This window comes from Sorex araneus, chromosome 1 (assembly GCF_027595985.1).
Source record: "Sorex araneus isolate mSorAra2 chromosome 1, mSorAra2.pri, whole genome shotgun sequence".
NCBI lineage: Eukaryota > Metazoa > Chordata > Mammalia > Eulipotyphla > Soricidae > Sorex > Sorex araneus.
In genome coordinates, this window is record NC_073302.1 from 287,267,978 (window position 1) to 287,338,167 (window position 70,190).

Consider the following 70,190-nt stretch of genomic DNA (forward strand, 5'->3'; position numbering starts at 1 on the left):
GAATCTGGAAACAATCCAAGTGCCCGAGAACAGATGACTGGTTAAAGAAACTTGGGTACATCTTCACAATGGAACACTATGCAGCTGTTAGGAGAGATGAAGTCATGAAATTTGCTTATAAGTGAACGGTCATGGAGAATATAATTCTAAGTGAAATGAGTCAGAAAGAGAGGGACAAACATAGAAGGGCAGCACTCATATATGGAATATAAAATAACATAATATGAGACTGACACCCAAGGACAGAAGAAACAAGGGCCAGGAAGATTGTTCCATGGTTGGAAGCCTGCCTCATGAGCTGGGGGAGAAGGCAGCTGGAATAGAGAAGGGATCACTAAGTCAATGATGGTTAGAGGGATCGCTCAGGAAGGGAGATGTATGCTGAAAGTAGATAAAGGACCAAACATGACAGCCACTCAGTATCTGTATTACAAACCATAATGCCTAAAAGTCAAGAGAGAATAAGAAGGAAAATGTCTGTCATAGAAGCAGAGGGAGGGGCATAAGGTGGGGGATAACTCTGGGACATTAATGGTGGAGAATGTGCACTGGTGGAGGAACAGGTGTTCGGTCATTGTATGACTGAAACTCAAACATGGAAGCTTTGTAACTGTATCTCATAGTGATTCAATTTTTAAAAAGTAAAAAAAAAGAAAAAAGAAATAATTTCAGTAAATAACATTCCATTTATCTAATAAAAATGGTTTTCATCTGCAAGTTCATCCACTCAAGCAACAAAGCAGCATTTTTTCTTTCTTATTTCCCCATCAAGTATTTCTCATTTCCCCACCTGCAGAGTGGGGACACTGCCCTAAATCTGGGACCCCTCCACTGTCCCAGATGCCTAAAGAAGGTCACTCACTCCAACAGCACCAGGCTGAAATCCCTACTTTATCACTGTTGAATTGAGAGTCACAAACAAATTGCATAAGGCTCATGATTCTTTTCAATGAAAATGGGGATTATTCCTGCCTCGTGGGTTGTGGAGAGACTCCACTGGGGCCATCGGTGAAGAAGCCAAGATAATACCTGGCGTGCTGTAGATCAAGATAACACCTGGCGTGCTATAGACTCCCCACCATTAGTCCCCTCTGTCCAGTTATACACACACAGGAAGCATTAACATTTGTCTCTGAGACATAGAGGAAACAGTAAAATGCTGGTGCAACTTTACATTTGACAGTTTTATTAAAGATCACAAAATACCAGCAATGATTTGAAAGGCGATTAAGTGAACTTTGTAGGAAACTAACTACATTTAAGTTCTTTCTCTAATTGGGTTCAAGAGGCTTAACCATAGAGGCAAGTTTTGGGTTTTCTGGTGTTTGGGTGACCTTTTACATGTGTCCTTATGGAGAGCGTTCTCTATAAAATATTTCTTTAACATAAAAATGGGTTGGTCAATGATTCCATAATTTGTTGGGGGAGGGGGAAAGAGTTTGTGTGCTTGAGTTAATGAGACAGAAAGAAACAAATTAAGTCACCTAAATCCTTTGCCATCATCTTCCCAAGCTTTCCCCTATAGAAAATGTTAGCGTTTTGCTCTATTTTAAGTGACTCATTTAATACCTGAGTACAGGCTAATTATTAACCAGTAGGCTAGCATTCTTCAACTTTTTTACATCTTCAGTCCAGCTTCTGCAGGGATCAAACGTAGGTATGCCACGTGCAAGGCAAATGCCCTATAGACTATATTCAAGCCCTTGATAAAATTTTCTTTTGTATATTATTTCCTTCTTTGATCTTGCTACTTTAACCATTCTATCTCTATCTGTGATTTTTGTCATTCTGATTAGGATGTGTTTGGGAGTATTTTTATGCAGGTTTCTCTTTTTTTCCCTTTGTGAACAAAATTTTAGTGTTGAACCCAATAACACTTTAATTTTTTTTCTTTTATTTTTTAATGAATCACCATGGGGTACAGTTACAGACTTACAAATTTTGTGCTTATGTTTCAGTCATACAATGATTGAGTGCCCATTCCTCCACCAGTGCCCTTCACCATCAATGCTCCCATCCCCCATCCCCCCCGCCCTCCTCCCCTCTGCTTCTGTGACAGGCACATTCCCTTTTACTCTCTCTCTCCTTTAGGGTGTTGTGGTCCATACAGGTTTCTTTTAGCAGGTACCCTTTAGGCTTCCTGGATCTGGGTGCCAGCACTCTCCTGCTCTGGGAACTTCTCTGCAATGTCAGTGACTGTTGCTTCTTCATCAGGGTGCCTTCCTGGCCCTCTGGGGCCCTGATAATTCTTATATTGTTGCTCTTGAATTCATCCCAAAGTTTTCTTGTCAGCTGTTCATTTACTTTTAAACATGTTTCCATCTTCTGCTCTTGTCTGATGGTTTTCTACACTTCATCTTGGAGCTCACCATTCTGTCCTCAGCAGCCTGTAGAAAATGTCACTCTCTGCACTCATTTGTGGAGTATAAAATAACATCACATGAGGCTGACACCCAAGGACAGTAGATACAAGGGCCAGAGGGATTGCCCCATAGCTGGAAGACTGCTTCATGAGCAGAGGGGAGAAGGCAGATGGAATAGAGAAGGGATCACTAAGAAAATAATGGCTGGAGGAACCAGTTGGGATGGGAGATGCATGCCGAAAGTAGATAATGGACCAAACATGATGACCTCTCAGTGTCTGTGTTGCAAGCCATAATGCCCAAAAGTAGAGAGAGAGTATGGGGAATATTGTCTGCCATGGAGGCAGGGGGAGGGTGGGAAATGGGGGGTATACCCGGGATATTGGTGGTGGGGAATGTGCACTGGTGGAGGAATGGGTGTTTGATCATTTGTGAGATTGTAACCAAAACATGAAAGCTTGTAACTATCTCATGGTGATTCAATAATTTTTTTTTAATTTTTTAAAAAGAAAATGTCACTCTGCTGCTGAGGCCTTCCAAAGAGCTTCACCTGCCAAGTTTCATTTCACCTTCCAAGTTCCCCAGCTCTGTCATTTCTGTTTGTAGTTTCCTCATTTCTGCTCCTGTGTCCTCTTGCATCTTATTGGTGGTCCATTCCATTGTTTCGTCGAGCTCTTCTTACATCCCCAACAATTCCTCTCCAAATTCCTTATCAGAGAGGTTCTATAGCTCACTATTACTGGTTGAGTCTCCTGGGCTAGCGTCTTCACGCAGTACACATGGTGGGGTTCTGCGTTGCCTGCCCCACGTGACACTTGCAGTCTGGAGTTGATTCTTATGAGTTTCTATGTGACTAGGTGACTACAGTTAGGGTGTCTTTGTATGGTGGCAGTGAGTTACTATAGTTAGGGGGTCTCTGTATGCTGGCAGTGAGCTATGGAGAGATGAAGGCATCACGGCCACCCTGGCCTAGGGGGACCAGAGGGCAATCCTAAGTACCACATGAGCCCCTGATTCCGGCTCCTGCTGGCTCACCTCTGTGTCCTGGACCAGGGCAGATCAGGGCCAAGAGGGGTGGCTAGTGCCTTTCCCTTCCTTTTCCTTTTTCGCAGGCAGGAATCATCCTTGCCTGGCGAAGACAAGATGGCGCTCTTGGGTACCAAGCCAGCCCCAGTGACAGCTGATGCTGGGCGCTCCTTAGTTTCTCTTGATAAAAATCTCAGCTGGAGAATGACCATGAGAAAGAATAATTCAAGATATCTACGAATTAGTTGATATTGGCATTGCTTCTCTTTTCCTCTCTAACCTACGGAGGTTATATACATGTCAATCTGCAGTTTAAGAAATGCCCTGAGGAGAGATATTGCTCTTTTTCCCTTTAAAGGGGAATAAAAATCAGCATTGCTTCGCTCTAACCTTAGCACTAAATTTGGCTCTATTTTAGGACAGTGTCTGGCACACAAACCATTATCACATCATGTAGCTATCATCACCTTTATTGCTTTTGACATTTTTCAAAAGTGCCCCTTACGTATCTGTATTTGTGGTTCCTTTTCAGAAAGATAGGGCCATTATTTTTCACAGCTGGAATCTCCTGTCATTATTTGCTTACCACATTTCTAATATTCTGAATCTCTTCAATAATATCTTTGCAAAGGTTATGTTACTTCTTATTCATAATGGCCATGTTTAGAATAATTCCCTTAGCAATCCTGATATCTCTAAATTTAATTAATGGGCATTTTCCTCCTTGTAAAGGCCACTAAAGATAAATCAGAGAAAATGTTAAGAACCTGCATAGTGTATCAAGTGATCTTATCTGATATTTAGATATTCTTTTTAAAAAAAGTAATAATTGTGCTAAATTGTGCCTGGCTCATTCAGGACAACATAAGAATAGTCCCTTTATTACCTAGACCTCCACATCTTGACCTGTAGCAATAACCAGCCAAAATGGCTCCAGTTTTCAGCAGTAGCTCAACTAGCGCAGTTCCATTTTCAGGCCAGCATGTGGTGTATACTAGGGCTCTTAGATAAAACCAGTGAGGGGCCAGACTGATAATAGACGGGTAGGGCATTTGCCTTGCACATGGCTGACCCAGGTTCAATCCCCAGCACTACATATGGTCTCCCCCAAGCTCACCAGGAGTGATCCCTGAGCACTGCCAGGTGTGGCCCCCAAAATGAACACCAAACAAACAAACCATTGGGTAAGCCAGGGAAAGAGCAGATGTCCTTACCTGCTTCCCATTTTCCTGAGTCATCCCAGCAACATTATTTTACTGATACCCTCAAGCAAGTCTATAAAAAAGATTATGACTCTTCTCATTTTTCCAATGGATGAAGGAGCACCTCCTGAGGCTAATTTACCTTAATCCCATTAAATAAAAAGTGACATCTTAAAATCCAGGTCATCACTGATGTCAGAATCCTATTTCTTTTCCACCAGGCATCATTCATTGACAGCACGAAGTTTGGTGTTCTTTCCATTGGGGGGGCGGGGGAGGCGTGGCAGGGGTTGTCTTCACACATACTCTGCAAGGTAAATATTACCGTCTGTATAAATGAGAAACTCTGCAAGAGTTGAGCAAAACTACCGAAGCACATTTCTTCATGAAGCAAATATTTATTGTGCAACTACTGTATGCCGGGACCACTGAAGACAAGAGTAATACAGGCACGAATAGTAGAAAATAAAGTCTCAGCTCTCAAAAATTTACCTTCTGATGGAGGAGCCAAAAGACCACCAGACAAGTCACAGATACAGTAGCCAGTGGTCATAAGAGCTTCCACAAAGCTGGGGGCTGCTGATACCCCCTCTGAGACTCTGGTCTGAGATGCAATTTTGGAAAGAAAAGGGAATGATGCAGTGATCTGTGAAGCTAGGATAGTCCCCCAAGTCAAATGGGCAAGCAAGAAGATGCCATACTGAGATGGACAGGTACCTGGGCACTGGTTTTATGCAAATAATGGCGAACTTTTTTCTGCATGAGCCAGTTTTTATATGCACTCAGCTTTGGAGGCCACACATGGATAGAGAGTTAGACTTTACATAAGTGAGTGGGTATGGCTATGTTCAATAGAGCCAAGTGAAGTCCATCCTTGTTCTTAGGAGAACAGTGTAAGGGGGAAGCAGCGAATAGTAATAATAATATGTGCATCCATAGCTGTGGGTTGCTGTTCCTTTGAGTTCCAACTTGTATGGTGGGTATTTTCAATACCATCCTTTTAGGGATGTAACTCAGTGGCAGAGCTTACGCAGCTAGGAATGTTGAGGAACAGTTTTTCCCCCATGGTACCCAGAAACACTGTGCACTGGGTCCAGGCAGACGTAGGGTGAAGGGTGACGGGCGTGCAGAGAAGCATCCTCTGGGAGCAGCTGATGGCGGCTCACTTTATTGCCAAATACACACATATTTTATAGAGGGTCTCGTCTTACAGGAAGGTCCGATCACATAAAGTTTCGCATTATTGGTCTATTGCCTTTTCTTCTCTGCTATGCCCGGGTCCAATCCCACTCAAGGCTAGATGCTGCGGTTAGGATGACATGCTAAGCATACATGGCAGTTTCTGGGTCTTTGACGCATGTGACTAGGAGGGTGAGTGAGGCTCGAGGCGGCTGAACACCCGATGCTGACACCCTGTTCTACTAACTTTGCCCAGTTACTCGGCCATGCGAGACTTCCTTTCTGGGCCAATTTCCAAGGTCGTGTTTCATCTGCTCCACATAGGAAGACCTTGGTTTGATCTGTGGCACCAAGTTTGCTTAATCTCTGAAACCCTTTATAAAAAAAAAAAACAAAACAAAACATGAGATCAGCTGGGAATAATGGCAATGAGTAGCGAAAAGGAACTTAGAATTTCTCCAAGCAACTTCAACATGGGTGAAACACAAAACGCCCTTTTGACACCAGCCGGATAGGTGTGGCCTCACCAGAGGGTCTGAGAAGTTTTGTTTCCTAGGTTAGGGTAACTCCAGTTGTTAACTAAAACCATCTTTCCCACATCTGCTTCCCTTCAGTCCACCGGCGCATCCACTGATTAAAAATAAATTCTTGGGGCAGGGCGGAGGGGTCCTGGGGCAGAAAGCTGGCCCCTTCTGCCACCGGAGGCGAATCTGCAGTGTCCCTCCCTACCCAGGTGTGGTCTAATTTTTCTCTTTCTCCATCTGTCTCCCCCACCCCCAGGTGATGAATCCAGCGGCTCCGGCAGCGGCAGCGGGTGCATGGATGACGTGTGTCCCACCGAGTTTGAGTTCGTCACCACCGAGGCCCCTGCAGTGGATCCTGGCCGGAGAGAAGTGGACTCCTCCGCTGCCCGGCTGGGTCTCTCTTGGCTCTCAGGCTTTCTCGTCTGCGCGGTCTTGACACTGCAGAGACTGGGCAGATAATCCTGGGTCTCGGGTCCCACGAAACTGCGTCTTAGCTCTCTGAACAGCCAACTCACTTCTTTTCTTACTCTTGGCCAATGGGACCATGCCACCGCAGCGGAGCGTTTTCTATGAGAAGAGGGCAGTGCTGCACTCTGCCTCCCTTTTTGTTTTCCCAAAGAGTACCGGGTGCCAGACTGGACTGCTTCCTCTCTCCTTCAGCTCTCTGTGGGGACCTTGTTTATTCTAGAGAATTCTTACTCAAACCTTTTCGTACCAGGAGATTTTCTTACCTTCATTTGCTTTTATGCTGCAGAAGTAAAGGAATCTCACGTTGTGAGTTTTTTCTCCCCCGTTTAAAAAAAAAAAAAAAGCATAGGAAGAACATAATTTTCCTTGCAAAATCGGGCCAAACCCCAAGACAACTGCATTTTCAACAAAGAAGCAAACAAGAAAATACCATAGCTTGGGCCAGCAACTTCCCTTATAGGCTTTTTGGGGGGCTTTTTTTTTTTTTGGCTTTTATCGTTTTGGTTTTGTTTCTTGTAACAAATAGAGTTTACTAATGCTTATATAGGGAGAAAGCTTGAGACTTTTATTTTTAATGTAGTGAAAATAGCTCTTGTCTTGGAGGTACCGTCTCGCACTCTCCGTCTTGCACTCTAACTACACAAAACCAAACTGATTTGGGGGTACTGATGATCAAATTAGAATTCCATCTTGAATCTGAAAGCGAAAAATTGCCACCATTCAGCACCTCTCTAACACAGCCCAGTTTCAGTTTTAGAATTGGCACCATTTTTCTGAATTCTTGGCATGTCTGTCCACTGGATCCAATTGGCACCACTTCTTCCTTCTGCTTCAGTTACTAGTGGAGACCCCTCACAACACCCATCTCCAGTGGGGGGATAAAGACAGCAGTCTTCCACCATTCTATCGCTTTGCTTTTGGCCACAAATTTGACCTTAGTTCAGTGTCTCTGCCCCTGGGCTCATGCCCCTCCCCAGGTAAAAGTTCTTCCAATGAACTGCTAAGCAATTCAATCCACGAGTGAGTTTTCTTTTTTCTAACTTTTTGGCTTTGTGTCAATTGGTTTCAGCATCCCAAGGGCATTCTCTTCCAAAAGAACTCACAACAACAAAAGTAAGACAAAAAAAAATTATATATATAGTATTGACATGGAGATTTGTTTCACTTTTTTAGTCTTAGTATGATCATCTATTTTTATATCTATATATAAATATATATAAATCACAGATTTTAACTTCTTAATTCCAAGCTCAGGGTTGACACACCTTTGTAATGAAAATGTTTTGTCAACCAGCTCTTCTTGTTTTGTGCTGCTCAGAGAAATGAGTCCCCCGGGATCTGTGAGCACCAAGAATCAAGAAAGAGAACTTTTTACGTATCTAACTGTCCATTTAGTAAAAGTTTGCCAGGGCACACCCCTTTTGTCATGAGCGTGCTTTGGCCTGGGTGCCCCAGACTGGATCGAGCTCATGGGGAGAGCCAGGAGGGTGCAGGATTTCCCTGGTGATGGAAACCGTGTGCATAAAGAGCATGTTCTCCATGAGCCACCATTGTTTTGATGTACACCGCTTTCAGACGAGGATCCCTGCTTGGCATGTGGATGTATGACCCAACTCAAGAGGCCGAGGGAGAGCCACAGCCTAAGCCATCTGCCATGTGTGTCAACGCTGGGCCTCAGCTTGCCCTGGCAGAGAGAAGCAAAATAAACCAAACTGGGGCTTTGTGAATACCGTTGGCGATCCATGTGTGTCTTGGTTTTTCCGATGCATCTGGGGTTGGGAGAGGTAATGTTTCAAGACACCATAAGTATGCTGGTCACATTTTAATTCACCCATTGACAGTAAGGACACGTAAATGGTATTTTTCGATCTCTGCCCTCATGGCAATTATAATTAGTTATTGATTTAGTCATCACTTTTAAGTAGAACACATGCGGCACACTAGTATTAAGTATATTTGAGCACTTTTGCAAAACTGAAAAGTATTTAGAAGCATCTATTGCTGTTTTACGCCTAATGAAATATGAAATATAGGATTCCAAGAGACTTTGTGGCATCTTTTTGTTTAGATCTTTATGAGATTAACACTTGATCTAATTCACCATTATATGTGGCTAGAAAAGCATCCATTTCACAGCCAAACTTTGACTTCCAATGACATGTTAGACCTCTCTACCAAGGCTCAGTCATTTCTCTTTCCCATTGTATACTCAGAAATCAGTATTGTCTTTTCTTCGATAAGGTGCAATACAAATTCGATCAACCTTCATTTTCTAGGATATTTGATAATGACTTTCTTAATGGCTTTAGACTCCAAACCTTTTCATTCAAAATATTTCTGCATTGCCTTCTGTGAAAAGAGAATGAATTCCTTTTGCCCCCGTGCTTTGACCCCAGAAAAGTTTTATGCATGTGTATGAATACACGCCTTATAAATTAGAATGAACCCAAGTTTCATTCATACGAAAAGCAGATGACTTAGAAGCGCCTGCATTCCCCATAGTCTCCGTGTGGAGGGTCAGCGATCCATAGGAAATGAAACAACTCTTAGTTCATGTCGCCAGATCATTAGCCAACCTGCATGAACGTGGTCAAGGCTTTACTCAAATCACAGTTCCTCGTTCTCATCTTCTCCTGCATCATATAATTTTCAGACCAATTTCACATGGGAATTTTTGTTCTGCCCTAATGGAATTGGTGTCATCCAATTACCCTCTTCCAGTAAGTCTTGTGAAATATCTCCCCACTCCCTCCCCGACCCCACCAAATTGTTCCCTCTCATTTCAGCATAGTGAGAGGGGATATGATAATGCTCCATCATTTTTCCAGATCTGCCCTCATTTGCTTGGATGTCCCCTAAATTCTGCGATCACATCTTACCCTCTGTTTTGAATAGAGAGGAATGGGCTCACAGATTTAAAATCAGACCCTAGAAATTGTCGGGTGATGCTCATAATTGCAAACACTTAGCTTATTGAAGTGCCTCTATTTACATGTTCTTTAGTTATAATATGTATTTTTCTAACAGAAATACACGTCTGTAATTGGTGTATATTATACTTTGTATATGTTCTAACAAGAGCTAATCAGAGGCTAAAGTCTTTAGCAGAGAAGAATGAATTGCAAATTCAGGAATTAGAGACAGCCAAGGCTACCTTTTATCATTTTTTTAAAAAAGTCACATTGGTACTTTGGTATAACAATGGTAGCACTAGTAATCTGACCCCCTTACAATGGCTTATCCGAATAAGTAACTTTTATTATGTGCTTTAAGTGTAAGGGATAGAAACTAGTATTTTGCCTACATGGAAAAACACTGATTCATTGACAAACAGTAGTAATCATTACAACAACATTCTGCATAAATCAAGCACATTGAAAATATTACTGGATGCAAGATCCTGATGTTTAATTTATATTCCCTGCTGCAGACATTAGACTGCCTGAATTCTTTAGCCATTACACACATGTTTTGGCTATACCCTAAACACCAACTGAAGTTCCCAGGGAGAATACAAACTTAGCAAATTCCTGAGTTGTGATTCCTTTATAACTTCTCTTTGCAAAGGCATATTGCCCAGTGGGGTTTGATTAAAAGTAGAAAGAAATGTTAGTAAGTGCAAGTTTTGACTTCTCCCAAACTTGCCCAAATTCAATCATTTTCATTTACTTAACCACACTAACAGATCTGACTTTGAACTTAAAAGTGGGGGAAGGAGGTGGCTTAGCTTCACCAACAGAAGAGTAAAGGAGACCATGACTCACAAATTTGCAATATGTTCTTCCTTGGTGGAAACATTAGCTAGTGTTTGTTTTAGGCCAAGTTATACACATAGATTGTTGATTTGTGTGCATTCTCGAGCCTTGTTATACCACAGTTGGCTACCACCAAGAACTCAGCTTAGGGTGAGGACATTTGAACCTCATTCAAAGTTGACTAGTTGCTGGAATTTTCAACATGGCCTTTTAATGAGGTACTTCCATGAAACAGTTCTTAAAGATGGCTTAGTGGCAAGGTCTCCGTGTGAATATGCATACTCTATAAACAGAACAAATGTGTGCACCAATCAAACCTAAAATTTTATGTGACTGTCAAATGAATATTATTTGGGTTAAGGTTTTTCATTTCTGATTTGGATAGAAAATTGCTATTAATCTTGTATTAAAAATAGTTTTAAAAAATCTACCAGTGCCCTTTCTGTATCTTATTAATTATTGTCAAACTAAATTTCAGAACATTTGATTTTGGTTGTTTGTATGTTTGTTTTAGACCTTTTAAAAACTACATTATTAAAAGAAAGGAAAAAAAGAACAGAATCATAGCTAATATTGGTAACACATCAATACACCTGGCATTTGTAATTATCAACTTTTAGAAATTTAGATTATTTAGAGCTTTCTAAACATGTATTGAAAATACTATCTTCTTTTGTATTGGTTTTCTCTCTAAGATAAAATTTAATATCTTGGGATGTGATGTCAATGCTTTATAATTGCGGTCAGAAAAATAAGATAGTATGTGAATCAACTAACAGTTTCCACATTCATCAATAATTTTTACATCCTTTAAAGTTTTCATGCTCAGACATACATGCTAAATATTTTGTAATATGCTTAAAGATGCGTTTAGCAAATATTTATTATGCTCTTGCTGCCTTAAACATACTCCAGGTGCTGTGTTACTGGTTGTCAAAACTGCCAGGCGGAAATTTTTCATTATTTTCCTTTGTGAAACCTCGTCATTGCAAATATGTTGCTTATTTCAAGAATGATCTTTAGACCAACAGTGATCCCAAATTCAGCCTCTATATTCCCCATTCCAGCTCTCCTGGAATTAGGCAACATCCTAATTGCTTACTCATCAGACCCTCACAGCGAAGCCAATGACCCACCTGGGATCCCCCATTTTTTACCACCAAAACAGAATAGTGTTTAATAAATAACCCATAAAAAGTTATAAAGAATATTCAGTGTTTATAGACATTGTTATACTTTAGCTCGTATACCCACTGTCATCTTGCTTTCTATTGAGAAAGGGATTTTTACAAAACAACTAAAATAACTTTAGAATAATTTTATCTAGGAAACCAAAATATAATAAATATTATTTGGAAATAAGCAGAACCAATTTCGTGGGAAAGAAAAACACCTGGATGGATTTGGGAGGGAAAAAAATGAATAAAGCCACAAGCATTCTTATCAAAACATAGTCATATTCCTTTTAATTTATTCTTGAGTTAGATGGGTCAAATATACAAATTTTGTATTAAGTCAAAATATATAAGCAAAATAGATGCATAAAATAAGATGCACAGTATGACACTGACTTTCAAATAACCAATTTGTAAAATCAGAGCAATTAGACATAGAGGGTGATTTCACATCTTAAGAGCTAGAAAGATAGAACCCTCAATGAGTCTATTCTAATAGACATTCAAAGTTTATTTCATGAGGATACATTTCTGTTCCACAGACACACTGATTTGCTGATCAAGGGATGTGACCAAGCATATGTTATTGGCTTACAAACAGGGCAGACAGCAAAGCTGTCTCGCAAGTTGCCTGTTTCAGGAGTTCAAGTTCTTGCACACCTTGGAACATAAAGTAGAGCAAGATCGTGGAAACTTTACCCTGGGGAGAGCTTAGGTTCAGACAGAAACAAAAAGAAGCCCAACCAACCCACTGGATTCAAGGCACTCGGAAGGATTTTTACCAGGAATCAAGTCATCTTCTCTTCAGTAAGAACAAATGTTATGAACTTGTAAAGCAAAGGGGAAAAAATTGACCCGGGACAGAAAAGTCACCAATCTCTCCAAAGTTATGTAATCATAGTGTGCCAGACACCAACGGAGGTGCCAGGGCGAGACACCAACATTTTTTGACTCAGCCAACTTAGACCTCAGCAGGGAAGAAACAGATCTCAGGCAAGTAAGCATTATGCCAGGTGACCAGGAAATGGGATATGCCACGAGGAAAGAAAACAGGAAATGAGACCAAGACTAAGAAGGGGACTTTCCATTAGACCCGGGTTCTGCAGAGCTGAACCCATTTCTCAGGTGTCCTCCAGCTAAAATCTTATGACAGGATGTAGACACTCATGGAGAAGACCTGGGGACGGTGATTTCTGGACCAAGAAGAAGCAAATGTTAAGATCGCAATCCAGAAGTGATGGCTGAGGATTCTGGTGTGGCAAGAGACCAGTGAGCGGGCTGGAGCCATAGCACAGTGGGTAGGGCATTTGCCTTGTATGGGGCTGACCCGGGTTTGATCCCCAGCATCCCATATGTAATGCCAGAATTACTCCTGGCATTACCCTCAGCAATGCCAGGAATAATTCCTGAGTGCAGAGCCAGAAGTAACCCCTGTGCATCACCAGGTTGACCCAAGAAGCAAAAAAAAAAAAAAAAAGACCAGCGAGAATGGCTGGTTCTTGAGAGATGGTTGAATTACCAAACGGGTGCTGCCATGTGATGGTTAGTGGTCAAGGCAATGGCCTTCACCATCTGGGAATCCAGTGCCCCCAGTATCAGCACTGTAACCTTTCTGGTGAGCCTGACAAGCATTTTAAAGTATATTTTAATCTGGCATAGACTAAGGTCCGTATATACCTCACCTAATGGGATCTCTATAACGTAGGAATCATTATCTTCATTCTATACAGAATGAAAGGAAGCACAGTAAGATTAACTTACTTGCCCAGTCACATTCAAGGCCATTACATGTACCAAGATCTTTAACAACTAGGCAGAAAAATTGCAGTACAGAAGGATAACTTGCTTTTTCTGTTATGAAGCTGATTTCATTGGACTAGCCAAGAATTGCAGCAAGAGTGTCAGTAGGAATCATAGCAAGTATTTGCTTGCACGGAGAGTCGGTATGACAACTTTATTCTCAGCCTTAGGGTCATTTTCTTGTTTTCTTCTTTAAAAAGAAGAATTTTTTTAAATTTTTTTAAAGTCCACACCTGTTGTTGGTCAGTGAGGTTAGTCCTGGCAGGGGGTCGGGGTAAATGATTGTGTGGTGCTGGGAATCAGGACTTCATCTAAGCTAGACATTTGTTCTACCACTTGAACTACCTCCCTCCTCGGGCTCTTAACTATTTTCAAAACTCAAAAATCCTAAGTAAATACTGATTCCAGGTTCCTGCAGAGTTGAAACTTAAAGCCACAGTGAATCAACATTTAATACCTACCTAGGACAGGGTTTATATGTACCAAATCACTATTCCCTTATTGGTTCGTTTGGCTTAAACATGCCACAGAAAGCCAATTATTCACAATATTTGGTTCAACTTTCACTGATGCTTTTCACATGAACTATCTCTATAATTTACCTGTTCAGGTGGTTCAAAGTGACCTCAAATACACATCAAACAGTTTAGATATTAGTCAAGTCACATGCACATCTGGTTTGGCTGCCTTGTTGACTAAATTAGCTATTAACAGTATTTTGCAATGTAGATGACATGGAAGACACTACAGATTAAAGTCTTGGCCAATGGGAGGTGGAAAGATAGTTTAGAGATAAGGTGCTAGCCTTGCATATAGCCAACCCTGGTTCAATTCCTAGCGCTGTATAAGGTACCATGAGCACTGCCAGGTTTGATCTCTTAGTTTAGAGCCAGGAGTAAACTCTGAGCACCACTTGGGGTGGCAAATACGTAAATAAATAAGTAAATTTATGGTCATGGTGTTCTCAACTAAAGGATCAGGGCTTATGGGGATCAAACTTGCGTTGGTGGTGTACAGGGAAAGTGCCCTAATGGTTGTACAATTATTTTGGCTCCAAAGCTCCTTTACTGGTTGTATTCTTGTGTCTGATTAAAATAGAGAGAGAATTGCAATCATTGATTACAGGTTTCATCCCTCCTTCAAAAGATTTTCCTTATATATTTCAGAAAAGCAGTTGAATGTTAAGCAAGGGAACAGTTTACCTACAAAGCTCCATTGTGTCTCTTGATACAAAATGTCTTATATTTACCTAAAACATTTTACCCAAAGGAAAGTTTAAATTAATTTTCTTTACATATCAAAGAAGCTATTCGGTGGAATCAAGACTTTCTTATCACTTATTCTCTCTTTCTTCTTTGTCTCTTCCTCATCCCTATTAGAAAATAAAGATCTAAATCTTCTTTCTGGTTTCTATCAACCTTGAACAAATTTATATAATTCATCTCTATTAAACAGTTATCTCAAGTTATGAAGGTCAAGTTTGATGAAAGATATTTTGACAGTAATCTGATTTATCTCTGCTCCCAAATCATGCAAATTAGCATACATCCAAGGCACTGCATGTGAAAATTAGATGTCCCCAAATTATATTTGGCCAAAACATTTCATCCAAATAACTTTATTAAAGACTTCTTAGTAGTCCAGTAATAATTTTATTGGTTTTGGTGTGTTTGAGGCATTGTATATCAGTTAAAATATTAAGACTAGGGGCCAGAGCAATAGTACAGCTTCCCTTGCACACAGACAACCAGATTCAATCCCCAGGACCCCATCTGGTCCCCTGAGCCCACTAAAAATGGTCCCTGAGCATACGGTACCTGAACACTGCTGGGTGTGGCTCCCCCCTCCCAAAATTCAAAGCAAAGCAAAAAGACTATTTTAAATAGCCAAAAATAAGCTCAGATTTTGTATATTTAATTATGTTTGTACTTTAGAATTTTATTAAGAGAAACATTAAAGCTTTTCATCAAATGGTAGAGTATTAGAGAGCATCAGTCAGTAGAAATATGCTAGCAGAATATATTTCTATAGAAAAGAATAAAAGACTGTCCCTACCTCTAAGAGCTTCCTTCCTCTGGAGTAATCCTATGATAGTGTTCTTCGTTAGCAGGAAGGATGGCATTGAATGGCAGAGAGGAAGTAAACTAAAGAAAACAATAATGGAATTCAATGCCATTTGAAGCATAGAGTGTCTCCTACATTTATTTAAATATTTCTGAATCTTCACTGGGAAGCCTCCTCTCTTGACAACATAAAATAATGGCACCTAATCAAAAGCTTAAGAAGAACAGAGAAGGCCAACAGCAACTAGGCATCATTAATAACCATGGAAATTCAAATTAAGGTCATAATGAGACATCGGTAGGATTGCCACTAACAAAAGAATAAATCATCATCAGAAGTGCCAGTAAGGAACTGTGATGTACCACTGGTGAGAATGGAACTGGCATAAGCACTGTGCAAAACTGGAATTGTCTCAAAATCCAAAACGTAGAAACATCATATTGCTTCAGTGATACCATTTCTGGACATAGAGCCGAAAAAATTAACACTGCCACATTCATTACAGCATTATTCACGATAACCCAGAAACAGAAGCATCCTGCCTCAATGTTTATTCAGGAATAAATGTATAAAGAAAATGTGGTAAAGCCATACAATGGAATACTATTCAGCCTTTAAAAAGATAAAAATCTTGTCATATGTTGTACTATGTATAAGCCTTGAGGATATTATGCTCAGCAAAATAAGTCATTCATTTAAGAAACAAATAGTGCAGAATTTCACTTGTGCATAGTATCTCATCTTTCCAGCCTCTTAGAACAGACAGTAGAATTGTGGTTGCCAAAGGATGGAGGGGGCCAGGGAGAGTGAAAGAAGGGATCATTGATAGTCAATGGAGAGAAAGTTTCAATTTTACAAGATGTGAAAGAACTTGAGATCTCTTATGTAACAGTGGACATGGCTGACACTGCTACACGACACACTGGGAAATGATTCCATTGATAGATTTAATGGAATTGTTAATAAATAAATAAATAAATAAATAAATAAATAAATAAGAATGTATTTGCTTATTCCCAAGAGGTCCAAGGTCTAGGTCCAGTGTGAGTGAGAGACTTCAGAAGAAATTTACAGTTGACTATGTAATTGCCGTGGCAAACATGGTAAAGACTTCCACCAACACTGTGAGGGGCAGAAGAAAAGAGGCAAGAGGCAGCGTGTTGGGAGGAGAGAGCAAAAAGGGGTGGGGTAGACAGGAGTAGGGAGATAGCTCAAAGGAGTGGAGTGTGTGTCTTCAAGATCCAAAGCCCCCCCAGAAACACACACACACACACACACACACACAGAGCAGTGAAAGAAAGAAATCACAAAAGAATCACAGTACCTGAAATGAATACTCTTCTCTACTCACATATGTTTGTTTTAAAAATACTCACGTGCCCCCAGTTGTTGGAGACAGTTTCAGTTATACCTGTTGTCCAAGTGCTTCATAGCACCCCATTTACTCTCCAGTATCCCTGTCTGAGTGACAATTTTTATGGTCACTATAGCTATAAATAGCACCTGCCCCCACACCGGGCTGTCTTCACTGGGGCCCTCTAGGAGGGGGAGTGGGTTGAGTCTCCCTCCCAGCCCCAAACAGAGCCTTGGGAACTGAAAACCTCCAGAACCCAGCCACAGCCATGCTCAAGGCCACTCTCCACACTCTCGGACGAGCCTCACACATGAAGGAACTGACAGGGGAACCCAAGTGTGCGGGACCTGTGGCTGAGATCTCTAAGCCTGCTCGGATTTGGACTGGGCCTCCTCCACCCATGTTCCCCGTTTTCCAGTAGCTTGGCAGTCAGACCCACAAACCACCCCCAGTGCCATGTAATCCTATCAATGGTCAAGATCCAGAGACTAGAAAACATAGCTCCTGAAAGAGCAATGCACAATCTCGCACAGCAGAGCCTGACAAGCTACCCATGGCATATTCAATATGTCAACAACAGTAATAATAATGGACCTCATTCCCCTGACCCTGAACGCAACAGGAATGAATGAAGACATTACTGACGCCTGCTCAAGCAAATCGATGAGCAGTGGGACAACAGTGATACAGTGATACAGTGATAGCTATTAATAATAGGCTATTCACAAAGTCAATTTACGTTCAAATGTATATGACACCTACGATTTTTCAAACTACCCAACTGGCTCAAGAAGTACTGGATAAAGCTATTCACTACTCATTCCTGTTTAAATTTACCTGCCTACTTATAGTGAGCACATTGGGAAATACAATCAAGGTCTCAAAAACAAGTGTGGCCAGCTCAGATGACCCACTTCAAACACTCAGCTATTTTTTTGTCCCCAAGTAGAACACAGTTGGAACTCCATCCAAGTCATTGACCCCTCCTGTTCCTCCACAGTTCTGCTAGAGATATCCAGGAATTGACAATTGCTTTCCCAGTGGTTGCCTTTGGGTCCATTTGTCACTGCTAGAAAGATGGGATTTGAAGCATGTTTTGTCATTTAGCCACCTTACCAGTCTCATAACAACTGCAATCGTTTTCTTTTGCTTTTTGAGTTGTCACCTTGTATCATCAATTTCTTGACTACTCAGGCCAGGTCGACCAAATTGTTTCATTTTCAACCTTCCTCCTGCATTAGCACACAAAACACATAAAGTTCCCAACAAGCGGTACCAATAATTTCCTAAGCATTAATATATTCATCCCTTTTTCTCCCAATCAAATGAGCAAATCAGAATGCAAGGGAGCAATGGAGAGAAAGTAATCACAGAGCTAATGTTTGATTAATTCCGATTTATAGAGAATCATTCACAAATTTTACTCATTCAGTGATTATTTCTATCAAACCATTTGCCACCCTTGACAACTGATGGTGACATTGGATTAATAGAACTGTAGTGCTCCACTTCACACTGGGGAGAATATGCTCCAAAGAGGTCAAGTAGTTGAATTAAAAGTTTCACTCTATGGCTGGGGAGATAGTACAGCAGAGAGGGAGCTTGCCTTGCACACAGGTCACCCGGGTTCAATTCACAGCACCACATATGTTCCACTGAAATGCACCAGGAGTGATCCCTGATCACAGAGCCAGGCATAAGCCCTGAGCTTCGCCAGAAGTGGTTGCAAACCAAAAACAAACAAATGGCATCAGCTGATGCCCAGCATGTAAAAAGATGGATACTTGTAGGATAACATTGGTTTGTCCTTTCTCCCTTGCCACTGGGAGCTTAGATTTATTGGGTTACACTCAGCACAGTGTTCCAGAGTCACTCCCATTCCTCTGTGCTTATCTGTAACTTCTCTGTGCTCTCTTCCCCAATGGGTCTATCACTTATTTTCCTAGTCAGACTTGTTAACTTGTAAGGTCAGATTCCTCAGACATATATATATCTTTTGAACAGTTTACTTGAAAGCAATGTCCTTTTTGTGTGGACACAGGAAGGCAGTTAATATTATGCTTTTGCAACTTGGGAGTTAATTGACTCTGAATAATTTTCACTCCCGGGCATCTTCTTTCTTGACTCAGATGCCCTTAGTTCCCAGCACCCCCAAAGCAGGGTCCCGACGAGGGACTGAATGGACCTAGGGCAAGATATAAGCTACCCTGGCATTGAAATGGGGCAGGGCAAAGCGCCATAATACTTAATTATAAGTTAAGAGCATGGTCATGGACAAATTCTGTTATGATCCAAAAGTATCAACAAGATTAGGACCCTGCTAGAGTTAGGAAAGACTACTCTGGCCTGAGCACTGTAGTCTGAGATCTATAGCAAGATGCCCCCAGTAAAGCCAACCTATAACCTTAATGTAACTCTTACTGTGTCCATACAAAATGATTAATATTATGAATGTTTATATGTTTGTTGGACAAGGAGACAGAAACACACCAATGGTATTCCGCTCTTGGGTGGGTCGTCCTGCTGAATGAGAATCTGTCCTAGAAGAAGCTTCCCCTGAAGGAAGGACTTAACCCGTATTAATTGTGACCACACCTATGTGTAAGCCCCAACCCCTCATTCTTTTGGTATTTAACTGACTATAAGAGCGGACTGGGGGAGCCAGAAGGAGAATGAAGTAGAAGCAGGAGACGGAAGCAGGAAGGAGAAGGATGAAGGAGCAGGACCCAAGAGAAGGAAAAGGGGGATCAGCGAGGCAGATGCAGGAGAAGAATCAGAGGAGAATGGAGATGAGATTGGAATAAACTGCAATTGAGACCAACCAGCCTGGCCCTCATTCCCTCCTTCGTCCTCTCTTCCCCATCAGCCTCCCTGGGTTGGCAGAAGCAGCAGAGATCACTGAACACAGGCAGTGAGAGAGATAGAGTACCACAGCCTTTAGTAAATACACAGATACTTCTTAGATTGAAAATCACAGACAAAAAGGAACTGACTCTCCTATAAAATGCTCCATCCTTCAATATTTCTTATTCCTTTTGCAGGAACATCTGTTCCTAGAGATGTTTCAGAATCAGTTGAACATACATTGTGGTTTTGCATTGTCCACATTGCAGAGGTGAAGCTTTCACTAGAACTAAAAATGGACAAATCCTGGCAACTTTAGCCAGTGGTCTATCTTCATTTTAAGATTTGGGGTGAAAGATAGATAATTGATTGAGACAGACTCCCTCTTTTCAAAGAAGAAAGGCTGACACCTACTAAAAGATTAGCAAAGGGAACACTAACAATAGCAACAATATGGAATACTCTAAGCTCTTCCCACATATCAACTCTTTTCATTCTAAAAATAAAATATTCTAGCCTGAGAAAATAGTTTAAGGGAGTGGCCCTCAGCTGTGTGTGTCCCCTGTAATAGAAACAAATAAAAATAGACTTAATGAAAGAAATACAGGCTATTATTGTCCTAACTAGGCAGATAAGGAAACTGGAGCTTAGATAAATGACTCACCGGATCGTATAAAGTTAGAAATTAGAAGATACAGGGGTGAAAATTGCTAACATCATCAACACTAGCCAAGATATGGAGAGGCAGAGGGAGAGAGGAGACAGGATAACAGAATATCATTTAACGCAGAGAAAAGGAAATTCTGCTATCTGTTCCTACATGGATAGGCCTTGAAGGCATTAGGTGAAGTGAAATAATTGCCAGTACAGTGGTTCAGACACTAGCTTTGCATTAACCAACCCTTCCATTCATGACACCACAGACAGGCCTCCAAGTACCACCAGGAATGATTTTTGAGATCAAAACCAGGAGGAACCCCCGAGCCTAACACCCCACCCAAGAAAAGATGAATACTTTGTGCATGATGACAGATAACATTTATAAGTGGAATTATAAAAAAGTCAAACCCCAGATTGGCGGCTTCCAGATGCTAAGGTTAGGGGTTGGAGCTGGGATTGGAGGAAATGTGGAGATATTAGTCAAAGGGCATAAATTGCTGATTCCAAAGTGAGTTAAGACTTGGGGAGATGTAATGTACAGCTTGGTGATTATATTTTTTAATCCTTGAATGTTGCTAGGGGAGAAGACTTTGAAGAAGTGACTATTATGGAACGCATTGGTAGTTGTAGCTACTGTTCTCAAATAATCATTATGTATGAAAGTGTCTCAAAGAATATAGTGTATACTTACAGCATACTGTAGGACCATTGCATCTCAATAAATCCATCGGGGAGGAGGAAAAAATGCAGAAATCGCTAGCGCTGGACACGATGTGGCTACTTGCAGATGTCCATGGCTGTGAGTTTAGTTTGTCCTCTCTCTTTTGGGGTATGGGCCACACCTGGTGGTGCTCAGGACTTACTCCTGGCTCCCCGCTCCCCGCTCCTGTCATTAGGATACCAGAGTGTTGTAGTGGGTGTAGACATTCAGGTTCTTGTCCTCAAGCAGTCAAAACCGAAAGCAAGGGGCCAGATCCGAAATGGCCAAATTCAGCAAAGATTTCATTTAGGGAAATAGAAGGGCAGAGTAAGACAGGGAAGTTCTCAGATGTCGGGAAGTGTCTCCTAAAGCAAGATTCCGAAGAAAGGCTGGTGCCCTTTCCCCTTTCATACCTTTTCAACAGACTGGGTGGGTGAGTGTTTCTTTATTATGCTCCAAGAATATGGGCCATTAAAACAGGGAGAGGGTGCTGAGATTATGAGCTTCTGGTGTTGGAATCCAGCGGGGCTTCAGCCATCCGCGTTAACAGACACTATCTCAGGCATCTCTTGTAGCCTTCCTTTTTTAAGGACCATCACTGTCACTGTCATCCCGTAGCTCATCGATTCAATCGAGCGGGCACCAGTAACGCATCCATTGTGAGACTTGTTGTTACTGTTTTTGGCATATTGAATACACCATGGGTAGCTTGCCAGGCTCTGCCATGTGGGCAAGATACTCTCAGTAGCTTGCCTGGTTCTCCGAGAGGGGCGGGGGAATCGAACCCAGGTCAGCCGTGTGCAAGGCAAATGCGCTACTCGCTGTGCTATCGCTCTATCTCTTAAGGATCATACCCTTAATCATGTCTTCCTGTTCCCCAAGTCCCTATCAATATTGGGTCCTGGGGGTTGAAGCCCATCAGTCACACACTGGGCAGGTACCCTTCCCGCTAGACTATCACTCCAGCCCCAGAAATCCACAACTTTGGCAACTCTGCATTCACACAGAGGAGAGAAGCGACCTCTAGCAAGAGCGATTTACTGTGGGCTCCGTGGTAGTCAGGCACAAGAGAAATAGCCACTGGTCATCTCCTTGCCATACAGCCTTCTGCTCTGTCGGGGTTTTAAAAATTGCGGCCACACAGCTGCCACCGTGTTGACCCACCCACCCGCCCGGCTCTACAACTCAGGGCAAAATCTCCACGGAGATGCAAGCCAAGCAGCCAACACTCGCGGAAACACCGCTGAAAACTCTGGGCACCCCCCAAAGAGGGGGAGGGCCAAGTGCCCACCTTGCCAAAGCCCCAGAAGCCACACCCCCACCCGCAGCGGCACCCACACCTCACCCCTGCAGCCATGCCCAGCTAGGACTCAGCTCCACTGCAGACACCAAACCGCGAGTAATTTCAGGTCCTGGCGCCCAGGCTGAGAAGAAGCCCGTTTCTTCTCAAAGTGGGGACGGACAGCCTCCCTCAGCCGCGGCCCCCGCAGACACGCCCACCTCCCACAGCCCCTGCCCTGTCAACTCACTGGCCCAGACCAGAGATCTAGGAGTCCGTGACCTGCACAGCACCTCACAATTCCCCAATCCCCAAATTCCAGTAGGAGCACATCAAGTTAGATGGGAACGTAACAGAGACGCCAACTAAACGCATCAAACAAAAACTAACACAGAAAACTCGACTAGCGCAAATAGCTTAGTAAATCCCCAGGCACGGACCTGATAACAACCCCATGATGAGCTACGACAATTTTCACATTAAAATGTATTTTTATACTTGTCAATTTTAATATGAATTTTAATTAGAGCTGTTATCTGATCAATTTCGATCTATAGTTGTATCAACGGTTGGGGCTTTTGTCTATATTGAAAAGAATTTTTTTAATTGAATCACAATTACAAAATTGTTCGTACTTGGATTTCAGTCACATCATGTTCCAACACCTGTGCCTTCACCAGTGTACATTTCCCACTACCAAAGTCCCCAGTTTCCTTCCCCCTACCCCTGCCTGCCTCTATGTCTGTCTGTCTCTGTCTGTCTGTCTGTCTCTCTCTCTTCCTCTCTCTCTCTCTCTCTCTCTCTCTCTCTCTCTCTCTCTCTCTCTCTCTCTCTCTCTCTCTCTCTCTTTCTTTGGGCATTATAGTCTGCAATACAGATACTGAAAGGTTATCAAATATATCCCTTTACCTACTCTCAGCATTCATTTCTTATCCAAAGAGATCATTTCCGACTATTAATGTCATACTGGACCCTTCTCTATTCTAACTGCCCTTTTACACACACACACACACTTGTGGCATGCTTCCAACCATTAGCCAGTTCTCCTGGTCCCTTTTTTTACTGGTCTAAGATATTAGTCTCATATTAATACTAAAAAATAAATAATTTCTTGATTTTTTTAAGATTTAAAAAATTGTATTTCTTGTCCATAACTGAAGGTTATAGACAGAATGCAGAGCTTGGAGATGACATCCATAAAGTCTTATGTATATGCACTCAAATATATATGGCTTCGAGTAATTGATCAAGAAGAGAGACTGGGCTTTCCTGGGCCCTACTTCCCAATTCCCCGTACAATAAAGAAACAAACAAAGTAAAGTATTATGGAGCCAAGTTGTCCTTCAATCCTAAGGACTTGATGATGTCAAGATAAACCATGGTGGCTTTGCCGCGCCCTGAGCCCGTCTAATCTCTTGACTGAGTTACAGCCTTATCAGCACACTGCCTAGTCCACTGCCCTGCACGTATCTCCCCACCAGTCGGGATGCCACCAGACATATGCTCCTCTGCTGCAGGACCTCGTCACAATCCCTCCCAGCATCGCCAGCCCTGGGCTGACTGGCAGGGCGGAGCAGAGGGGAGAGGAGTGTTGGCTATTTCTGTAGCTGTTAGCACAGAGGCCACTGATGGCCGACTCTCTACTTCCCTGGAAGCCTCTATTAACCCGCTCTGGAATATGGCAATTTTCCTCAGCCACTGTCATTCACACAAATGCCCTTTCTCCCTGTCAGGCTACTGTTAGCGTCTGTTTTCTTCCTGCTCATTTAGCTCCTGACATTTCTTGCCAAATATTTTTGAGACAGTGCTCAGGCATCGCTAAGCAGCTGGCTGGGGCCAGGCCGACTTTGCATCCATCAGCTGTGGGAGGCTGTGTTTTGTATTTGCTTTCCATTCATTAGCGTTTCTTGCTGAGTCCGCCTTTTCTCCAAATATTGAAGACCCAGCTGACTAATGACTCTGTTCACGCCAACTCGTGTTGGTGATTATGCGTCTTTGGAAAGTTCTTAATAAAAACTATTAAAAGATTGTGCTTTACAAGGCTGGCAGTCGTGCCAGATGTGATATTATGTTATTAGACAAAGGCAATCTTGGAAAGGTTTCAAGGTAACATTTAAAAAGTAATCCTTTATGAGGTTGCCTGGTAAGAGATCCCATAAGTCTACAAACTCGTCAGAGGTTTGAATTCAGATAAAGAATGTGCTGGCAGATGGTGGTGGTAATTACCCCGTCCCCAAACTCAGATTGTATTTACCCTGCTCTATGCCTGTGAAGTTACCGGTGCGAAATCCAGCTTTTGGGCTGAGTTCCGTATTTCCTGCTGAAATGCACTAATACATGGAACTGTTTATTCCCTGCATGCGACAAGAATGTCTCACTCGCACTGTTACACCTACCACCTGATATAGATCATAAAACACAAGGTAGCACGAATTTGCACTAATTCTGGGGCTGAGTGGTAGTTGCCCGGGAATTCATTGTTGGAGCCTCTTGGCTTTTCATGAAGTTACCCAGACACTAAATTCTTTTCAACTCTGGCAAAAGCAGTCAGGGAACATTTGGAAGCTCTATAAAAGGCATGCTCCTAATCTTCAAATCCTTGCAAAGACTCTTTAGCATCTGTTAAAATAATTTTCCTTCTAATCTTCTGAAAACTAATAGGGAGAAAATTCTGAGCTGTTCCTTAATTAAGCAATAAGACATGGTGGCGGGTGGTCTGCGCTGAGTTAATCACAGTTGTGGAGTGTGAAAAAAAAACAAAAAGCATTAAGTTCCCCCCTATGTCCCCAAGTATCCCATTTCCTTCTGAATGGTGAAATGAAATGGTGAAATTCCTCGCTTGAGCTGGAGAGGGAGGAGGGAGAAATGCGGGGATGGACGGACTAGGGGAGTCTTACCTAAGGCTTCTTAGCATTTTGTTCTTGAGCCTCAGAACCACCTCCTATCTCTGAAGGATGAACAGTTCTAAGAATTGTGCAATGTTAAGAGAAGCCAGGAAGAGGTCCCCATGACAAGGAGCTTGAGCCAGTTTCATCTGAAGTCTGTTATCGCATATGAAATACCCAAAAATTAGGATTTAGGGGCTTAAGAGATTGCACAGAGGTAAGGCATTTGCCTTGTCTGTGATCAATCCAGGTTTGATCTCTAGTACTTCATATGGTCTCTGAGCACAGCCAGGAGTAATCCCTGAGGGCAGAGGCAGGAGGAAGCATTCAGAAGCTGGAGTAGCCCACCAAAATCAAATATATGTATATATATGTATACATGCATATATATCACTGTATCACTGTCATCTCATTGTTCAGCAATTTGCTCAAGCAGGCGCCAGTAACATCTTCATTCGTCCCAGCCCTGAGATTTTAGCAACCTCTCTTTACTAATCCTTCCCAACGGTGCCACATTGGAGGCTCTTTCAGGATCAGAAGAATGAGACCCATCATTGTTACTGTTTTTGGCATATCGAGTACGCCACAGGGAGCTTGCCAGACCCTGCAGTGCAGGCAGGATACTCTTGGTAGCTTGCCAAGTTCTCCGAGAGGGAGAACTAGGTCTTTGGATGCTGGGACTGGGTCACTAGGGGTGGGGAGGGGTATACATATATACATATATATGTATATATACATGTATATATATGTACATATATATATAAATTGGAGTGATAGCACAGTGGGTAGGGCATTTGCATTGCATGCAGCTGACATGGGTTCGATTCCTTAGCTCCTCTTGGAGATCCTGGCAAACTACCAAGAGTATCTCGCCCCCACGGCAGAGCCTGGCAAGCTACCCATGGTGTATTCGATATGCCAAAAACAGTAACAACAAGTCTCACAGTGGAGACGTTACTGGTGTTCACTTGAGCAAATTGATGAGCAACGGGATGACAGTGATAACAGTGATATATATAAATTAAATATATTACATATATATAATTAGCAATTGAAGTCAACACTAGAAGCTAGAAACCTGTCTGGTTGTGGATGGTTGAAAATGTCGAAGATGCCCCTTATTTTCTCCTAAAGATTAAGGGACAGGGGCTGAAGCAATAGCACAGGAGCACAGCAGGCAGGGTACTTGCCTTGCACTCAGCCAACCTGGGTCTAATCCCGGTCCCCGTGTGATCTCCCGAGCCTGTCAGGAGCGACTCCTGAGCGTAGAGCTGGAAACAACCTCTGAGAACTGCCAGGTGTGTCCCCAGAAATAACCTCTGAGTACCGCCAGGTGCACTCCCCCCCAAAAATAAGAACCCCCAAAACAGAAAGAATAATAGAACAGAAACCATAACCAGAACTCCTTAGGACCTGAGAGCAGTACAGGCGGAAAGCTGCCTGTTTCCAGAAAGGCTCAGGGACAGGCAGGGCTCAGGCACCCACGGGAGAAGGTGCTGAGCCCCCGCACCAGGCTGTTTCACTCAGGGCACCCCAGAGGGGGCGGGTGAGACTATTCCCCACCCCTACTGACCCAGCCCCAGCATCCAAAGACCTCCAGAACTCAATTGCCGCCCTGCTCACGGCCACTCTCCACACCCACAAGTAAACCTTTCCCTGGACCTCGAGCCCACAGACACACCCTACCCATACTCCAACAGTACAGCACCACCTTTGATGGGATTCAAAGTAGGAGGCAACCAACCTTAGAGGGAAATATATTATTTTGGTTCTGCTTTGGGGTGGGGATTAGGATTCGGGATGGAAACACCTGAAATATGGTGGTGGGAAGGTGTAACAGTGGTGGGGTTGGTGTTTGTATGTAATCAAATATTGTGAACTACTTTATAAAATAAAAAATAAATTAAATTAAAATAATGATGAGAGCACAGTTATCCCGTTGTTCAACGATTTGCTCGAGCAAGCACTGGTAACGTCTCCATTGTGAGACTTGTTGTTACTGTTTTTGGCATATCGAATACGCCACGGGGAGCTTGCCAGGCTCTGCTGTGCGGGCAGGATACTCTCGGTAGCTTGCCGGGCTATCCGAGAGGGACGGAGGAATCAACCCAGGATCGGCCTCATGCAAGGCAAAGGCCCTACCCGCTGTGCTATTGCTTCACCCTAAAAAAAAAATGGAAAAAAAAAAAGAAAAGAAAAAGAAGGTGATGAGCACAGGAGTCTCACCGACACGCATGTGGCCTGGCCAGAGACTAGGAAAGCCGGGACAGGATGACAGGAACTGCTGGGGTACAGCTGGGAGGCCCAGGGACACTACAGAGCACAGGGATCTCGCCTCCATACATGTGGCCGTGGCCGGAGACTGAGGACGGCGTCCCCGGGATAGAGAATAACGCAGGGACAGGACCTGGCCGTCGTTCACTGGAGGCGAGTCGGCGGCCTGGGACAGGACAGGGGGGTTGGTCACGGGCTGGGGCAGCATCAAGAGCAGGACATCTCACCTCGTTTGAGGGTAAAGGAGAGGCCTGGCCGTCTGGGGAGGGCCCAGACCCACCACCGTCATCTGTACAATAAGCTCCAGCTTCCAACCTGCTGCGTGTCGTGTGCACATCTTCCGTACAGCGCCCAGAAACCCACCCGCTAACACACAAAATCCGCTTTTGTGCCAGCACCACCAGTTGTGGCCCGCCCCCGGCTCTGAAGTCAGATCAGAAGAGAGCCCCGGAGTGTGCGGGGGAGACTGATGCCATGACGGGCTGCAGCCAACACTGAGTCTCAGCTAGGCCTCAGTTTCCGTTTTCCCGGAGCAGGACTTGTCGTTTCTGGTAGACTCCCAGTTGAGTAATTTGCCAAGATAAGGAAGTGGGCGGTTGGGTCTGGCCGGTCGTGAGGGGTCACTGTGCCCTCCTTAGACACTGTCGCTCACCATTCTCTAACTGCCGACCACTGTCGTAATAGGGCCAACACTCAACATAGACCAGTCGATGAACTGCTTCTTAACTTAGAGCCCTCTGTGAACTGCCCATGGTTAGGAGTCGGGGTCCTTGTCAAGACTCCACTGCGTTGGATGAGACTTGGACCCTGGCTCGGGCTAGCAATAAAGTGCCTTTGCTTTTGCATTATCGTGGGTGGACTTGGTCTCTCCGAAACTGGGACTCCCAAGCTCGGGCACAGCAAGAAGAGCAGCCCTGTGGGGCGTGACTAGTCCCGGCACCCACCAGCTCATCACCCTTCCTTCCTGCAAAGGAGCTCCTCAGTCCTCGCCCTCTGTCACTCTGCTGCTTGTGGCCATGAAGAGAAGCTGCTGGCTCTGTCCTTCGAGGGCGTGCAAAGGCGCAGGGCAGTGAGCACCGAGTCTTCAAGGCACACACCCGAGCTAATTCCAAACAAGGGAAACTGCTTCCTCGTCTCGTCGCTCACCTAGAAACAAGCCTCTTTCTTGTCTCTTTTTGTTTTGTCTTGTTTTGTTTTGGGGTCACACCTGGCATTGCACAGGGGTCACTCCTGGCTCTTCACTCAGGAATTACTCCTGGCAGTGCTCAGGGGACCATATGGGATGCTGGGGATTGAACCTGTGTCAGCCATGTGCAAGGCAAACGCCCTACCTGCTGTGCTATAGCTCCAGTGCCCTTCTCAGGGCCTCTTGAGTGCCATGTTTTACATACTTGTGTGTGTGTGTGTTTTGCTCTGGATTGGCTGTTGACCGTGGCACTCAACCATGATGACTCAGCCCTGACTAGCATTTCCTAAACTCCAGGCATCTGTGATGTCTTAAACAGAGGAAACATGTGTTAGCTGAGCTTCGTTCAGGCCTGTTGTCCTGGTCTTTGGCTGTGAGTTCAATGCTAATGAACCAACAAAAACATCTTATTTAAGATGTTTTGAAACAAAAACATACATAAAACAGGATTTGATCCATTGGTGAAAATGTGGCCAGAGTCCTATATGTCTTACCCTGTATTTCCCCTGAGGACAGAAGCCAATAGTCAAATGCTCAGTGTTCGCAGTAAATGCATAGAGCAAAGCTGCTATAACACAAATGCTGTGTGTCATGAAAAAGTCCCTGCATACTCTTTCCTACTCAATTGGTGCAAACCCACATTGGTAACATTTGCAGAAGACTTGAGGTTAAATCACATCCACCTGAAAGTTATTCCTTCTCCTCTTTTCCTTAGCATCTTAGGATATAGATATTTTGAGTTTCATGGTGTGAATTCATCCATGACCAGCTTCCATGAGCTCATGTTTGCCAACCTTCTACGCCATCTAAGTGGAATTCTGATGCCAATGAATGCAACCACCTGTGCCCAGACAAATCCTGCCTAAAGGTGGTGGCCAACTTTAGTCCTTCCTGTAATTCTCAAGGCTGACACATTTAACACTATGATTCTATCCGGTGGCGCTGCTTTCTGGAACAGGAAAGACTGAAAGGAGGAAAACTGCCTCTAAACAGGAGCTGGCCCAGAGTCTATGGGTCATCCTTGTGCTTCATAGTATTCAAAGTGGTTGAAGAAAACAATTTAGGGGCGATAAGCACACACTATTCAGCACTTCCTGGAGTGGACAGTCTCCTCTGAGAGAACTACGAAATAGGGTAGAAGACAAGCAGCTTTTAGAGGATTTTAGAGGATTAAGGAAAACAATAAATGCAGACCTAGAGATGCAGTAAGCTGTATTGTGAAGTCAGCTCAAGTTGACGTCATGTGTTAGTCCATGGATTCAATTTCTAGTACCAGAAAAATGGGAAGGAAGGAAGGAAGGAAGGAAGGAAGGAAGGAAGGAAGGAAGGAAGGAAGGAAGGAAGGAAGGAAGGAAGGAAGGGAGGGAGGGAGGGAGAGAGGGAGAGAGGGAGGGAGGGAGGGAGGGAGGGAGGAGGGAAGGAGGGAAGGAAGGAAGGAAGGAAGGAAGGAAGGAAGGAAGGAAGGAAGGAAGGAAGGAAGGAAGGAAGGAAGGAAGGAAGGAAGGAAGGAAGGAAGGGAGGGAGGGAGGGAGGGAGGGAGGGAGGGAGGGAGGGGAAGGAGGGAGGGAGAGAGGGAGGGAAGGGAGGGAGGAAGGAGGGAGAGAGGGAGAAAATGATCTCTGAGCAAGAATTAACCCTGAGTGTTGCTGGGTATGGCCCAAAAATCAAATGCATGCATGTGTGTGTGTGTGTGCGCACACATACACACACACACATGCACACGCACACACACATGAACATATGTATATATAACTTTTATAATTCAGTTCCTAAAACGCTATGAAAGGCAGTGGGCCCTCTGGGGAAGAATTTCATGGGAAGGCAGGATCGGCAGCATGTACAGTGAAACAGTGCTCAGAACAGGAAAAGTAAGTGGGGTCAGGTGGGGACCTGACCGAGAGAAAGGAGGGAAAAGATCCTATCTTAGAAGCAGAATCTTGAAAAGAAAGGAAGCTGGGAGATGTCATGTGAGAGACTGTTATTTGAACTCTGAAGGTGAGAAACCAAGTTTGAACTTCAGAAAACGAAAAGAAGCCCTTGCTGGAAGCTGGGAGCGCGGGCGGGGAGCCGCTGGCGGAGGCCCTGGGGGGTAGGTGGGAGGAAGGAAGGGGAGGTGGGAGCCACAGCCAGGGATTAACTGACTTTGGCAGACCGCGCAGGCTTGGCTGTCGTTCTGAAATCCTTTGTCATGCTTTATCCGACATCGGTGGCAGCAAGCAGGTGTGTCCTGCAGTGGACAGACTCTAGAAATGATCCCACAATCCCCACTTGCTTGGGGCAGGGGGGTTGTTTTTGCTTCTGTTACTTGAGGGGGTGAGGGTACACCTGGCAGTGCTCAGGGCTTACTCCTGGCTCTGTGCTCAGGGGTCACTCCTGCTGGAGCTTGGAGGACCATACATGGAGCCAAGGATGGACTCAGAGTTGGCTGTTTGCAAGGACTTCAGAGAAACTGTTTCCTTGTCTTAAGAACAGACAGTTTTCTTTTTTTATTATTATTTTTTAATTGAATCACCATGAGATACAGTTACAAGCTTTCATGTTTGAGTTTCAGTTATACAATGATCAAGCACCCATCCCTCCACCATGCACATTCTCCACCACCAATGTCCTCAGTATACCCCCCTCTATCCCACCGTTCCTCTGCCTCTATGGCAGACAATTTCTCCCCATACTCTCTCTTTCTGGGCTGGAGCAATAACACAGTGGGTAGGGCATTTGCCTTGCATGCAGCCGACCCAGATTTGATTCTTCCGCCCCTCTCAGAGATCCCGGCAAGCTACTGAGAGTATCTCACCGGCACGGCAGAGCCTGGCAAGCTAACCATGGTGTATTTGATATGCCAAAAACAGTAACAAGTTTCACAATGGGGACGTTACTGGTGCCTGCTCAAGCAAATCATGAACAACGGGATGACAGTGCAGTGCTACAGTGCTACTCTCTCTCTACTTTTGGGCATTATGGTTTGCAATACAGATACTGAGAGGTTAGCATGTTTGGTCTTTTATCTCCTTTCAGCACACATCTCCCATCCCGAACAATCCCTCCAACCATCACTGACTTAGTGAGCCCTTCTTTATTCCAGCTGCTTCTCCCCCAGCTCCTGAGGTAGGCTACCAACCATGGAGCAATCTTCCCAGCCCTTGTGTCTACTCTAAGAACAGACAGTTTTCACAAAGAGAAGCTCATGTCTCTTGTCTCAGTCCTTTACCCTTTTCCAAACCAAAGACACAATCACTGTTTTTCATTTAAGACCAAAAAGGACAGAAGAGAAATATGGTCCAGGAGGAAGTATGTCCTTCCTATCTGGAGCGCTCATCTTTCTGCTCTCAGGATAAAGATGCAATCACTCCTTCTTTGTCGTGGGACGTCTCTCCTTCTCTCTCTAGGACACCCCGGGGCTCTTGGCACCAGATCTGAAGCCTGAGTTTGCTCCCTTTTCCTTTGGAATTTACAACCGTGTACATTCTCCATATGTGTGTTATTAAATTGATTTTTCCTTGGCTAACCTGTCTGTTGCTGTTTTAATTATTCATTCAGCCCAAGAAGAACCCTGAGGGGGAGGGAACTGGCTCTGCATGCTGACAACCTGAGCATCGGTTTCACATACCAGGCGTTTCACAGAGAAATGACAAATAATGTTCAAATACAATTGAGCAGCGTCTTTATTCCAGGCTGGATTACGCACCCCTCTTCACATTCATGTGTTGAGTGCATTTTATATCACACTGAAATATAATTTATACCTTATCATTTCCATTCCATTCCATGTGCTGCATATGTGGAAATCCCTGTCTCCTCCTCGTCAGAGCCTGGTGAGCTGCGGTGCTGGCTGGCCTGGCCGTACTCGAGGGTCCAGCAGAGATGGGGAAGGGTCACTGATCCCTTGTATGGGCAAAACTGATGCCCTGACAAACTGAAGCCAACTTTAAGCCTCAATGAGACCTCAGTTTCTGTTTCCCCAAAGCAGGACTTGCTGTTTCTGGTAGACTCCCAGTTGGGTCATTTGCTGAGATAAGGAATTGGGCAGTTGGGTCTGGCCGGTCATGAGGGGTCACTGGACCCTCCTTAGAAACTGTCACTAACCATTTCCTACCTGCTGTCCACTGTTGTACTAGGGCCGATGCTAAAATTAGACCAGCATATAAACTGCTCTTGACTCAAACCCTATATAAATGGCTTGTGACTTGGAGTCGGGGTCCTTGTCAGGACTCCACTGTGTTGGATGAGACTTGGACCCTAGCTTGGGCTAGCGCTGGCTCAGGCTAGTAATACAGTTCCTTTGCTTTGCATTATCATGTGCGGAACTGGGTCTCTCCACGATTGGAGATCTGAAACTTGGGCACAACACCCCAAAGCCTATTATTGTTGTCAAAACTGGGATTACCACCTAACATGCACAAAAAAAGACAAACGATGTGGCACCCCAGCTTTTGCAAGGAAAAAGCACTTTTTTTGTTGTTTTTTTTTTTTAAGTTTGGGCCACACCTGGCAGTGCTCAGGAATCACTCATGAAGGTGTTCAAGGAGCCACATGAAGTTCAGAGGATCAAACTGGGGTCGGTTGCATGCAAGGCAAATGCCTCACCCCCTGCACTGTCTTCCTTACATACACACACACACACACACACACACACACACACACACATACACACACACACCACCCCAAAGGGAGCCTTACACAAGCATGCATGTTTCTCTTACAAACTTTAATGTGAAAGAAAGTTTTTTGACTCAATTGCAGACAAGGATTGTTGCATCTACACATAATTTAACGAGATTCTTTGTAGCTCTTCATCTTATTTTTAACTCTCTGAAGATGACTCTATCAATGACTTTATACTGTAAGAGACACCCCAACTCAAACTGACATTACAAAAATTTTGTTTGTTTTTTGGGCCATACCCAGCGATGTTCAGAGTTTACTCCTGGCTCTGCACTCCCGGGTCACTCCTGGCAGGGCTCAGGGGACCATATGAAATGCTGGGGATCAAACCCATGTAACCATATACAAGGCAAGGGCCCAACCTGCTGTACTATCACTCTGGCCCCTAAAAAATATGTATTTTATGAAGGAGCATCCCCTATCTACCTCTCTCTTCCTCAAGGAGGCAAAACGGTTGCTGTGATTCCAAAATGGCTGCCTGAGTGCTGAGGTACCTCGCATCTGAGCACCCCATTGCTCAAGCCAGGCCTTTGGCTATCTTTCCCAGCACACTTTGCAACAATCCCTTCCTCTGTTTTTCGTTTTCAGTTTTACCACTTGTGACTACTCCACAGCTGCGAGGGAAATGGGATGGAGCAATTGATTTAAGGCAATTAGGCTCCCACCCAAGTCACAGAGCTGAGGGTGCCAAGACAGAGTACAGGGACTCCCGAAGCTTAGTCAGAAGCTACCAGAGCAGGGGTGATGGATGAGGACTAGGGAACTGCTGCTTCGGAGGTAGAAAACTTCTGTGTGGGTGATCAAACATTTTTAGAAAACAGAAGTGATGCCAGTAGGACACTGTAAATGCACTTAATGTCACTAGCGGAAACACACACTTGAAACTGGACAAAACGGGGGCTGGAGCAATAGTAAAGCTCGTAGGACTTTCCCTTTCACACGGCCAACCCAAGTTCGATACCCAGCATCCCATACAGTCCCCTGAGCACCACCAGGAGTAACTCCTGAGTGCGGAGCCAGGAGCAAGCCCTGAATAATGCAGGTGTGACCCAAAAACAAAAGAACAAAATGTGTGTACCCCCAAATACAAAAACATTCATTTGAAAGGATTTATTCACACCTATGTTCATTGCAGCACTTGGTTCAATAGCCAAGATACAGAAACAATCCAAATGTTCAATTCCAGACAAAATGGATCAAAGAGTTGTGGTCTAGACAGAAAAACACTCATTCAAAAAGATGGATGCCTATAGTCTCCTTTTGGTGGGAGGGATGCTGGGACCGTTGTTGGTGGAGAATGGGCACTGGTGGAGGGATGGGCACTCGATCATTGTATGACTGAAATGCAAGCATGAAAGTTTGTAAGCCTATACAAACCATGTGCCTCACGGTGCTTCATAAAAAAAATGGAAGTAACTATTTAAAATAAGAGATTTGGCATTTCTAGCATTAAAAAAGGGATGGATGCACACCATTATTCATCGAGCACTCAGTACAATAGCTAAGATTTGGGATGAACCTAAATGTCCAATTATAGATAAATGGATAATGAAGATGTGTACACACACACACACACACACACACTGGAATATTACACAGTTGGAAGGAATGATAGAATCATGCAATTCTCAGCAACATGAATGGAACTGGAAGACATCATGTCAAATGAAGTAACCCAAAAGAAGGACAAACAGGTCATCACTTACATGTGTGGTATTTAGACTATTCGGATGAGGAAATGCAATGGTTTAATGGCAGCATGCCTTTGTACTGCCAACCATAATGACCAAAAGAAGGGAGGGGTGGAGGGAGATAAGGAGTGAGAGAGAGAGAGAGAGAGAGAGAGAGAGAGAGAAGAAAAGTATCTGCCACAGAGGCAGACTGAGGGGTGGGGGTGGAAGGAGGGAAACTGGGGACACTGGTGGTGGGAAATGTATACTGGTGAAGTGACGGGTGTTGAAACATTGTATTACTGAAACTCAATCATGGACAACTTTGCAATTGTTTATCTCATAGAGGTTTAATGAAAAAAATTTAAATAGACATAGGATGCCCAAATCATCCTTGGCCCCAGAGTGTAGGGAGAAGTATTAAAGAAGTAGAGGAGAGGAGAGGGGTAGAAGAGACAGATAAACATCAACAGGGGACAGAGGTCGAGGGGATGAGGGTACATCAGTGGTACTAAGGAATGATAGAGCTAAATTTTCAAACCACAGAGTCAACAACACTGAAATCTTGAGGCTCAAACTTTGTCAACCAAACTTGAAAAGGAGCTTTTCAAGAGGGCAGGTGGGGTGTGGATGGAGGTGAATATGGGGGGACGGGCGTGGGAGGGAACCTCCGGGTATCAGGCTAGTTGACACTGGCGGTGGGACTGAGGCTGATACACTATCTAAAAGTAAACTATGAATGACTTTGTAAATCATGGTGCTTTGATACTGTTTCTAAAAAAAGCAATTTGGGGATTAAAATAAGGACAAATAATCAGTACTATGGACAGATCAATTATTTTATATGACCTGATTGCAAAGTATCTAACACAATATAATATAGGCAAATATCATTATTAAAATGTTTTTAAGGGGGCTGGAGCAATAGCACAGTGGGTACGGCGTTTGCCTTGCACGCGGCCGACCCCGGTTCGATTCCCAGCATCCCATATGGTCCCCTGAGCACCGCCAGGAGTGATTCCTGAGTGCAGAGCCAGGAGTAACCCCTGTGCATCGCCGGGTGTGACCCAAAAAGCAAAAAAAAAAAAAAAAAAAAAAACCTTTTTAAAGAAGGTACATGAAAATATAATCAAGAAAATATTGCAGGAAATATATCATGAACCATGAAATCTCTGTTAATGGTCGATTTCTCAAGCGGGCTCAGTAACCTCTCCATTTGTCCTTTCCCTGAGATCTTAGAAGTCTCTCTCGACTCAGCCCTCCTAACGATGTTGCACTGGGGGCTCTTTCAGGGTCAGGGGGATGGGATCCAGCTTGTTACTGGCTTTAGCATATGAATACACCATGGGAAGCTTGCAAGGCTGTCCCATGTGGGCAGGAAACTCTCAGAAGCTTGCCAGTTTCTCCGAGAGGGAGAAGTAGGCTACAAGATATCGCTTCTGGGAGCTTGCTTTTAAGTCTCTAGGTGCTGACCATTGATGGAATTACACACACCTGGGTTCCTCTGCCGGTACCTTCATGTGTGAGGCCTCTCCGAGCATGTGGAGAGGGGCCTTGAGCATGGCTGTAGCTAGGTTCCAGTGGTCTTCAGCCACCGGGAGCTATGCTCGGGGTGGGGAAGGAAGCTGGAGCCCATCCCCTCTGAGGGGCCCCAGGGAAGACAGCAAGACGTGCGGGCAAGAGACTCTCTGCAGGAAATATATAGTCATAATAAATTGGCTAAAGACTTAAAATTTGTGACACAATGGAATACTACACAGCTGTATAAAAGGATGAAATTAAGCAACTTGCTTTTGCAATTTTGAGTCTGGATAAAATTTAAAATGCCTTGCTGAATGAATTCAGTCTGAAGGAGCAGGATAGACAGGGCTTTCTGGGGTCTGGAAAATCTCGAACTGGGATCCCAAGCAGCGGGTCCTTGCCTGGAGCCATCAACATGCCTCAGGGGGATGCCCGTGAGCAAATTTGCAACCTCATGCTTGCAAATCAGGTCTTTTGCGGTTCTCCCTGCTTGCCTTTTGAAGAGGCATTGAAAGGAAACCTAAACAGTCATTAAAAGAAAGCTAAAGGGACCTGAGGGACTGATGGTATGACTGGCATACAGCGCTTGCTTTGTACACAGTGACCCTGGCCCCCGCCCTCCCCCACCACCACCACAGCATCCTCTGTGGTCCCCCAGCAAGGTGATGTTTCCTGAGAGCAGAACCTGGAGTACCCCCTGAGCCAGGTGTGGCCCCAAAAACAAATAGAAGCATAAAATTAAAGAAAAGGAAACTAAAATAACACGTTTATAATCAAGACTTAAACTTAAAAATAAAAAAAAAATTATTTCCTTGAAAGTGAGGGTTGGGTCAGTGCTCCAGCTCCGTGCCTCGGTCCCAGAGACACGCAGGGGGCCCACCTGTGCAGGGCTGGCTGATCCAGCTGCGGTCAGATGCGTTCGAGGAAAGAACCCTAACTCCCCTCTTTATCCAGCCCCGAGACTTGTTCAAAGAAGCAAATCAAAATATTGGAGACTTTAGCAGAAGCGCAAATGATAAATTTGTTGTGCTGGAAATTTGAGTTTTCAGCAAGCTATGTCATAGAATTACGTTGATTCTTCATCTGCATTCTGTCACCATCCAAAATATCTCTAATCTAATACTCCCATTTTTTCTGCCTTCCCCCCACTAATGTTCTTTAAAAAAAACAAAACAAAACAAAACAAAAAACCTAAACCAGCAACTCTCATCGTCTGAAATTCCCATTCTTTCTCTGTTTGCTTTTGTTTGGGGGCCACAGCCCGAATGTCCAAGCCTTCCCCCTGGTTCTGGTTCGGCATTCAGGGAGAACTCCTGACAGGACTGGGGGACAACATGGGCTGCTGGGGATGAAATCCAGTCAGCAGGTGCAAGGCAAATTAACCACTGTGCTATCACTCTGCCCCATGGGAACCCCATGATGCACACAACCCTAGAGAAGAAGAATGTGCAGAACTAGCCAGAAAGCTTGAGCCCCGTTTTCTCATGGGAACAAAAGTTCTGGATAAGCAAACAAATGTTCTGCCTCTGTGTCCCTCACTTTCAGGGTTCCTGTGCAGGCAGGAAGGGAAGACTCAAGAACTAGGCAGGAGGGTGGAGAGACAGTGCAGTGGGTGGGGCATTCGCCTTGCCTCAGGCAACCAGGGTTGGACCAACTGCCACCCCATTCAACCCCCACCACACACACACACACACACACACACACACACACACACACACACACACACACACACACACACAGTGTCCCCAAGCTGGGGTAAGACCTGAAGACAACCAAGTGTGCACCCACAAACAAAATTAATTAGATTAATACTGTAGCACTGTAGCACTGTCGTCCAGTCCCATTGTTCATTGATTTGCTCAAGTGGGCACCAGTAATGTCTCCATTGTGAGACTTGTTGTTACTGTTTTTGGCATATCGAATATGCCACGGGGATCTTGCCAGGCTCTGCCATTCGGACGGGATACTCCCGGTAGCTTGCCAGGCTCTCCGAGATAGACCGAGAAATCAAATAGAAAAATAAAATTGCTAGGGCATAAACTTCTGATTGGAGAAATTTATGGAGAATAGAGAGGGTGTAAGAAGAACTATTAGTCTTTAAGGCATATTCCAACCTGATGTAAACTTTTCTTTCTTCGATTCATAGTTCCCATGTCTTGCCTCTTACCCATCGCATACTTAAATTCATGATAACTAGCAACTGGAATATAGTACAGTGGGTATAATCCCTGGCAATTAAAACTAGGTTGAGGATATGTTTTCCCATTGCCAGAGTTACCTCTTCCCAGTCCCTAGTAGCAGGTTTAGTCATTGTGAGGTCCAATATTTAACCCCCATTAAATATATGCTTTGGGCTGATAACCCAGTCTCAAAAAGTCATATTTGCCAGTGAACACTTACTACTCACATCCAGCCCCAAATTCAGATATCTCTGCCTGGTTCCAACTCAAATGCAACTATTTATTTCTGATTCCAATTCTCTAATCCAGCATATTGTCAAAAGATTACTCTTCCAAAACTGACCATGCTCCTCCAAAACCACTTTAATTTAAAAAAAGAAATTTCCCCCACCCTTCCACGACTGTATGAGCATATAAATAATAGTTAACTAAATTATAACCCGTGTGGCTTTAACAAGAATGAAAGGGTTTTTTGCCCAGCGGCTCCAAATGTTCCCCCGCCCCCCCCCCGCCCTAATTTTTATGGCTTGTTGCTGAACATTTAACATTTCAAAATATATTTAGAAGGACATTTGAAAAGCCTTAATTATATAATTCCCCTGCCTGAACAGGAAATCATTTCCTTCTAAATATTGTGTTTTTGTCTGTTCTGAGTTTATAGCAAATCACAGAGCGCTTGTTTTTTTTTTTTTTTTTCTTTTATTGTAACCCAGAACTTGACCGACCGCCCATGGGGAAGTAGCCCCGAGACTCGACCTAGGGCGCGATGCTCTAATAGACCACACGGGGGCAGGCTTTGCTTTATTGTGAGGCTCATTCTTGCTCAGCCGGTCATCAGCGTGGCTTACTGCGCCCCTTACAAATTCCAGAAAAGTTTCACAACCCCAGAGTGAAGGAGAAATCAGAGTGTGTGTGCTCAGGCAGTGAAATCTCTAGTGCTTTAACCAAGAGAGACCTGAGACTTTGTACACGGCATTATCTACAACAACAGAGCAATCACTCTTGGGACACCTGTGATCTTTGCAGCTTGTTTCAAAGGAGCAGAGAAGAACTTGTGACGAAATAAATGATGGATTCAGCGGCATCGAGAAGCTGATGTTGAATCACGGTGGTAAATAACACACGAGGGTCATGGTTTTTGCCAAGTAGACACAGTCACTGTCAAAACATTACACACACACACACACACACACACACACACACACACACACACACACAAACACACACACTTGGAATAGGACCATGAGTTTTGTTTTGTTTTAGAAAGCTTGAAATTCTGCATCTCACAATTTTCTTGTATATTATTTTGGAGTTTTCCTGCACGGGTATCTCGTTTGAACAGCCGTTATAACTGAAGTCACAGGATTATGTGCCCTTGATGGGCTTCTAAGGCATGCCACTTGGTTTTTTGCACAAGCTGGGGCTGGTTTGCCTGCATAAATAATTAGCCGCCAACTCCAACCCCACAGCCACCCTGTGTTGCTGCACCCATCAGCCTTGCTCCATCGATTCCCAACTAAATCTCCCGGAAGCTGCAGCTGCAATTCATGAGAACACTGGTCCCCGTGCCTGAATATTCCAGCGTGCTCTCTGGAGACAGGTGGGCAGAGTACCCATCCTGCCAAACTCCCAACAGCTGCACCACACCCCATCCCTGCAGCCACGCCAAGAACTCAACTCCATCGTTTCATTAATATCCTCTGCAGAGACGCCAATCTGCAAATAATTTCAGGTCCCCAGTGCCCAGGCTAGAACTCTGAGTTCTTCTCAGAGTGGGGTGGGCAGCCTCTCCTCAAACAGCCTCTCCCCCTACAACACAAACCACAATGACCCATTGGCCCAAACCACAGATCCTAAAGTTACTGGACTGACGACCGACACCTCCTAATTCCTCAATACTGAAATTCCAGTAGCACACCAAACTTAGATGGGAAAGTAACATAGAAGCCACTAAACCCTACAAACAAACAAAACACAGAATGGGGGCTGGAGCGATAGCACAGCAGGTAGGGCGTTTCCCTTGCATGCGGCTGACCCGGGTTCAATTCCCAGCATCCCATATGGTCCCCTGATAGCCTCCAGGAGTAATTCCTGAGTGCAGAGCCAGGAAGAACCCCTGTGCAACGCCAGGTGTGACCCAAAAAGCAAAAACAAAACAAAACAAAACACAGAATGTTCAACAAAGAGCTTAATAAATTTTAGACAAGGACTTAACAACCCCATAGTCAGATATACTAATTTTCACATGAAAATTTTATTTTTTTTTATACTTCTGTCACTGTATCACTGTCATCCCATTGATCATCGATTTACTTGAGCGGGCACCAGTAATGTCTCTATTCCTCCCAGGCCTGAGATTTTAGCAGCCTCTCCTTACTCGTCTTTCCCAACGATTGGAGGCTCTTTCAGGGTCAGGGGAATGAGACCTATCGTTACTGTTTTTGGCATATCGAATATGCCTCAGGTAGCTTGCCAGGCTCTGCCCGTGCAAGTGGGATACTCTCAGTAGCTTGCCAGGCTCTCCGAGAGGTATAGAGGTATATATATACATATATATGTATATATATACCTCTATACCTCTCATATATATACATATATGTATATATGCATATATGTATATATGCATATATATACATATATATGTATATATGAGAGAGAGGTATAGATATATAGAGAGAGAGTAATATATATCTACTACTCTATGATTTGTTGCCTACTGTCTGAACTCCATCAAATATGGTGTGGTAATTATGGAAAATGGGTAGGAAGTATCTGGAAAGCGGCCTAGAGCATGGCGACAGTTGGGTAGTGGAGGTTGGCTGCAGGGCCTGAGACCCTTTGGGGCGGAAAGAGCTCCCACCCGCCCGCTCTGGGGCGCGCTGAGTGAAAACAGCCTGTGTGAAGTCTGGTGGCATGGCCATGGGGACCTCATTTTATACCCCCGTCTGGGAGGAGCAGCTGTTGAGATTTATATACTTCCTGATTTTAATATAGCAGCTTTGTTTTTGGGGGGAGGGTGTTTTTTTGCTTTTTGGGTCATACCGGGCGATGCACAGGGGTTAGTCCTGGCTCTGCACTCAGGAATTATTCCTGGCGGTGCTCAGGGGACCATATGGGATGCTGGGAATCGAACCCAGGTTGGCCACGTGCAAGGCAAACGCCCTCCCCGCTGTGCTATCACTCCAGCCCCCATATTGCAGCTTTGTTACCTAGTCAATTTCACCTCTAGAATTATATCCTTGTAGTTGTGTTTTTATCTACATTTAAATAAACTAAAATATTTTAAATAATTTGCCAACTGATATGAGGTTTTAGGACATCAGGTAGTGGGAGGTATATGTGTGGTGTTGGGGGAGGGTCATGACAGCGGGGTCTTAACTGCTTCTTCCTTTGCTCCGGGCCTTCCAGCACTGGGAAAAAGAGGCGTCCTGGGGAAAAACGAACATGGAAATAAGTTTCCTCTCCTGGTCTAGAGTTGCATGGAGTGAAGTTCTATAGGACATCAAAGCACTCAGAACCGGAAGGACAGGCTGTTGTTAATTTCATTGCAGAGATAAAAATCTTCACTATCTGGTGTTTTATGGTAAAACAGAGGCCAGAGGCCTTGAATTTTTTTCTTTAAAAGCTACCTTGAAATTGGTGTACTCATTAAAATATATATGTATGAAATACTCCAGGTCGGCAAGGTGGTGTCGAAACAGGTCTGCCTTGGCTTCTGCCTTTACATCAGGGACAGTCGTCACGCTGCGTGTGTGTGTGTGTGTGTGTGTGTGTGTGTGTGTGTGTGTAGGCTGAGTTGGCTCTTTTATTCTTAGAGTACTCTAGTACTCTTAGTACTTTTTTTTTTCAATTTTATTGAATCACTGTGAGATAGTTGCAAGCTTTCATGTTTGGGTTACAATCTCACAATGATCAAACACCCATCCCTCCACCAGTGCACATTCCCCACCACCAATATCCTGGGTATAGCCCCCCCTTCCCCACCCTCCCCCTGCCTCTAAGGCAGAAAATATTCCCCATACTCTCTCTTTTGAGCATTATAGCTTGCAATACAGACACTGAGAGGTCATCATGTTTGGTCCATTATCTACTTTCGGCACGCATCTCCCATCCCAACCGGTTCCTCCAGCCATCATTTTCTTAGTGATCCCTTCTCTATTCCTTCTGCCTTCTCCCCTCTGCTCATGAAGCAGTCTTCCAGCTATGGGACAATCCCCCTGGACCTCGTATCCACTGTCCTTGGGTGTCAGCCTCATGTGATGTTATTCTATACTCCACAAATGAGTGCAGTCCCTCTATGTCTGTTCCTCTCTTTCTGATTCATTTCACTTAGCATGATACTCTCCATGTTTATCCATTTGTAAGCAAATTTCATGACTTCATCTCTCCAAACAGCTGCATAGTATTCCATTATGTAGATGTACCAAAGTTTCTTTAACCAGTCATCTGTTTTAGGGCACTCGGGTTGCTTCCAGATTTTGGCTATTGTGAACAGGGCTGCAATAAATATATAGATACAGATGTCATTTTTACTGTGCTCTTTTGCATCCTCGGGATATATTCCCAGAAGTGGTATTGTAAGGTCATATGGAAGCTCAATTTCTAGTTTTTGAAGGACCGTCCATATTGTTTTCCAGAATGGCTGGACCAGTCGACATTCCCACCAACAGTGAAAGAGCGTCCCTTTTTCCCCACATCCACGCCAGCACTGCTTGCTTTTTTTCTTTTGAATGTGTGCCAGTCTCTGTGGTGTGAGATGATATCTCTTTGTTGTTTTGATTTGCATCTCCCTGATGACTAGTGACGTGGAGCATTTTTTCATGTACCTTTTGGCCATTTGTATTTCTTTTTTGAGGAAAAGTACTCTAAGCACACACTGACTAACAGGGAAGTGTATAACCTGACTTCTGGAAGCTTCAGATCTACACATGGAAGAAAATGCCACGTCACCATTACCTCACCGCTGACCCTTACTTCCTTCTTCAGTGTTCAACAAATGGGCCTAATCCAGACTTCCCAGGAGCATCTCAGTGAGCTGAGGCCAGGCCCCTTCTCCCGGGGACAGCTATAGTACAGCAGGGAGGGAGCTTGCCCCGCAAGCAGCCAAACCCACCAGGAGTGATGCCCAGGCGCAGAACCAGGAGTAAGCCCTGAGCACCGTGAGGTGTAACCAACCCTTCGACCCCGCACCAAAAAAACAGAATGTGAGTCCACAAAAATAAGACCCCTCCTTGTTGGCCATCCACTAGAAATAACTCCCTCCCCATGTCCTCTTAACCCTCCTACTCTTAGACTTTGGGGGCACCTGGGAAAAGAGTCTCAGTTTCCAACCTGTACAATTGAGAACCAGGAAGTAGGAATTCCTTAGAAACTCAGAGGAATGTGGAAATATCAGTCTATTAAGGAATTATTTTCAAATGTGATGTCATTATTATGTCACCTGTATACAGCTATAGCACAGCGGGTAGGGCTTTTGACTTGCACACAGCCAACCTGAGTTCGATTCCTCCGTTCCTCTCGGAGAGTCCGGAAAGCTGCCGAGAGTATCCCGCCCGCACAGCAGAGTCTGGCAAGCTCCCCGTGTCGTATTCGATATGCCGAAAACAGTAATAACAAGTCTCACAATGGAGACGTTACTGGTGTCCGCTCAAGCAAATCGATGAACAAGGGGATGATAGTGCTATGGTGCTATACAGCTATATCCCAATATATGAATATATATTTCAGTATAGCAACTTCAAAAAGATGGAAATTGATTCTCACAAATTACAAAATCAATAGCTCCTAACAGAGGAATGCAGATCTTTCAAACTCTGTTTGCTGCCTCTTTAACACGTTTGCTATTTCTTGTTATTGTGGGGTAAGAGTTATTCCCCAAGATTATTAAATAATGTTGATTCCTTAGCCAGAGAGCTAGTATAGGAGTTAGGGGATTGCCTTGCATGTAGCTGACAAACCCCCCATCACACATGATCTCCTGAGCACATCCAGGAGTGATCACTGAGCACAGAGCCAGGAGTTAAGCCTGAGCACCACCAGGTATGGCCCCAAACAAAATAATAATAACAGCAATGACGATGTTGATAATTTCTGATTAAGACACAAGTCAATGTCAAAGAATTTTAGAATTAGAGAGGAATTTATTTTGCAAAAGAACACAGCTAATAGAGTCCAGTTCACTCCCTTTTTGTTTGTTTGCTTTCAGGTCGCACTCAGGGATGCTCAGGAATCATTCCTGGCTCTGCACTCAGGCATCACTCCTAGCGAGGCTCAGGGGACACATGGGATGCCAGGGATTAACCCAGGTCTGCCACATGCAAGGCAAATGCTCTACCTGCTGTGCTATAGCACCTGCCCCAAAGTTCATTTCTGTAAAACCACTTCTTTTTTAAATCATAATTTACAATCATTTCATTTTTCTTATACTGTGAATAGAAGTACATAAAGTGATCTATTCATTTTCTTCAAGGTTAAATTTTCTCCCATCATTGAAAAATACACCCATATAATGCTCAGTGATATTTCCTGGATTTATTTGCATAATAGTCAAGTGTAAGTAAATACCAAATTTTTTATTCTACAAGTTTATCCTACCTCTGTATTTGTTAAAATGCATTCGCCACTCATTTATTATAATGTTATAAAATGTTATTTCTCTTCCATGAACTACAAACTTAGAAAATTATTTCCCTTAGAAGGACATTATAAAACATAATATTTGGGGGAAAGCTACATGCACTACAGATAAAAAGTAGCTAAGTAGAAACAATTTCTCTTTATTTTTTTACTTAGAATGGACCTTGCTTTAAACAAATCCTTTGAAACTATGACATATGAAAATTCTTATATACCCACAAGATAAGCTAGATGTGGTTATTAGCTTTATAGAATCATTTACAAAAAAAAAAGCTCATCCATAAAAGGTCACTTCCCCTTGCACTTTTAACAAGTAATCTATTATCCTCAACTTTTTCAGAGCGTATCTACCGTTCATAATTACATCTTCACTTTCTGTAAGTCACTTTAGGCATCAACACAGAATGGAGGGGCGAGGGTCAGCCCCCTGGTAAAGCACGAGGAGCTGACTTTTACCCTAGCACCAAGGAAGAGTGTTGTCTCAGCACCACAATTAAACGGTGTGACTCTGCCCAGCTCTGCAGACAGACTCTGTGTGTGTGTGTGAGTGTGTGTGTGTGTGTGTGTGTGTGTGTGTGTGCGCGCATCATGGCTTAGTGTGCAAGTACTGTCACCCAGTGCTGGGACCCGAGGTCACAGCCACAGCAAAAGGGAATTGAAGAAGTGAAGGGTGGCGGGTAAGAAGAACAAGTGAAGGAAAGAGAATATGTAAAGCTGCCTTCCAATATTCCTGAGTTCAAAGCCCGAACCTTCCATGCTAATGGGAAACTGCTGACTTTTCTATGAATGCTGTTCAATGGAGCTGTGGCTAAAAGAAAAAGAGAATTCTGTCTCCTCGACCCAGAGCGAGCCTGGCGGAGAGGTGCTGGGTCCGCAGGGAGGCGCGGAGGTCTCTCCTCTCGGGTCAGGCGCACGCACCTGGGGCTTCCCCCGTGTAGCTCCTGCTGCTCAGCTGCGTGTCCAGGAGGGCCGGGAAGCCGCGCCGGCGTCGTCTGGACAGGAGGGGAAGCAGCAGCCCCAGGCTGCCCAGGGCCACCAGCGCGCCCACCAGCACCGAGAGCGTGGCGGCCCAGCCTGGGCTCTCCGCGCCTGCAACCAAAGCACAAGAGAAGCGTCTGTGTCGGGGGCGTTCGCCTGCTGCGCTGTTTGACCCCAGGACAGAATAAGCCCGTTTGCCCTGGCATGTTCGTGGAGAAGGCGACATATATATGCCACCTTTTTGCTTTGTTTTGTTTGCGGGCCACAGCCAGACATGTCCAGCTTTGCAGGGGCTGGAATGGTATGTACAGCAGGTAGGGCGGTGGCAATCCCCACACCTAGCCCCACCCACCCAAAAATATTAATTTTTTTTAAAAACCTACGCTTCCTGGAAGAAAATATGATCTCTTTCCTTCCAACCATTTATCACAGCCAGGATCGTTTTTCTTGTGGCAGTGGGAAGTCGCATCCTATTTTTTTTTTAATTTTTTTATTGAGTCATCATGTGGAAAGTTATAGTTTTCAGGTTGAAGTCTCAGTTATACAATGCTCGAACACCCATCCCTTCACCAGTGCACATATTCCACCACCAAGAATCACAGTATAGCTCCACCCCATTCCCCCACACCCCTAGCTCCCCCACACCCCTAACCCCACCCCCCAGCCTGTGTAACTGATAAATTTCACTTTACTTTTACTTTGATTACATTCAATATTTCAACAAAACTCACTATTATTGTTTGGAGTGTCTCCCCCCTAAAGTCGGACCTGCTGAAAAGGAAGCATCCTATTATTTAAATATACTTTCTTGTATTAAAAACACTACAGCGAAAATTTATACAGAAAAAAATTTTTTTTACTTTTTGGGTCATACCTCAGGGGTTATTTCTGGCTCTGCACTCAGGAATTACTCCTGGTGGTGCCTGGGGGATCATATGAGATGCCAGAAATCGAACCCTGGTTGGCTACGTGCAAGGCAAATGCCCTACTCACTGTACTATCTCTCCAGCCCCCTTTTTTTGGTTTGGTTTTGGGGCCACACCTGGCAATGCTCAGGGGTTACTCCTGGATCTGCACTCATCACTCCTGGTGATGCTCAGGGGACCATGTGGGATGCCGGGGATGGAACCTCTGTCAGCAGCATGCAAAGCAAGTGCTCTACCTGCTGTACTTGGGAAGGAGGAAGAGAGAGAGAAAAAGTGGGGGTGGGGGTGGGGGATGATGGGAGAGAAACTGGGGACACTGGTGCTACGAAATGTACACTGGTGGAGGAATGGGTGTTGGAACACTGTATGACTGAAACCTAATCATGAACAGCTTTGTAAGGGTCTATCTCAGTGATTCAAATAAAAAAAATCTTTTAAAATAATATTATACAAAATGACTCCTTCAAGAAAGTGTGTAATGCCTTTTCTGCGTTAGAACTTCCTTTGTAATGTTAGCTTTTTGTGGTTTCTGGCGGGGGGTGGGTTGGGCAGTGGAGACCACTCAGAGGATTGGTGCATATACTTGACATGCAGGGGGTGTGGGTTCTATCCGAGTATACCACACGGTTCTTCAAACACTAGTAGGGGCTCAATCCCTTACTACTAAGCTGGGCATGGCTTGGTATGGCCCCAAAATAAAATAAAGCAAAAATGTGCGTAATAATATATCACTGTCACTGTCATCCCGTTGCTCATTGATTTGCTCGAGCGGGCACCAGTAATGTCTCTCACTGTGAGACTTGTTACTGTTTTTGGCATATCGAACACACCATGGGTAGTTTGCCAGGCGCTGCCGTGAGGGCACGATACTCTCAGTAGCTTGCTGGGCTCTCCAAGAGGGGCGGAGGAATTGAACACAGGCTGGCCACGTGAAAGGCGAACGCCCTATCGCTGTGCTGTCGCTCCAGCCCAATAATATATATGTCAAGCAAATTCAGTACTTAGAGTGAGGAGGGGTTGGGAGCTGGCTGTGTTGGCTGGTGCATACAGGTGCTTTGCATGCAGGAGGTCCAGATTTAACTCCCCCACTCCCTAGCAGCAAGCCAGGAGTAGCCCCTGAGCACCATTGGGTATAGCTCAAAAATGGGCTTGGATGGGTACTAGGGGTAGATGAAAAAAATAAATAAATGGTGTCTGGGGAAATGACAGAAATATAGACGTACACTATGCAGATAGTATATGTGTGGACTGGAGCAATAGCACAGCGGGTAGGACCTTTGCCTTGCACTTGGCCAACCCGGGTTCGATTCCTCCATCCCTGTCCAAGAGCCCAGCAAGCTGCCAAGAGCGTACCACCCACACAGAAATCTACCTGTGGCGTATTTGATATGCCAAAAACAGTAATAACAAGTCTCACAATGGAGACATTTCTGGTGCCCGCTCGAGCAAATCAATGAACAATGGGATGACAGTGATAAGTGATATACATGTATACTATATATATACTATATATATAATATATATGCTTCTCGGGTAGAGAAATTCTATTACCTCTCATTTCTTTGTAGGGTGAGAAATGTCTGAAGCATATTAGGTGGGTTATTATAACAGGTAGGATTCCATTGCAGAAGCAGATAAAATCTGTACCCACTGAAATAGCTGTGAGTAAACATCTTAAATTTCCATATGATAAATAAAATCCTCTCCTCAGATATCCTTACTGAAGGATCTTTCACAACAGAAGTGGGTTTCATTTTTAATTGATCTAGGTCAACTTAACATTTCTTTTAGAATTCTAATGTGGTCTCATTCACGGAGTCTGAAGATCCATTTCTCTATACTGGGCTCTTGTCTCTACACAACACTTCAAGCGAAAAAGTCTCTGTCTAGTTCTCCAATCTTGCAGGGACTCCGACCACTCTAAGGGGTGTCTCCAGGGGTCAACTGTGTCCTGTCCTGTTCCAGTCCAACATCTATTTCCCAGCCTTGTCTCCTTGCAATGGTGGGAATTGGTTTGACCATCTTGACCACTGACTGGTTGTGTTTTCTTTCTGGGGGTGGGAGGAGCCACACCTAGCAGTGCTCAGGGGTCAGTCCTGGTGGTTCTTGGAGTCACGGGATGCCAGGGATCTAAACTGGGCCAGGTCAACCTTTGCAAGATTCCCATTAGTTCACCCTAGTTCTTTAACACTAGTTAGTTGTACCTGCCAATATGTGCTCCAGCCATTGAGCTCTCCCTGACCCCATCTTCATCGTTGCAAACACCCGGCTCCATGGCATTCTGTCCATGCACATTGTTCATTGTTGCACAAACATGTCCTCCACAGGACTCCTCTCACTACACAACACTAATACAGTGACTCCCCATTATCCCAACGAGTCTCTGGCACTGGCCTGCCATTCGAACTCTCCGTCTCTATGAATCCAACTACTCTGGGGACTTGATAGAAGCAGAAAGCTACCAGTTTTGTCCTTTCGTGAGTGGCTTGATTCACTTCACACGAAGCCTCCAAGATTCACCCATCTCGTGGCCTGTCACAGGGCCGGCTTCCTCTGTAAAGCGGAATAATCTGCCATTGTATGGCTTCTCCACATCGGGTCTGTCCATTCATCCAGGCCTGGATGCTTGGACAGTTCCCACCTTTTATGTATTGTACACTTGCTACCACGAGCAGGGGGAGACAATCAGCTCTTTGAGACCTCTGCTTTCAGTTCTGTGGGGATTATACCCAGAAAAGGCGCTGCTGGGGGCTAGAAGAGGTCTACAATTTGGAGGAGTTGTCATAATTGTGTAGTCGGGACATCATTGACTTCCCCACCAGCAGGGCACTGGAGCAGTGTCTAATATCTCCCCGTCCCTGCTCACACAGGTGATGGTCTGCATCTTGGTGGGGTCCCACCACAGCGCACAGGAGGCTTTCTCATTGCGGTTTCTGTCCAGTTTCTCTCTAGCTCCACGGAACCAGGCCCAACACCCAACCTTGACTCATGGTTGTCTTCGCCCCACGCCTTGTACCGGATCTTGGCTTCCTTCTCACAATCCTCTTGAGAGGAGCTCAAGCTAATTTGACCTCCCGCCTCCTTTACAGAAAGAGAAAATAAATCATTCAACCTCTGGCTAAAAATCTCCTTCCTTTCAGAGAACAAACAGAGAGTGCCCCTACATCACACCCAAGGCAACGACCGTCTCCCTGGATCCATTCAGGAGACCCTTGGGAGCAGTAATAAAAACAACCAGTGGGGAGATCCGGAGCAGCCGTGCACGACACAGCCCCTCTGCTCCTTAAAGACTATGATCCAGGAGGTTCTACTAACCCATTTTGGCACCCAGAGACTTATAGAAATGCATCTAGACTGTGAGCTGAGCTACGACCACATGCTGCCTGGGGAGGGGAAAGGATTTTCTCTCCCAATGCTTTCATTCTATGAGGAAGATGGCAGCGGCAGGAGCAGCAGCGCCCATGTGGCATCCGCCATTTTCTAGAACTCACAACCCAGAGGTACTAACTTGTAGTGACGTGCGCGCAAGAGATTGTGGGATGGGGGTGTTACCGGCATGCCCTTGGCCCAGGTGAGATCTGGAGCAGTCGCACACAACACGACCGGCCCCTCTGCTCCTTAAAGACTATGATCTGGGAGGTCTACTAACCCATTTTGGTACCCAGAGACTTATAGAAATGCATCTAGACTGTAAACTGAGCTAAAACAACAGAAATCCAAAACTGCGTGGCCGCTGTTGTGGCCGCGCAAGCTCCTATAATCTTCATCCTCAGCAATGAAAAACAAACTATCAAATGATGCCTTTTCAGCAGGTTTGATTGTTGGGGGGAAATTCCAAATAATAATAATCAGTTTTCTATTGAAATATTGAATGTATCCAAAGTATAGAGAGAATAAACTGAAGATCAATGGCCACTCAGGTGGGGGGTGGGTGGGAGGGGGGTATATTGGGGTTCTTGGTGGGGGGACAGGTGCACTGGTGAAGGGATGGGGGTTGATCATTATATGACTGAGACTTAAACCTGAAAGCTTTGTAACTTTTGTCACGGTGATTCAATAAAATAAATTTTTTTTTTAAATGACCAATAGAACTACAACAGGGGCCTGGGAAGATAAAAATGTGTGACTGAAACTCAAACATGAAAGCTTTGTAACCGGATCTTATGGTGATTCAATTTAAAAAAATTTTTTAATGTGTGTCTTCTTCATAGGACATACCCTACCCATACTCCAAAGTACCGCACCATATTTGATGGGGTTCACAGTAGTAAACAACCAATCTTAGAGGGAACTACAGATATATATGTATATATACATATTTACATATAGTATATATACATATATATATACAAAAGCACACAAGGCTCAACCTTTAACAACATGTTAGTGATCTCTTATAGAAGGTCTTAATGGCCCCTGTCTAAATAGAACAACCTTCACTTTCTCTCCTCTAAGGATACTTTTTTGTAGCATCTTCAGCAGATTTTCATAACAAGCCATGCAAAATATGTTATTTTGGTTCTGCTTTGAGACCGGAATTGGGGTTCAGGATGAAGACATCTGAAAGATGGTGGTGGGAAGGTATAATGGTGGTGAGACTGGTGTTTGAATATTGTAGCACTGCACTGTTGTCCTGTTGTTCATCTATTTGCTCAAGTGGGCACCAGTAACGTCTCCATTGTGAGACTTGTTGTGACTGTTTTTGGCATATCGAATACACCACAGGTAGCTTTCCAGGCTCTGCTGTGCAGGCGGGATACTCTTGGCAGCTTGTTGGGCTCTCCGAGAGGGATGGAGGTTAATCGAACCTGGGTTGGCCACATGCAAGGTAAATGCCCTACCCGCTGTGCTATTGCTCCAGCCCGTTTGAATATTAATGTAATCAAATACTGTGGACTACCTTATAAAATAAAAGAAATTTTTTAAAATGTGTGTCTTCTGTACAGACTTCTTGGGAATGGGGGAGAGGACACCCAAGAGGTGTTGAGGGGCCTAGAGGACTCTCCTGGCAATTATTGACCAAACTTTCTTTATGAGGGTTCAAGAATGCAGTGCTGTTCAGGTCCCAGGAACCATGTAGGGGTTGAACTGGGCTCACCCTGTTGCTGGGCATGTACTTCAGCCCTAGCACTCTGTTTCCTAGATTCTTTTTCAAAATATCCTCTGCTCTCCTGAACCAAGTGGGAAAGGCTAATTAAAATGGGTACACTTAAAAAAGAATGACTCAAAGACCAGAGAGTTAAGCCAATGGGATGAATTTGTGCTTTTCATGTAGGGGGGTTGAATCCCTAATGTGACATGGTCCTCCAAGCAGCACTGAGAGAGACTCTCAAGTTCACAGCACAGACATCCCCACTGAGGGCTGCTGTATACGGCCCCCTAAAGCATAAAAATTTTGCACTGTCATCCCATTCATTGTTCATCGATTTGCTCGAGTGGGCACCTGTAATGTCTCCATTGTGAGACTTCTTGTTACTTTTGTTGGCATATTGAATATGCCATAGGTAGCTTCCCAGGCTCTGCCATGCGGGTGGGATACTCTCGGTAGCTTGCCGGGTTCTCCAAGAGGGACGAAGGAATAGAACCCCAGTCGGCTGCAGGCAAGGCAAATGCCCTACCCACTGTGCATAAAAATAAATAGATAAAATCATTACTTTAAAAATATTAATGTAAAATAAAAACATAAATATGTAGCCTAATCAGCAGGCAAACTAGCAATAACTTTGCACAGGTTAACTTGGCAGGAGTGGTATAAATTCACCAGAAAGAAAAATAAAGTTAGTTATAAGATAATAAGGCATTAACCAACCCACCTACAGCTTGCTTATAATGAAATTTTTGACTACCAGCTTGGGTTGGGGGTATAATTTGCATTGCATGATATTATTTTAATTGCTGATGTCTTGGCCTCTCCTTGAATTTTGAGCTATAGATAAGTGCTGCACTGACCTGTCCTAAGTCCAGTCCTGCTTAAATGTAGAAATCTCTAAGTCCTGCCTTTGTCCACTCCGGGCTTGTGCTTTATGCATTTTGGCTTGATCAGTGATCTGGTGATTCAAACACCACCCCATAGGTCTATGCTGATGCACAGATGTAGAAAAGTTATGAACTGCTGGTCTACTACCTTGGTTATAATGACCAGTTTGTGGACCGATCTGCAGGACAGGTGCTGGTCCACAGATGTAAAAAAACATCTCAGACTGCTGACTTAGCTATTACAAATCATGGTCGGCAACTTGTTCACTTGGGAAGAATTACCAAATCAGGTGTAGCAGGAGCTATATCTTCCACCGAACAAAATTTCCTAACAACTCTCAACTTTCTAAAACAGACTTGCACCCAGGCCAACCCTTTCCTCATGCTTTATTGCCAGTTTAAAACTCATCTCTAATGGTGACATATATTTTAGAAAATTGCCAATAAACTTAATAAGCTTTGAATGTAGCCATTTAAGATCCTGGTTTACATTTTGGAAAACAAAACAAAAAAAAAGAACCCATGAAAACGTCTTTGGAAGATGAATGAGTCACCCATTTAGAAGTGCTGTTAGTCACCTGGCAGGTCAAGGGCGTAGCTATAGCCAAGTCGGTCTGCGGTTAAGAAGAATTCCTCATTAGTCACCGGAGGGAAGAAAGGCACCATGTTGTACAGGCGGTTGTGGCCGATGGGCGCCAGCTCCTGAGGCCAGGCGTTTTCTGAAGGGTTGAATCTTTTCATCCACTCATCAAAAACGGCATCAGTAAAGGAATGAAGTACCTGCAAGACAGTTGAAGGTGGTATTTAAGGTTGAAAGGTCTAACCCAACTCACCTGGAACTTTCCCTGACATAAAACAAGGTTTTTGTTTGTGTTTTCGTTGTTTGTTTTAGTTAACCAGCCAGTGCCCTAGGCTTACTCCTGGCAGTGCTCAGGAGACCATATGCAGTGCCATGGATTGAACGGGCGTCAGTGGCTTGCCAGGTAAGAGCCCCCTACCCACCATGCTATCTCTCCAATCCAGAACAGAACTCTTCTTGACATAAAACACTTTCAGCTACCCAGCCCAGTTCTAACAAGATGTCCCTGGCATTTTAAGTGAGTTGTTTGGGTTTGGTGGCCATACCGAACAGGACCCAGAGCTATTTCCAACTTGGAGCTTGGGAGTCGCTCCCAGGGGTATAGTGAGGACCATACGGTGCCAGGGATTCAGCACAGAGCCTCACACGCACAAGGCAAGTGCTCTGCCACAGGGCCACCTCCCCAGCTGCATTTCTTTGTTTAGCTGGTTGATTTGTTTTGGGGGCCCCACATGGTGGTGCTCAGGGCTTACTCCTGACTCTGCACTTCTGTGCCGCTCCTGACAGCGCTCAGGGGACCACATGAGTACTGGAGATAGAACCCAGATTGGACATCTTCGAGGAAATCACCTTCCCTGCTGTATTACTGTTCTGGTCCTTCCTCTAGTTATTTCTCAAGGATGTCTGGCCGACGCGTCCCAGTAGGGTTAGAAACACCATTGTCAAGTGAACATGTGGAAACCCATGTTGCAGATTTCCTATTGATTTAGGGACTTAAAAGGTTTTCAACGAATGCATATTTAATGACGTTTGAGAAGAAGGTAAGCATGATGAGTCGCATGTTCCAGGCAAAATTCAGAGGCTTTTGTCTTAACAGAAGAAACAAGTTGTGTTTGAGCAAACTTGATATGCACAGGACAAGAGGTGGGAAAGGGAAGGGGAGAGGGAGGAAAGGGAGTGTGGCAGAGAAAGAAAAATGTCCAGAATGGTTTCCAAGTTTCTTCTCACCTGAAACACCCAGAATTCTATGCTTGAAAATTGTAACCCTCTCATTTGAATTCTTGGCGTTGTGTCAGGAAAAGAAACCCCAAGAGTTTTGTCCTGTACATATCACTCATTATTTTTCCAAGGTAACTATTAATTCCTTGTCAGGTTCAGAAATTATTATTAATAATTTATTTTATTATTATTATTATATGAACAGCACACCAGTAAGATTGACATACATCAAAAAGAGAAAAAACAGTGTGGAAGGGTGTGACAAAAGGTGTGGCAAAAGATTTTTGCTATTGCTGGTGGGAATATCACATGGTTAAAACTTTTTGGATAACAATATGACATATTCCATAAAACCTAAAAATAGTGCTTCCACATGACCCAGAAATCCCACTTTTTACCACCTATGCCAAGGGGCCAAAAACACTATTATGTAAAGATATTTTCACTCCTATGTTCATTGTTGCATTATTCACAATAGCTAAAAACTAGAAAAATCTTAGTGTCCAAAAACAGATGACTAAATTTTTAAAAATCTCTCTCTGTCTCTCTCACACACACACACAAAGTGGAATATACTTGGCTATAAAAAAAGATAAGATAATGCAATTTTCCTCTACATGGACAAATTTAGAAAGAATCATAATGCTGAGGAAATCAGTCAGAAGCAGAGGGACAAATATAGACTGGTCTTTCTTATATGTGGGATGTAAAGAAGCATAGTAGGGGAATAACAAATAGCCAAAGGTAACAGAATATGAGAACTGGTCTACAGAACTGTGCTGACTATTGTGGGTAAATACTGATATTAGGGTGGAGGGACCAGGATACTCTGATAGAGAGTGTGATATTGGAAAGATGCCTGCATGGAACCCTATCATGATATCTCAAATAAAAAATCAAAAAAAATTTATTAAAAGCAAAACACCCACTTCTATACACCAAGTACTGCAATAGGATGTCAATGTGAGTTCTCACTTCTATTCCTAACAGAGAGAATACAAGCCTTCATCCCAAGATGGGAAGTTCAAAGATCTCTGACAGTGTTTGTGCTTCCTCTCTCTCTGTGTGTCCCTGGTGCCTGTCAGGGGCTGGAACACACTAATTTCAATCACTACTTGTTCAATGAATTAATTTGGCCACTCACTACTCTGCCTTCCTTTGCAGCAATTGCACTATTCTGTGTTTGTCTCTCTATTTCTCCTAACGAGATCCCTCATTCCTAAAGGTCAGCGATAAGGACTTTTCACCTTTGGAGACTTGAGCTAAGCATGTAACTGGAGGACAATACAGTGGGGAGAGCTTTTTTTTTCATAATGTAGGAGAACTGCTATTTATTCAGCCATTGATTAAACTGATTGAATTGGGCATGAACTCCACATTACTTTCTATTTTGATTCTGAATGTTAACCTTATTTTATTATTTTATTATTATTCCCCCAGCTTTTTTTATTTTTGCTTTTCGGGTCACACCCAGTGATGCACAGGGTTTACTCCTGGCTGTACACTCAGGAATTACTCCTGGCGGTGCTGGGGGACCATATGGGATGCTGGGAATCGAACCCGGGTTGGCCGTGTGCAAGACAAACGCCCTACCCGCTGTGCTATTGCTCCAGCCCCTCTCCCCCCTTTTTTGATTCACAGTGAGATACAGCTACAAAGCTTTCATGTTTGAGTCATGTTTGAGCTTCAGTCATATAATCATCAAACACCCATCCCTTCACCAGTGCACACTTTCCACCACCAAAATCACCAGTATTCCCCCTCCCTTCCCCTGCCTGTGTGACAGACAATTTCCCCCATACGTTCCCTCTACTTGGTTACATTTGATATTTTGACACCAGTCTCACCACCACTCAAATCTGCCGAAAAGGCAATGCTAGATAATTTGTTTTGTATTGCTTGTGATGGATAGAATATAATGTCCAGGAAATTCTGTGTCATTCTCTTCTGGGAGCTTTAGTTTATAGTCTCTGGATCTTGGCCATTGATGAGATTACATGGCGCCAGGGGCAGTTTGTGGTTGTGACTGCCAAGCTTCTGGAAAACTGAGGACCTGGGGGGAAGAGGCTCAGTCCCGATCCAAGCAGGCTTGGAGAACATTGGGTAGAGCTTTTGCCTTGCACATGGCTGGCCCGAGTTCAATACCCCCCCTTGTGATCCTGACCTCACCAGGAGGGATCCCTGAGCTCAGAGCCTGGAGTAAGCCCTGAACACCTCTCAGTGTGCCTCCCCTGTATAAAAAAAAAAATGAAGGAGGGTCCATTCTGAGGAAAAATTTATTATCTGATAACAGTGTCAGGCAAAGTAGTTTTATTATAAAATTCAACCCAGCAGATTCCTTACTAGACAGTGCCACATCCTCAAGTCTGCCAGGGCAAGCAAGCTTCAAGCCTGCTATTCTCTGACACTAATTTTGCAAAGACCTGTTTTATGCCCCTACCCCTGACTGTGCCCAGCCAGAATTCCCTTTTCTCTGCATTGATTCATTGCTGATATTGCATTGCTCATCTGGTTTTCAGGAAAAAAAAAGTGATGAGAGACTTTCTGGAATTAGAATGCTCCAGGTTTAGTTCTGCAAGTTGCAAATAACTTGGAGAATGTGTCAGAAATCACCTGTGCAAAGTATATTGCTGGTATCTGTGTAATAAATAATATGTTTAAGTCTTTCCTGAGATCCTTCGTAGCTTTGGTGACAGCAAGACCTTTCTGCCTGAATTGCCTCACGTGGCTGCATTTGAAAAAGTGAAAGGCATCAAGGCATTTACTGAAGCAATTTTTTCCCTGATAAAATGCTTAAAATGCATGACAGAGACAAATTAGAAATCCAAACTGCAATAGCTCAAAGACCTGAGCAAGGAAAGAGACACAAGTTTTTTAATTTTAAGGTCTTGGCTTTGAGTAGCAAAGATTGAAGGCATAAAGCAAGGCTAAAGCCACAAAACAGATGTTGATACATCAGCAACTACTTTGGAAGAGGACAGGATCACGTGTACATGATAGCACTTTCCAACAAGAAGAGTTTGGAACATCACCTTGGAGAAGGGGTATCTGTCCTTGGAAAGGAGCCGGCACTGGCTGCCAGAGTAGGTTCATAAAAGAAATCCCCCGTGTCCTGAAACCTGGAAAGTTCTGGTTAGGTTAGTAGTTGAGAGAGAGAGAGATAAAGATAGATATATATATAGAGAGAGATTATGTTTCATCCTCCAGGTGTGCCCCCAGTGGTCCTGTTAGCCTTGCCCACAAAATCTGCTTCAAGCATGGTACCCAAGCATGGTACCAAAGAGCTAGAGGTCTACAGTGGCAAGAAGCACACCTGGTTTCTTGTCCGATGTTCAGTTCCGCCATCCCTCCTCACCAATCTCAGCAGTGCCTCAACTATACCAATGTGCCATGCTATTCCTGAGATTTAACAGGAAGTCACTGGTTTCATCTTCTGAAAAATTCCTTAAAGGTAGTTTTGTTAATAGAAGTCTTTTTCCCCTTTTTCTTTCTTTTTTGTTGTTTTCTAGAACATGGATGGGATGAATGGAGCTGCAGCCAACAAGCGAAGTTGTGGGGGAAAGTTTTCCCCTTGGGTTGGAGCAATGGCTCAATGGGCTGAGTGCATATTCTGCATGCAGGAGGGCCAGGTCAATCACTCGCCAGATGTGTGTGGCCCAAAAATCAAGGAAAAAGACTCTCATTAAGGATGGGAGGAAAATGAAAGTGTCGGATAACTATAATACATTGCTCAGCCCTGGCCCACCTGCCCCTGGGGTTCTTTACATACGAAGGAAATGCACCTCCTTTTGGCTTAAGCTTCTGAAATTTGGGCTTTCTGTCCTAAGTAGCTAGAACAAATTCTAAGTAATGCACAAAAAAAGTATCTATGGACTATTAGAATGTATTTTCTGAACAAGGTCATATAAAGCCTCTTGGCCTGTTAGATCCACTCTAGGATAATTTTTCTTCTCTTCCTCTCTCCTTCCATCCTTCAGTGCCAAAAACAGAACCCAGAGAAGTGTTCTAACACTGAGTCACATCCCCGGCCCTGTGTCCACTCTATAATCAAGTCCAAGATCAAGCATGATTAGAAAAGGAGATGCAAGAGTCCTGGGACACAGAAGAGACAAGATTCGGTGCTGCAAGAGGTAAATAGTTTCTGGAAAGTACCAGAATCCACCCAGTTCAAAATGTAAATAATTAAGGAGGTCACAAGAGTATAAAGCAATTCATAATTTGGAGAGATAAAAGAACAGGAAAAAAATAATGAGGATAGATTATAGGTCTCAGAAGGACTATAAAACATTAAACAATAAGTGCTTGAATGGGCACTATTCACAGAGTACACAGTGTACAGAAAGTAGTCAAAGGAAAAATATAGCGGGTATGTGCCAAGAAGATGCAAAGGACACAATCATTAAAATGATGTTAACTGCAACGTGCTTGCAGTGAAAAGAGAAACAGTGCAGCCTATAAGGGTGTGTTTTTGTTACATTTATGAACATTGGTCTTAGAGGAAAAATCAGGGACTGTGTGTGCCAAAAACAGTAACAAGTCTCACAAAGGCGCCGTTACTGGTGCCAGGTCTAGTAAATCAATGAGCAACGGGATGACAATGATAGTGACAGTGACAGTGTTTGAGGAACACAGTTTGAGGAAGGACTGTAGCAATAGCACAGTGGTAGGGTGTTTGCCTTGCACGCGACAGACCCGGATTCAATTCCTCCGTCCCTCGTGGAGAGCCCAGCAAGCTACCATGAGTATCCCGCCTGCACGGCAGAGCCTGGCAAGCTACCCGTGGCATATTCGATATGCCAAAAACAGTAACAACAAGTCTCACAATGGAGACATTACTGGTCCCTGCTCCAGCAAATCCATGAACAATGGGACTATGGTGCTACAGTGCTACAATGTTTGAAGAAGTCATAGCACCTTTGTTGGACACAGCTAAGTTCTACTCAGTTCATACTTTTGTAAATGCTGAAGGTAATTTGACTGTGACTAATAAAAGCCAACACTGAAGTAAAGTTTATCATTGTTGCCTTATATGTGCCAAAGAGATCGACAGCTGTACTTTGGTGCTGGAAATCGAAGGCTTCTGAAATGAGGGTACACGTTTTGGTATACCTATGTCAGGTCTGCTGCACTCTAGTAGGAATGGATCCAAGAAGGGAAAACAAACACTGAATTACAACTTGGAAGTAATATCGACGCAAATGCTTTTGCAGGATCCTCACCCTGGGCTTACCTACTAAGTGCTTGTTGCAAAACCAAAACTAAGGAAATAAGAACCACCAAAGAGATTTGAAGGTAAGATATCTCTAATGCAACGCTTGCTGAAGAAATCATCGATCCACAGATACAGCGCTGTCAGGTCCAAAGAAGTGGGACAAAGGAAAAAAAGCATAAACATCTTTCTTAGATCCTTGATGACTGAGGTGAATCAGACATGACCCTTACTTCAAAGGCTGCATCTACAGAGGCCACTAGAGGCGTGAGATGAATGTTTCCATCTAGGGAAGGATCACCATGGAAACAAGCCATGGACACAGACTTTATCAGTTCCCAGAACATCACACACTGGTTCTCCCCACTGGTGTTCATGTATTCCCATCTAGAAGCCTCCCTTTGTCATCACAGTTGTCTTATGATCATTTCCATGATCATTCTCTGGACTGCTGAGAATTCACAGGTAAAAGTCAGAGGCCAGAGAGAGATGGTTCAACGGGGTGGTAGCGTGTTTTGCATGAGGGACACCCAGGACAGAGTTGGGAGAAGCCCCAGAACACTGCTGGGTGTGGCCTCAAAACGAAGACACCCTAGAGACTCAGTTCTGTTTTGGGTGTTTCAACTTAAGACTGAAGATGGGAAAAGACACGAAGCAAAAACATTGTAACAAAAGGGCAAGTATGGGATAATCTTATTCATCTGTAAAAAGTAGACAAAACCAAAAAAGGCAACACAATTTTATTCAAACAACAACAAACCCTTGGGCTTGGATTGCAAAACTCTTAATACCGAGAAGCGGAAAGAAAGCAGTAGGGAATGAAGCGATGGAGTGGCAGTAACATTAGGGCAGTGGTGGAAGGTTGTGGATGTTTCAGCAGTGGTGAGATGTGGTAACTTCATGTACATCAAACCGAACTGCACATGTTAACATTATCGAAAACATTTTATCTGAACTACAGTAAATCAGAAAAGTCAATTTATGTTGGGTCAGAATTTCTAAATGAGAGAATTCCTAACAGTAATTCTTTAAAAACACAAAACACACACTATTTAGTGCCCAAGGGATTATGACTCAGTAGCTACAGCTACTTGTCTTCCAAGCGTGAGGCCATGAGTTCGATTCCCACGGCCACCCACATACACTGAACATGGTCCTTGAAGCTTTGCCTCCCCTTAGTGCCCCTCCAGAGTGTCAAGTCCGTGGTACCCAGTCCTCTGTGTGCAAGCGCAGAAAGTTAAGTGTATGGCCCCAGATGAGCACTGTAGCTTGAGAGGTATAAGCACCATATCTTGTGACTGCTCTCTGGGAAAAAGACTGGGATCTGGGCACATCATCGTAATTCTGGTAAGCACGACAGCCACAACGTGCTTGAGCATCTCAACTAAATGATGCTCCCCCCACCCCCTGGCCAGTGAACATGTGTGCAAGACTGGCACTAAAGAGCGGACCCCCACTGAGCATTACCACCTCCTGCATGAACCTCACCACCACTGGGTGTGACCCGGGTCATTGCCATGACAGTGACGACAAGATGGGAAAGGTGAGGTGTTTTGTTTTGTTTTATTTTTATACAAAATATTTAAACATACTGGGGCTGGAGTGATAGCACAGCGGGTAGGGCGTTTGCCTTGCAAGCGGCCAACCCGAGTTCGATTCCCAGCATCCCATATGGTCCCCTGAGCACCGCCAGGAGTGATTCCTAAGTGCATGAGCCAGGAGTAACCCCTGTGCATCACCAGGTGTGACCCAAAAAGCAAAAAAAAAAATATATATATATATATATATATATATATATATATATTTAAACATACTTCTTGTTTTATGCTCGCATTTTTTATCCTTACCTTGCTCTACCAAGGCTGTGAAGCAGCGTATAATCAAGATGCTGGTTTTCCATTTCCCTATATATGTCAGTTGTAAGAGGCTTAACATAACTAATCCCCACCTCCGAGTTCACTGCATTGATTCACCTCTGCACAGGGAGGCAGCTACATCAGAGACAGCACATTTGGGGAGGGACAGGAAGCAGTCAAAAAAAAAAAAAAAGAAAAGAAAGAACACCTGGAGCTGGAGAGGTAGTACTGTGGGGAAAGAGCTTGCCTTAGATGTAGCCAGCCTGGTTCCATTCCTGGCACCAGATAGGGTTCCCTGAGTGAACAGCAGTGAGAAAACAGCAGTGATTTCTGGGCACAGAATAGAAGTAACTCCAGAGAACAACTGGGCGTGTTGTTAAAAGGGAAAACAAAGGGAAAAGAAGGAAAAAGCACAGAAAATAAGACATTTGGGCTACCGTACATTTTTTTTCTAGGCAGAGCTCAGCCGAGGTGGTATAGCGCCTAGTTTTCTCTTCCTCTCCTTCCGACCTGTCTGCTCATCATATCCTAAGTAGGAAGATTTTCAAGCATTTTGTAGGAGTCACACTTTTCTTCTTTTTTCCTTTTTTTTCAATTTTATTTATTTATTTATTTATTTATTTTTGGCTTTTTGGGTCCCACCCAGCAATGCACAGGGGTTACTCCTGGCTCTGTACTTAGGAATTACTCCTGGTGGTGCTTGGAAGACCATATGGGATGCTGGGAATTGAACCCCAGTTGGCCATGAGCAAGGCAAACGCCCTACCTGCTGTGCTATTGTTCCAGGCCCAGAAGTCACATTTTTTAAAATCACCATATCTGCACATATGTATGTCACTGTCACTGTCACTGTCACCCCGTTGCTCATCAATTTGCTCAAGCGGGTACCAGTAACGCCTCCATTGTGAGACTTGTTGTTACTGTTTTTGGCATATTGAATACGCCAGGGGTAGCTTGCCAGGCTTTGCCATGAGGGCAGGATACTCTTGGTAGCTTGCCAGGCTCTCCAAGAGGGGCAGAGGAATCGAATCCAGGTGGGCCGCATGCAAGGCAAATGCCCTACCCGCTGTGCTATCACTCCAGCCCATATGTATGTATATATGTATGTATATTAATAATGCATATTCAAAGGTATCTGTATACATAAAACATACATGGTCTGCACTGAGCACAAAACACGATAGCATGGGTGGGGTGGTCAGTGAGAAAGCAGAGTGGATAGAGCGTTTGCCTTATATGCAGCTGACCCAGGTTTGATCCCCGCATCCCAAAAATAATTGGTCCCAAAGCATCAGCAGGAGTAATTCCTGAGTGTAGAGCCAGGAGTAGTCCCTGAACATCACCAGATGCAGCCAAACAAACAAACAAACAAAACAAAACAAAATACTATAGATTACATGCAAAGAGAAGAGCACTGGATATCAAGAGCCCTGGGAATGTAGCTGCTAGGTGGCTGAGGAAGAAAGCTTATGTTTAAGGATTGAACTGTGAAGAGATATAAGTTGGACACTCTGAAAGGGCTTTCCTTTCCACACGTCGGCTCTAAATATAGCTCAGGGAACCCCTGTCCACTGTGGTGGGACTGTCATCTATGGAAATAGTGTAGAGACTTCTCGAAAAATGAAAGCTAGAATTGCCATATGACTCCATCGTTTGACCCGCTGGCAGCTAACCCAAGAATTCAGAATGTTAATTTGAAAAAATATTTGAGCTCCTGTGCTCACTGCAGCATTATTCACAAGAGCCAAGACCTGGAAACAGCCCAAGTGCCCAAGAACGACTGAGCGGGTAGGAAATTGTGACCCACATACACAATGGAACACAATTCAGCTCTGAGCACAGGAAATCCTGCCATTCCTGCTGCCTAGATGGAGCTGAAGGGAATGGTGTGAGTCAAAGGGAAGACCAGCCCGGAATGAGCCCTCGTCGGTGTGGGACAGAGAGAAGCAGAGTAAGGAACAAGGCAATGGCCAGTGATAAGGAGACCCTGAAGTCTGCTCTGACGGAGCCAAGTTTGCAAAGGACGGGGTGTGTGGTGGGGGTTGGGCCATGTGGAGCACCCCGACCCTCCTTCAGTGTGTGGTGTAGCGACACTGCATGCCTGAAACATCTGTTCTTTTTTCTCAAATACAAATCCATGCATCATATGTGATTTTTAAATTATTTTTTATTAAGGTTCCATGATTTATATTATTTATTACTCAATTTCAGGCATGCAATGAAACATTGCTCTTAATTTTTGGTAAATCTACAATACCTAAATCAAAAATGATTTTTTTTAAGTTCAGAAATCAGTTTTTTTGTTGTTGTTTTACTTTGTTTGGGGGCCATGACAGCAGTGCTCAGAGCTTAGTCCTGGCCCTGTGCTTGGGGATCACTCCTGGTGGGGCATGGGGACCATATGGGGGGTCGGATCAAACCCTTTTTAATTTGTTTTCCCCTCCCCACAAAGTCCCTTTAAAAAAATTGGGCAGCTCAGCAGATCTCATAAGCAAACATTACAGAGAGAGAGTAAGAAGGAAAGAGAGAAAGGAGAGAGTAAGAAGGAAAGAGAGAGAGTAAGAAGAGAGAGTAAGAAGGAAAGAGAGAGTAAGAAGAGAGAGAGTAAGAAGGAAAGTGCCTGCCATAGAGACAGCCTTGTGGGGTGGGAAGTGAGGCTGGTGATAGGGAAACTGGGAACGTTGGTGGCGGGAAATGTACACTGGTGGAAGGTTAAGTATTGGAATACTGTATAACTGAAACCTGATCATGAACAGCTTTGCAACTGGGTATCTCATGGTGATTCAATTAAAAAAATAAATGGATAAAAAAATTTAAAATTAATTTAAAAATGGAGCCAGAGAGAGAAAGAATACAGTGGACAGGGTGCTTGCCTTGCACTGAAATCTGGGTTTGATCCCCAGGATCCCATGTGATTCCCCCCACACACACAAGCACTGCTAGGATCACTGAGTGCGGAACCAGGAGTAAGTCCTGACCACTGCCAGGTGTGAACCCCAAACCCAAAAAATTAGTAAATGAAATAAAGAAACACAGCGCGGTGCGGAGAGATATTCTAGATCAGAGATATTCCCAAGTCATCTGTGCTGATGGAACTCACCAAAGCATTAGGAAAGAGGAACTGAAATCAGTGCTAGAATCGCCTTAGGTTTGAAATATAAGGGCTGCCTGCCACTATACCACACTTAACTTTGTTAATAATGAAGTCTGTAGTTTTATTAGCGCAGGCTTTGTTCTTCTCCAGAGTATGGGTTTATCCTTATGAAACCTACACTGAAAAGGCCCCTAAAGGTGCATTAACTAAGCACACACCAAATTGCCAAATCAAATCTCCAGGCTGAGCATGCAGGGATTCTGTTACCCCAAAGGGAAAACTGCCCAAATAGTGGAACAATTACCCAGCCACCTCGGCTACTATAAAACCCCACAAGATTCCTAAGGCTGAGTGAATATACCGCATGCCTCCTCAAACACATATGGTCATGTATATTAAATAAGAGAATGTGGTATTTTGAAAATCACAAATGCATGATAAAAACCAGTGCCCTATCTTTTCTGAGTCCAAGCATAATTCCATAGCCCTGCTCTTCATCAATGAATGCTAATTCCTATTAACAAGATCTCACAGGACTGTATTTACTGAGCTATAATGCAAGGCGTTGTGAAAGGAGCATACTAAGAACCGTTTAAATGGGGGCTGGAGAGCTAGTACAGTGGGTAGAGAATTTGCCTTGCATGCAGCTGACCAGGGTTCAATCCCCAATGTCTCGTATGTACCACGGAGAACCACCAGAAATAATTACTGAGTGCAGAGCCAGGAGTTACCTCTGAGCATAACTAGGTATGGCGCAAAAACAAAGAAACAAAAAAAGAATGGTGTAAATGAACAAAGGGCCAAACTACTGGCCTTGGAGATTTTTGAGCAAGAAATTTTTGCTATTACCTCTGCTCAGCCACAGAGGGTTCGTATGAACTTGGACTCACTTTTCCATTTCTCTGAACTACTTTTTCTCATACGAATGAGGTTCGATGGGACTGTAGCTGCCTTGCAGGGGAGGGGCTACCTCCTGGCCCTGGGGTATCACCCCACAAAGCAAAGTGTGTTCCAGAGAGCACCACTGCCACGATCTTTGGAACCACAAGTGTGTGACCACAATGACAACCACCAAGGGGGAAGAAAGAATAAAATCAAGTAAAATAAGGGGGAAAATGAGCACTGTCATCCTGTTGTTCATCGATTTGTTTAAGCGTCTCTATTGTGAGACTTGTTGCTACAGTTTTTGGCATGTCAAATATGCCACAGGTAGCTTGCCAGGCTCTGCCGTGTGGGCAAGATATTCTCTGTAGTTTGCCAGGCTCTCCGAGAGGAACAAAGGAATCGAACCTAGGTCGGCCGCATGCAAGACAAACGCCCTACCCACTGTACTATTGTACACAATTTTGCAACATTAAAATTTTATGTTTACAGGAGCTCTAGTACAGGAAATAGCACATCAATAAGTATCCAATAAAATAGTGTTCTAGAAGTGATTAAGAATATACTAAGTACCAGGTTTTGTTCTAGAAGTTGAATATGTTATTAATGGTCACATTACCTTCTCATAAATTAGAGAAGCCTAGGAAAAAATGTTTTCATATGATCCCAATATTAGACTTGTGATAAAAATAAAATCTCTAAAGAGAATGTTGTTTTTGTTCTGACTTAAATGGGGAAATTATGACTTTCATGAACAGGCCTATGGACCTTTATTTTTTTTCTCTTTCCAGAACTCCTTATCTTACATAAGCAGACAGATCACAGACAAAGAACTGCAAATGATTATTAAAATAGGTGGAAAATGCTAAATTTCACTAATGAAAAGAGAAATGCAATTCATAACTCACTGAAGTACTGACCTCACCTATCAGATGGGTAAATATGAAAAATGTTTAACACTATGCTGATAAGATTACAAAAGTTGTCACTCAGTTGCAGAGCTGGTAGGAGAGAAATTAGTCTTTTTGTGGTATATTTGTCACTATCAAAATTACAGACTTTTTTATAAACCTTTGACCTGATCCTGATGGATCTCTTTGCTTGACTTACCCAACATATTCACTCATTCATTTGTTCATTCATTGCAGAATTATTTGTAAAATAAAATATTAGACCCAATTAAAGGGCAACAATAGGAAACTAGGAATTTCAGTATAGATTCCTATTTCAGAATAATAGAAAGCCATTAAAAAGGGAATTAAGGGTCTGATGCATAGAATGGGAGTTGGGGGAAAGGGCTAAGGCACTTTCCTTGCATACAACTGACCCTGGTTTAATTCCTGCTACTGCATATTGTTCCTTTAGAACAACTAGGAGTAAGCTGTGGTGTGGTCCAATACCACCAAGAGTGATTCTTGAGCACAGAACCAGGAGTAGCCCCTGAGTATCGCTGAATGTGACCCAAAAACCAAAAACCAAAATAAAGGGGGAGGGTTAAAAATTTTTTGGTGAACTCATATGAAATGATTTAGAATTGCATTTTAAAATACTGAAATCACAGAAACATCTATTGCATGCTACTATTTGAATTTTCAAGAAATGGAGAAAATACAAAACCATTATTTACATCGATACTTTTAAAAATAGATCTGGAAGAATAAGGAGAAATAACCATGGATCTCTGGATATTGGGAAATGGTAGTGAGCCAGAGATTTTCTTTTGTGTCTTAGTCACTTGAACGTGTAATATAAATTATTTGCTTAAGATCTCTAAGCAATGTGGAACTCTGTGACCTTGGACTCTGGGTTCAATGGGACCCGGGAACACAGATCCTCTGCCCGTTTCCTCCAGTCTCAGGGGTCACTCCCATAAGCCACCTCCTGCTGGCGCCAGATAATCTCATCATCGGCCACCCTCCAGATCCCATGGCTGCTTCTCCCAGAAGGGAGCATAAGGTGAAGCCCCCATAGCCATGCCACCGGACTCCCAACCAGGCTATTTCACACGGGGCACCCCAAAGGGAGGTGGGTGAGAGACCTCCCATTCCAAGGGACCCAGCCCCAGCAACCAACCTCCACAATCCAACGCCCAAGCCTCATATATGAGTGAACATATTCCTGGACTGCTTTTGCGGCCATGCCACACATTAAGACACCCCTACCCATTCTCCATAATTACCACGCCATATTTGATGGGGTTCAGACAGTAGGCAACAAATCATAGAGGGAAATATATATGCATATATACATGTTTTCAGATATTTATTCATACATATTTTCAAATATATACACCAAAACTCACATCACCTAAACTTTAACAGCATGTTAGTGATATCCTAATAGAATGTCTTAATGGCTCCTGACAAAATGGAACAATCTTCACACTGTTTCCTATATGAACACTTTTTTGTAAGGATGTTCAGCAGTTCTTCATAGCAGACAATACAAAATATATTCTCTCGGTTGTGTTTTGGGACAGGGATTGGGGCTTGGCGATAGAAACATCTCGAATTTGGTGATGGGAAGGTGTCATGCTGGTGGGATTGGTGTTTGAATATTAAATGTAATCAAAATTGTGAACTAACTTATAAAATTTAAAAAAAAATTTTAAAGATCTCTAAGCAAGAAATTGAGGGAGGTAGCTCAGTGGTCAGGCATGCATTCAAAGCATGCAGAATCTAGGTTCAAGCCCTGATAACACGTGGTGACCATAGTATATCAGGTGTGGTCCTGAAAGCCCCTGCCAAGATGACCAGGAGGTTCCCTGCCCCCTACGCCCTGAATAGCTTCACATCCTCAGACCAGGGCACTGAGTTGCCAGTGCAGTTGACCGATTATCACCAAGGAGGACCCCTCCACACACACACACACACACACATACACACACACACAAACACAGACACTGAGCACTGATTGAAGGGGCCATCACCCAATAAACTTAGAAAAGTATGTAAAATGTGTGCATTGCCATTGTGACAACAAAAATGTAAAAGAATATTAAAACTGAAGCAGAAAAATTGCTATGGATTTATGGGTTTTCAAAGAGTTCTACAAATAGTACTGTAATCGCCATTCATTGAAAATAAGCCATTAAACTATTCACAAACTAGAACTTGTTGTAAAACTGTTCTTTTGACAGATAATGTACTGCAGTATTAGTGCATTATGTCTGGCACATGTCAGGCCCTGGGTTTGACCCTAACAAAATTTTTTTAAGCTTTATTTTAATAACTCATGGTATTAAACAAGTTGTGTTTTTTTTAAAGAAATAAAACCATCCATTTTTAAGTGTCTTCCTCTTGGAGAGAAAAAAATATACTTATCCCCTTTATACTAACTTCATTTTTTTTTCCAAATAAATTATCAAAACCAAAAGAAACTGGGGCTGGAGCAATAGCACAGCGGGTAGGGCGTTCGCCTTGCACGCGGCTGACCTGGGCTCAATTCCCAGCATCCCATATGGTCCCCTGAGCACTGTCAGGAGTAATTCCTGAGTGCAGAGCCAGGAGTAACCCTTGTACATCACCGGGTGTGACCCAAAAAGCTAAATACATAAATACATAAATAAACAAACCAAAAGAAACTAAGGACTGCTCTTACAGAACAGAGCTAACCATGAGCAAGAGAAGGGGGACCTGAGAAAATGGTGGAGGGAAATGAACGCTCTGGTGTGGGGGTGTGATGTTGGAATGCTGGATGTCAAACCCTGCCCCTAGAGTACTGTAAAATTGTAAATCACAGTGACCAAAATAAAGTCTCTAAAACTTTTTTTCACATAATGTCATACTGACACAAGTATTTTACACATGTTTCTGTGGCTTATTAATTTTACTAAGTTTATGGCTTCCTGGAGCAGTAGAGTCAGAAGGGGTCACACAGGACGGGCTTAGAATCAATCTTCAGTTCTTTGTAGAAACTCCATTTCTCTGTTCTGGCTTTAGATTCCTATGGACCTAGTCACGTCCCTAATAAATCTCTTATCCACTGGCTGCCATGTTTAAGAAATATAAATGGTAAATAAGACTACCTGTATGTCACATTCCATACAGAATTTCAGTGTATAA

The 70,190-nt window shown here is 43.8% G+C and overlaps 2 protein-coding genes across 3 annotated transcripts in view; one reads left to right on the top strand and one right to left on the bottom strand.

Moving 5' to 3' along the window:
• The window catches only part of GPC6 (glypican 6), a 1,181,929-nt gene extending 1,170,699 nt beyond the window's left edge, over positions 1 to 11,230 (top strand). For both annotated transcript variants that reach the window (XM_055119359.1, XM_055119366.1), the window contains one exon: positions 6,551 to 11,230. In XM_055119359.1, the coding sequence (XP_054975334.1) occupies positions 6,551 to 6,753 (203 nt within the window). In that variant the 3' untranslated portion in view covers positions 6,754 to 11,230. The remainder of the gene's footprint in view (positions 1 to 6,550) is intronic.
• An 18,437-nt stretch (positions 11,231 to 29,667) lies between these two features.
• On the bottom strand, positions 29,668 to 60,671 carry DCT (dopachrome tautomerase). Its single transcript, XM_055127703.1, has 5 exons — positions 60,528 to 60,671; positions 53,866 to 54,067; positions 53,513 to 53,518; positions 46,326 to 46,496; positions 29,668 to 29,687 (listed from the first exon to the last, which is right to left on the bottom strand). Exons 1-5 carry the CDS (start codon positions 60,669 to 60,671, stop codon positions 29,668 to 29,670), a joined length of 543 nt encoding a protein of 180 aa, XP_054983678.1.
• Positions 60,672 to 70,190: the final 9,519 nt, after the last annotated feature.

Coding starts and splice junctions, on each gene's coding strand:
- DCT (XM_055127703.1), bottom strand. CDS start 60,671: ATGAACACCAGTGGGGAGAACCAGTGTGTGATGTTCTGGGAACTGATA. Junction 54,068..60,527: donor CTGTAGATGCAGCCTTTGAA/GTAAGGGTCATG, acceptor ACTGTCTTGCAG/GTACTTCATTCCTTTACTGA. Junction 29,688..46,325: donor CTACACGGGGGAAGCCCCAG/GTGCGTGCGCCT, acceptor TTCCTGTTCCAG/AAAGCAGCGCCACCGGATAG.